Raw genomic sequence first — 72,089 nt, 5'->3', positions numbered from 1 at the left:
AGCTTTCATTTTTGAAAGTATTAGATCTATCCTTCAATCAATTAATAGGGTCAATTCCAGAATCTTTGGGAAGATTGTCGAGTTTGAGAAGAATGAATCTTTTTGAGAATGAGTTGACTGGGATTATTCCAAAAACAATCGGAAGATTATCAGTCTTAAAGATGTTAGATATGTCACATAACAATTTGAATGGGGTCATTCCAGAAACATTGGGAAAATTATCAGTATTAGAGGAGTTATGTTTGTCATATAACAAACTTGTTGGTGCAATTCCACAAAGTATGGCCAATTTAATGTCACTAAACAAGCTCGACTTGTCTTACAACAATCTGTCAGGCAAAATTCCAACAGGACCTCAACTTCAAACACTGGAGGATCCAAATATCTATGCTGGCAACGATGAACTGTGTGGAACCCCATTGCCAAAGAAATGTTCTGGAGATGATGATTGGAGAAAAAATGCCCACGAAGATGATGATGACTACAAAGAAAGTAGGATCGAAAGAATATGGTTTTACTGTGTGGTAACACTTGGATATGCAGCTGGATTATGGGGAGTAATTGGGAGTCTTGTTTTCAACAGAAACTGGAGGCATGCTTTTTTTCGTTTCACTGAAAACACCATGGATTGGATTCTTGTGAGAGTAAAAGTGAAAATTGGGAGACTGAAGAAGAGCATCATGAAGTGGACCAACTAATAAAGATATCTACTGATAACATCATAATTTATGTTGTCTTTTATTGTTTAAGTTGTAACCTATTGCCAGAATAGTTTGTCAAAGATTCCTCATTTGCTTCAACTATGCTCATCTGTTGGAATTGACAAAGATTCCTCGTTTGCTTCAATTATGCTCATCTCACAAGTTGTATATTTTTGCCTTCTCGGGACAACATTGGATGATGCTCCTGTGGATTATTTTCCACTGAGATGCCAGGTCATATTGGTTGAAATTAACCTGCCAACTGATATTCCTGTGTATCAAATTCTGGTGCAATAGGGGGCAATGAATCATTTTCATCAACATCAAATGATTCTGGTTCAATCTGATCAGTTGTACCACCTGTATGCAGTATCATGTCTCCCCTTCTCCAATGCACAAGTAAACACAAACACAGAAGAAAAAATCAAATAAATAACATGAACTTTCTTCATACACATAACATTTGAAAAGTATATTTCAAAAACCCAAACAAACCAAACCGTTAAAATATATTGAACAAGAACTTTTGGATTATTAAAGTATACTTTGGTGTTCTAAACAATTGTAAATACTTTTATTTTTTATTAAATGTCTAAAAGCTAATTACTCTCACATTCAAAGTCATGATTCCACAAAATCAATACCCAGATACCATAAAGAAAGCATCAAAAAATATGTATGCTACAGAGAAGGGTATAAAAGGAAACACCACTAATCTATTGTAGAAGTCTACTGCGGTGGCGATGGATTTGGTGGGTGCCTCCGTTCTTCTTCTTCGTAAGAGATGACAGGTCTCAACTTTACTAACTATTATTTTAATATAATGTGTTTTCATTATCTTTTTAAAACTATTATTTATCTTTTTAAAGCATCAAAACAAATAAAAGGTACTTTTTTTTTTTCCTGATATTATTTATACAGGTACTTGATAACACAGAGAAAATGAGAGCTTAGATCCAGGAGAAGATGAGGCATTATCAGAGGAGGCTCTGGCGGAAGACGAAGATGCCATGGAAGACTGAAATATGATACCAAATGAAGAACAAAGAAAACTCAGACAAATAAATATAGAGATATAAGCTGACAAAAATAGAAATGACTAAGCTCTCAAACAATGACAACGAGATTAACCTCCTGCCACCTCACTCTGAGCTTTAAGAGGTTTTCTTACAGGTATCTCAACAAGTAATTAGATAATTTAACTGTGTAGAAATGAAGGTAATTAAATCATCCATAAGTAGAATGTACACACTTTTACAAAATTTACGGTTCCTATATTAGTCAATAAAAGAGAAATTCATTTTTTTCTTTCAAAAAAAGTAAAAAACTATTGATTAAAGAGTGTAGATTTTAATGTACACTAGTAGTATAATGGTAATATTTTTATTTGTTTAGAGTTACTAGCTCATATAGCATCTACGTACTTTAAAAGTTTAAAACAACCATTATAGAATTAATCAATCCTTCAGCATCTGTTTTAATAGAAAATTTCTATTAAATCTTATACTGATATGTATATTTCCCAAATAATGCCGAAAGTATGAGCAAACACCAAGTGGATGTACCAAATTATATTTTCCTTGAAAATAAAAAGAATTAATAGATAATTAAAAAAAAAGGGAACTCCATAGATTTTATAAAATACAACACTTTTTACATTTTGCTGCTGTACATCTTTTATATTTGTAGAATACTATTTATTAGATATTTTTACATATATTTTTATTTTAGTGATTTTATATTAAGAAACCAAATTAATATAGATTTTAATATACATTAATTAATATTTTTTTTCAAATTATAATTTTTGAAACAAATATTAATTTCATGCATTAAGAATAAAAAATAAAAAAGGAAATAGAAAGTCATAACTTAAGTATTACATATTTGTGATTGTATTCTAAACTAGATTATTGTACCATTACATCTACTAATTATAATACTATACATAATTATAGGGAAATTCTTATGTAGAGACATCACGTTTGCCCTTATAAACACATGGATAAACTACAACTAAATTTTTTTATATGATGATGTACATTGTAGTTATAGTAGACATTCTACTAATTTTCATGAAATTTTGAATAATTTACGATACTGCAAATAAGATTCAAACAATTGGTAGCACTCATGCTTGTTTTTTATATACCATGCAACTTACTCAGTAGAATATTATTTTCAATAACGTAAATTATTAGAAATTTCACGAAAACTTAAGGGATACCAGCTATAATTACAATGTATATTGTCATATAAAAAAATTAGGTTATAATTTCAACACGTATCGAAAACATATTTTTTTTTTACTATCGGTAGGGGCAAAAATGATGCACTTTAATCATATATATATGTTATCCAAAAAATTAGCATTGATGACGTGGCAAGTGATCCTTGGACACGTGACTGACACCTGGAAACGCTCTGCTAGAGTATTGATCAGAAGACGTATTAGAAGCAATAAACGACTCGGTCTTACCTGTGACCAGTCTGGTCGATAGTTCCGCATACAAGGCAACATTAATGGGAAGATCTTTGACGATCCCGAATTTATCTCGCACAATCTCCTGAGTATCCGATTATTCAGGAAAGAATATCTGTAACAATCTTTTGTAATCCCCCTTGAGCCTATAAATAGCAAGAGATAGCTCAAGGAAGGGACTTTTGGCTTTTGAATCATTTGAGACTATAATAATTCTCATAGGAATATTGTATTGTTCTTGAGAGGTTAGTGAAACTCATTGAACCCTAGTTCTTTGATCACTCTTCTGATTCTTATATCAATATCATTCTAAGTGGACGTAGGTCATTACCAGATCCTGGGGCCGAACCACTATAAAATACTGTGTCTTATTTACTTTTGCCATTACGTTCTTCTTATCTCTTTCATTCATATCAAGCATATTCTGACTCCGTGTCAGTTGGCCAAATCTTGGGTCAACATTCTGGTACTTTCATTGAGAGCTTGATTTATCGTTGTTAAGAAAACTAATGGCGAAAGCTGGAAAGAAAACCGGACAGGCGGCCGCTGCTGCACCTTCGAACCCGCCACCTCCTCCTCCTCCTGCAAGCATGGCGGAGGATGAGCCACAACTAGATTTTGAGGAGGAGGAAATGGATGATGCAACGTTGAAAAGTACCCTGGGCGCGTTGCAGGAAGAACTGGCTAGTCTGAGAGCCAGTCAGGAGACTGCCGCTGAAGTTATGGCGCGGCAGCAGCAGGAGATTGATCGGCAGCGCGCGGAATTGAGCGAGAGACAGGCGGAGGTGGATCGCCACCAGAGCGAAGCCATGGCAGCCCTCGAGACAGCCTTGCTTTTGGCTAGAAATCAGGCCGCACCTGCCTCGCAGCCTGACCAACTTGTGAATGGGCCACCTCAGAAGGGTCCCAATCCTAGCCAAATGATCCAGCCTTCAAGTCCGCAAAGGCCCGAGCAGCCTTAGATGCCTCATGACGATGTCCCGCTGGACCTTAAGGCACAGCCACCATCCCAAGCTGCTCAGGGTAATCCCCCGCAACAAAGACAGAATAGGGCCGAGCATCAGCCTCGCAGTCCCAGACGCCATGGGGATGATGGGCCAAACCTACCGAACAGAGGTCAGTACCCTCCTGGTAACAGGAGGGACTTAGAGTTAGGCTCTGCGGTCCGAGGTCCCCCACGGCATGATAATGTACGGGGACACCGCGACCAGCGCAGGCCACCCTCTAACGCTCAGGACGTTTCTGCCAGAGACGGGAATAGAGGGAACAGTCGATCCCACCATAGCCAGTCAAGGTTCAGAGACGACCACATATATAATGAGGCCGACTCAGGAAAGGGAAATGCTGGTGGGAGGAACGGAGAAAGAGGTAAAGGCAAGAGCCAGGTACCTCATGATGACCAGCCCAACAGACGGGACGCTGGGGGGCAGCCCAGGCAAAATAATGTCTTCAACCGACTCGAGGGTGGCGAGCAGCGGAGAAGGGAGGAGGACCTGAGAGATATACTCAACGATCGCCGCGAGCAGCACGGTGAGAATGTCCCCCCAGCAACAGAGGCCACAACGATTCCTGCCGCTGTGCAAGCCCAGATAGACGCCCTCAACCAGGCAGTGCAACAGCTGGTCGGGGGAAGGATATCCTACATCGACCACGATAGGAGGAAAGGCACTCCTTTTGTGCAAAGGATAGCTAATGCCGAAACCCCGAGCAAGTTCAAAATGCCTACTCTCCCAAACTTTGACGGATTTGGGGACCCAGTGTCCCATGTCAACAAGTTTGAAATTCAAATGGACATTCAGAAAGTGTCCGAAGACGCTCGGTGCAGGATCTTCCCTGCAACACTTTCTGAAGCAGCGTAGGAATGGTTTTTTAAGTTCCCTCCTGCAAGCATAGTTTCCTGGGAAATGTTCGTAAGGGAGTTCTACGGACAGTTCTATGCAGGTCGTGTGCATCCGACCGAAGCAAACCAGTTGGTGGAAATCCGCCAGCAAGATGGAGAATCGCTTACGGATTACATCCAGCGTTTTACGCGAGCAGCAGCTGGAACGAAAACGGTCGGAGACGAAGGAAAAATGATGGCTATAACTGCAGGAGTAAAACGCCGTTCGCCCCTCTGGAAGAGCCTTCGTAAAGATGGGGTTAGAACCACCCAGGAGTTCTTGGACCGAGTTGATCGTTACATTAAGCTCGAAGAAGCCATTGCCGACGATGGAAAGCCCTCAGGCAAGGACAAGAAGGCTGCCGAACCTGCCAAGGCCGCCAATGGGTCCAAACCCAATGGCAACGGCAAAGGCAACGGGAACGGTAACGGCAATGGTAAAAATAGTGGAAAACGGCCGCACAATGAGCCTTCCACCTCCGAAAATAAATGAGCCAAGGGTAATTGTTATGAACCGCGGTTCACTAACTACACTGCCCTTGTCGAGTCTGGGGGAGAGGTTTATCAGGCCACAAGTTCTAGTGTGCCTTACAAGAAACCTGGTCCCATTCGGAAGGATATTTCGAGGAGAGACACAACCAAGTTCTGTCGATATCATAACGACTACAGACACGACACCAATGAATGCAACCAGTTGAAAGACGAAATTGAGTTCCTTATTAGACAAGGACACTTGAGAAGATACGTACGGGCCTCGGGAAATTCCCAACGAGAAGCTCCGGGTAGCAACGAGCAAGCGCCCACGCGCCAACGCTCGCCACCCTTACAGCCTGCCCCCGTGACTGGCACACTATTAACCATCTGTGGAGGCCCGCACCTCGCGGGAAGTAGCGGAAAGGCCAGGGAACGGTATGCTCGAACCCTGCGCCACGACCAGGACATTGAGATGATGAATGTGGAGGACCGCGCTCCAAAGAAGGCTCGGTCAGAAGAAGGTGAGATAACCTTCTCTGATGGCGATGCCCAACATGTCCGTTTCCCACATTCCGATCTGCTGGTCGTGGATCTCCAGATGGCTAACATGATGGTGAAGAGAGTGCTAGTCGATACAAGAAGTTCAGTGAATATCCTGTATAAGTCTTCTCTGGAACGCATGAAACTGTCCGTCAAGGACTTGGAGCCTTGCAACCAAACGATATACGACTTCTCTGGGGAAGGACTCGCCCCCACAGGATTAATCAAACTCCCAGTGACGACAGGTACAGCGCCTGCTACAAGGACATTACTCGCCACTTTTGTAGTGGTCGATTGTCCTTCGGCATACAATGCCGTCATTGGAAGACCTATACTGGTTGATCTATGGGCCGTCATCTCTATGTGGCACTTGGCCATGAAGTTCCCAACAGACGCAGGGGTAGGGTGCGTGCTGGGGAACCAGAGGGAAGCCAGAGAATGCTACAACGCTTCGATCACAAAGGCAAAGAAGGGCACCTCCTCTGATAGGTTGCAGATGGCAGTTGACACACCAACCCAATCCGGTGATGAAGTCACCAAATAGGGTGTTGCCCAAAGTGAGGATGGAGATTTAGATCCTCGCTTTGGGGATTTTGAAGAAAATGTTGGACCAGACGAGGACCTGGAGGAGGTCCAACTCGACGAAGAAGACCCAACCAGAGTCGTAAAGGTTGGGAAAAACTTAGAGCCTACCACGAAGCATGCACTGGTGGAATTCTTGCGAAAGAACCAGGGAGGTTTTTGCCTGGTCGCATAAAAACATGGTTGGGATAGATCCTGCAGTAATCATCCATGTCCTGAATATAGCAAGACCTTTCCACCCGTGCAACAAAAGAGAAGGCTGCTCAATAAAGATAGATCACGAGCCTTAAAAGAAGAAGTCAAAAGACTAAAGGAGAATGGGTTCATCAGGGTGGCGTTTTATCCATTGTGGGTCTCCAATCCGATGCTGGTCCCCAAGCCTAGCGGGAAGTGGCGGACCTGTGTGGATTTTACAGACCTCAACAAAGCCTGCCCAAAGGACTGCTTCCCACTCCCGAGGATCGACCAGCTGGTCGATGCAACTGCAGGACACGAGATCCTCTCGTTCATGGATGCATATTCAGGCTACAACCAGATTAGCATGCATCCCCCTGACGAGGATCACACCAGCTTTCGAACCGATACGGGCTTATACTGTTACAAAGTAATGCCCTTCGGACTGAAAAACGCAGGTGCGACTTACCAACGGCTTGTCAACCACATGTTCAAGGAGCTAATCGGTGTAAACATGGAGGTATACGTGGACGACATGCTGGTAAAGTCCAAAAAGGCAGAAGGACATGTGAGGGATTTACAAGAGTGCTTTGATGTGTTAGACAAATATCGGATGAAGTTAAATCCCCTTAAATGTTCCTTTGGAGTCGGATCAGGGAAGTTTCTGGGGTTTATTGTAAATTCAAGAGGAATCGAGGCCAACCCCGACAAGATAAAAGCCCTGATCGACATGAAGTCGCCAGAAAGGATCAAAGATGTACAAAGTTTAACCGGAAGGATCGCAGCCCTAAGTAGATTCATTTCGAAATCAACAGACAAGTGCGTCCCATTCTTCAATCTACTTAGGGGGAATAAGAAGTTTGAATGGACGGGAGACTGCGAGCAAGCATTCCAGGCTTTGAAAGCTCATATGGCGCAACCTCCCATCTTGTCAAAGCCAATCGAAGGAGAAACTTTGTTTATTTATCTGGCGATTATTGAAGTTGCTGCTAGCGCGGTGCTTGTATGGGAGGAAGAAGGCGTATAGAAAGCAGTCTACTATGTAAGCAAGAGGCTGATCGATGCAGAATTAAGATATCCGCCAATCGAAAGGTTAGCATATTGCTTAATTCTAGCCTCTAGGAAGTTACGTCCTTACTTCCAAGCCCATCCTATCACAGTTCTAACTGACCAGCCCCTTCAGCAAGTCCTCCAAAAACCTGAGGCGGCTGGGCGATTGTTAAAATGGGTAGTCGAACTAGGGCAGTTCGATATAACTTATTCACCGCGAGCAGCAGTAAAGGGACAAGTCTTGGCCGATCTTATTGCAGAGTTTACTGAACTCCCAGACAGTGAGCAATGCGAACAACCTGAAGCGCCCATGCCTCAAGACAAAACTCCTTCGTGGAAGTTATTCATGGATGGTTCATCCAACGAATCCCACGCTGGAGCGGGAGTGATATTGATAACGCCGGAAGGGCATCGATTTCACTGCGCCATCAGGTTCGACTTCACCGCGTCAAACAACGAAGCAGAATACGAAGCACTCCTCGCTGGATTGAGAATGGCCAAAGATATTAGCATAAAGGCGCTTGATATTTATAGTGACTCGCAGCTGGTCGTGAATCAAGTCCTAGGAGAATATCAAGCGCGAGGCTTAAAGATGATGGCTTGCTTGAATAAAAAAAAGGACCTGCTAGCCCAGTTCACGAAGTACACCCTCCAGCAAATTCCGCGAGACCAGAATTCGAATGCAGATGCCTTGGCTAAACTCACGAGCGCAAAGGATGCTGACACCTTAAACATAGTTCCAGTAGAAAGACTGAGTAAGCCAAGCATAGAAGCGACCGAAACCAATATGGAGATTCGCATGGAGGATACATGGATGGCGCCTTATTTGGAGTATCTGACGAATGGTACGCTGCCAGCAGATAGAAACAGAGCCAGAACTCTACAAAGGCAAGCCACTAGGTACATACTGGTCGATGGCGTTATGTACCAAAGAGGATATTCAATGCCACTACTCAGGTGCGTTACACCAGAAAAAGCTAAGGAACTCATGAAAGAGGTGCACGAAGGCTTCTGCGGGGATCACGCTGGGGGGCAGAGTTTAGCAAAACAGATTCTGAGGCAAGGCTACTTCTGGCCAACAATGAACGAGGATTCGATGGAGTATGTACGAAGATGCGACAAATGTCAAAGGTTCTCCAAGATTCCACGAGCAGCTCCAAACGAACTGAAGCAGATGCAAAGCCCGTGGCCTTTTGCAGTATGGGGGATAGATTTGATTGGATCCCTGCCTACAGGGAAAGGCGGAGTAAAGTACGCAGTTGTGGCAGTTGATTACTTCACCAAATGGGCCGAAGCTGAACCACTCGCAACCGTCACGACCAAGAAATTTCTTGACTTCGTCATCAAGAACATTGTATGTCGATATGGTTTGCCCAGGAAGATAGTGTCAGACAATGGGACCCAATTTGACAGCGACTTATTCACCGATTTCTGCGAAAGGCATGGAGTTATTAAAAGCTTTTCTTCAGTTGCACACCCCCAAGCAAACGGGCAGGTCGAAGCCGTAAACAAAACTCTTAAAGACACCCTGAAGAAAAGGCTCGAAGATGCTAAAGGAGCGTGGCCAGAGCAGCTGCCTGAAGTCCTCTGGTCGTATAGAATGTCCCACCGAACAGCAACAGGACATACCCCATTTTTCTTAGCCTATGGATATGAGGCTATGTTGCCTGTTGAGCTAGATCCCCCCTCACATCGACGTTTGACTTACGACCAGGACCAGAACAGCCAGCTAATGATGGAGTCCCTAGACTCAATCGATGAGATACGCGAGAAATCTCAACTCCGAGTTGCTGCATACCAGCAAAAAGTCGCCCGGTACTTTAACTCCAAAGTTAAAGAAAGAAAATTCAACGTTGGTGACTTGGTGCTATGAAGAGTTTTCTTAAATACCCACGACCCTACTGCTGGAGTGCTCGGACCTAATTGGGAAGGGCCTTACCAGATTGAAGAAGTCCTTTATCCAGGCACCTACAAACTTGCACGCTTAAACGGAGATCTCGTTCCACGCTATTGGAATGGAGAACACCTGCGCAAGTATTATCAGTAAACAGTCCTTTTTAAAGGACTTGCTTGTATTAAATTTTTAATTGTTACAAGTTTTGCAAAGAGGGTTAGCCACGTTGTATGGCTAACTGCTCGTATATGTAAGGTTCTATTATAGAATCACTCGTAAAGACATGTTTAGTCCATTTTTAATACGAGATTATAAGGGACTGTGCACAGCCAGTCATTCTTGCCAACCATTGTGAATTTACGTTTACAAGTATTTGTTCATTACGTGTGTTGTTTTGCTGAATTACAAGTATCATTTTTCACACGAACAGGAATGTTTGAACAAGCCATGGTCAAGGCAAGTGACCAAGGACCTAAAGCTCCTCGATCACTTGGGGGGGCATATAAGGCACATCAATAGCAAAGCATACTCGCAAGGTATGTAAACACATGAAAAAAATGAGTGAAAGCATGCTACAGTACTTAGAGTATTTTTCAAAATTTATGTTTTGTTAAGTCAAGCCAAAGTACTATGTTAAGTTCGGTCATACGGACAAATGTTGTAATAAATAAAAATATTATAGCATCAAGATTTAAGCTCTTACACCGCAAGCATCACTGCTTGGATGTAATTGTTCGAGTAAAAGAAAAAAGATTTACTGCCCATGCAGCAAAGTTTAAAAAGAAATTATTGTCTTTACAGCACGACCCGTGGGTCGTGTGACCAAAAAGAAAGAAAAAATAAGGGGAAAGTTTAAGAGGCATTTGGGGCCGGAGGGTCCTGAGTAGCATCCTGGTTGGTCGCGTCCTCGACAACTTCTTCTTCTTCTACACCAACAATGCTTGGAGAGGCGGGGATCCTCAATCTTGCCTCCTCTTTGGCCAGTTGGACAGTGCAGCGAGCCAACTCAGCAGTCCTGACTTCCTCCGAAAGATAGCTAAAGTCGGCACCCTGATTATGTTTCCAGAAGTTGTAGAAACATCGGAGCGTCGTCCTCTTGTACTTTTCCAAATTTTTGGAGTTGTCAAGCTCCAGCTGCTTCACCTTGCCTCCAAGGGTGACAATAGCCTCGCCCTTGGACTTGAGTGTCTCTTCCAAATGCTTGATTTCGCGAAGATGGGCTTGGTTGGAATCTCGATACTGCTGCCTCAGCTTTATTGCAGCATCCTTTGCAGCTTCAGCCTCTGACAGTTTGGTCACCGCAGTGTCCCTCTCTCGGACCATTGCCTCCAACTCCTTGGCGTGCCTAGCCTCTGCAGCCGAAAGCTCTTCGGCTGCCTTCACCTGATACCTTTCAATGGCCTTTGATGGAAGCTTGGGCACGAGTGCGAGCGGTGGTGGCAGACAGCAAGGCCTGTGAATAAAAGAAAAAGTTAGAGCCTGACATGAAGAATAGAAGACTAAGGTTTAAGAAATAAAGAAAACTTACACTGGAGATTTCGTTCAGAGTCCTGTTCAGAATCTGGTCGACCCCCATGTTTTCAGCCTCAACCATTGCATCCTTGACAAGGTCACTTTTACAGATGCGTTCAAGGCGATCCTTGGCTGATCGGAGGGCGCGGCTCATGATTTTGGCCCCAAGAGCTTCTTCACGAGTAATTTGCTCTCTGGCAGGCGCAACCAGAGGATTAGACAGGGCTGGAGGGGTCTGCTGCTCGGAAGGAGCTGGAGGATGGGCAGGAGTTTGTCCAGATGGCACGTCCTGGGGAGGATGAGTAGGAGTTTTCCCAGTTGGTGCGCCTGGGGGAGGGTCTTCTGTTCAACCCTTCTTGGCTGGAGGACCTCGGCTGGATTCACTAGTTCTCCTCTTGGACCTCCGTTGGAGTTGGGGAACCTCCTCTTCCTCCTCGGCCTGGTACATATCGAAGATGTTGGGAGTAGACATATCTGCATGCAAGCAAACACAGGAAAATAATAAGACAAGAGGCAGATGAAAAGTTATTATACAACAGAAAAGAGGTAACAAAGTGAATACCCGAGCTACAACTACTGGTCACTACACTATTGACTCTATTAGTCATATACTCATTATCTGGCATGAAGAAGTCTGGCCCTAGATTTGGAGCATATGCAAAGTTACCCTCCCCGTCAAACAAGTGACAGGGAATTTGCAAACCATTTAAAAGTGAAATAACTTTCCCGTTATCGTCAGAGGATTCTCCCAAGTCCACAATAGGCTCTTTGGCCTTTTGTTTCCCCTTGTCTTGGGGAGCAGAAGGTCTTTCTGCGGGAGGATTGCCCGTGGGCTCCCTGATTGTAACCCCCGTTGGCCTCCTCCTCCGAGGAGACACAGGAGGTTGCTACTCGGGAACCCCCTCGGCAGTGGCTTCGTCCACCACGGACCCTCTATCTTCATGGCGAGGAGCCAGGAGGCCAGACAGCCTCAAGTTTGCTTCAGTTACCAGGGTCTTGATGCTTTTTGCTGCGTCGGACATCCTAGCCAGAGTATTGGACCTCAACACCATATCTGGTGTTGGGGTCGGACGTAACCAAGGGCCTGAAACACATATTACAGTTTGAGAAAAAAGAAAGGGAACACCTTGAGTAAAAGTATCGACCAGTCAAAGACAAGCTCTTACCTCCTCGAGTGAAGGCCAAGTTGTTGCTGGTTATGTCCGGGGTTAGGAAGTACTCCTTGCTATATTGCCCCACATTCGAGATGTGTGTGGTGTCACTCAGGAATGTTCGGTTGGTCTCCTGGTGACAAAAATGGAAAAAGCCCGTTCCATGATGTTGTGGGTTGGATTTGAGGTCAAAGAGGTATTTAACCAACCTCATGAGGCGTAGGCTCTGGCCATTTCTTAAGTTTATACAAGATATAGAGTGCGGCCAGCATTCTATATCCGTTGGGAGTAATTTGGAAGGGGGCGACACCGAAATAGTTGGCCACCCCCTCATAGAAATGATGAAGAGGGAGATAAGCTCCCACCTCAATGTGATACCGGGACCAGGCGCTGTTTGCACCTCCGGGGAGGTTAGCCCTCTGGTCTGCGGTAGGACGTATGATGGAAACCCCTGTGAGAGGGAATTTCCTGAAGCAGTTAGCAACCATCCGAAGGGTCACTGAACTGGCCGGGGAAGTATACCACTCGATATCAGGCAGATTCTGATGGCGAGGGCAGGCCCTAGTTTGGATATTAGGGTCAGGAACAAGATTTTCTCGACCGCTGGTCGAGGGAGCCCTAGCCTGCGAATCAGGCTGGGCAGGAGAATTTGGGTTGCTTTCAGACTCAGGTCTTTTCTTGCCAGAAGACTTGGAGCGGGCCATTGGAGGAAAAGGATGGGGTCTGGAAGAGGATCGCGAGAAAGGGATCTCGTGGACGCGGTCAGCCGGTTGTTCTTCTCCCTCGAGCAGTTAACCGAGAAGGTCGTCGTCAATGGGTCTTTCACCTCCCCACAAATCTGGTATTAAAGTCTGCATACAGAAGAATGGGGAGGTGAGGATAGAGAACTTTTAAGGGCTTTTTAGAATAACACTGGTCGAGTATAAAAGTTAAGCTTTTATACAACAGCATTCTAACAAAAAGCTAAATTTTTCTACACGAACAGTTTGAAAAACGGATCAAAGGGTGAAAGTAAAAAGTTTTTCTGAAAAAGCTTTTTCAAGTCCCCTTAGGGTGGGAAAAATTTATTTTTCAACTAGCCTAAAAATCGAATTTTTACTTCGATTTTACGTCCTAAAAAGCATGATCCTGAATTTTAAACTAACTTGTAACTCTATTTTGCCTACAAGTACCTCAAACCAGAAACAGATAAACTCAAACAGCATGCACCACGAAAAAATTTGAAGCGTGGGAACTCGAGAACATACCAAGAAAGTAATCGTGGAGATGGAAGAAAGGTCTTCGGGGATCATAGAGCTCTCGGCTTGAGTCTTGGAGGTGCAGGAAAATGGTCTCCGGAGAAGTTTAAAGCTCTGGATTTTAGGGTTTCTTGCAAAAACAGTGGCGTGCGTAAAAGGAAAAAGAAGACTTCGAAGGTCTTATATAAGTTTGTCTCTAGCATTAAAAAATGTAATCATTAGTTTCCCTTTTTCAAAGTCTGGGAAAGCGAGATGGCCGTCGAAATCGTTTCTGGGGAACCGAAAGGACATGATTAGACAGAAGTGGGTTACTTTTACCAAGAACGCACGAAGGGTTCTGACACGTCAAGTGGGGTTACCGAAGAGTCGTCTGTTCAAAAGTTTATTTACTGCTCGTGGTAAATAAACTTTGGGGGAAAATGTTATCCAAAAAATTAGTATTGATGACGTGGCAAGTGATCCCTGGACACGTGACTGACACCTGGAAACACTCTGCTAGAGTATTGATCAGAAGACGTATTAGAAGCAATAAACGACTCAGTCTTACCTGCGACCAGTCTGGTCGATAGTTCCGCATACAAGGCAACATTAATAGGAAGATCTTTGACGATCCCGAATTTATCTCGCACAATCTCCTGAGTATCCGATTATTCAGGAAAGAATATCTGTAACAATCTTTTGTAATCCCCCTTGAGCCTATAAATAGCAAGAGATAGCTCAAGGAAGGGACTTTTGGCTTTTGAATCATTTGAGACTATAATAATTCTCCTAGGAATATTGTATTGTTCTTGAGAGGTTAGTGAAACTCATTGAACCCTAGTTCTTTGATCACTCTTCTGATTCTTATATCAATATCATTCTAAGTGGACGTAGGTCATTACCAGATCCTGGGGCCGAACCACTATAAAATACTGTGTCTTATTTACTTTTGCCATTACGTTCTTCTTATCTCTTTCATTCATATCAAGCATATTCTGACTCCGTGTCAGTTGGCCAAATCTTGGGTCAACAATATAGTTTATCAAACACTTCAATACAACTATTTCAACTCGTGACACTTAAAAATCTATAATTTACCAAATATTCAACAATTTTTCTTCACAACACAGTTGCAATTGTTTTCCCTCACAACACAACTACATTTGTTTTTCCCCACAGCAAAATTGTACCAAACGGACCCTTAATTGCTAGCATAATTATTGCATTAATCAATGATACTAAATGCTAATTCAATTTGGCCTTGTACTAAATGCACGCTATCTACTTCCTACCCACGATAGAGAGGGAGAAGGTCATGTTTTTCCCATAAGGTCCCACGCCATCGTTGGCTTGGTGCATTTAGTAGATAGCACGCTCCAAGCCAACGATGGCGTTACCCACACTTGCGTGTTTGCACTCATGATGAATAAATTTCCCCCTAACAATTCCATCCACACATTGTCACAAATAGGGGCAATAACAATTTTTTTTAACAATAATGACTTTTATAGTTCCACGCTAAATCTTAAAATATAATTGTTGTCGTTTTTGTTGGATAAACATAATCATTTTCCTGACTAATTACTAAACGTTTGTCACATTATTGAGCAATATTTGAGCTAAACAAAATGAAAAACTACATATGTCATCTATCTGCTAAAGTAAATGTAAAAATTTAATCATATGTAAATTACCTCTTACATCAAATACAATCAAATTTTTGCAATGACTTGCATTTAATTAGAGTCAACTTTTGAAATAGTCATTACGAGTTGTATTGTTGGTAAGCTCTATCTGCTATGTCATCTTTATGCTAAAGTAAATGTACATTATAGTTATAGTAGAAAGAAATGTGACGATGACAGTCAACTATTTATTTATAATTAAATTTGAACATTTATTTCTGAATGATATATAATGTCAATACACAACTAAAAAAGTCTTTTTTCCATAGCTTTTGTGCCAAATTTACTTCGATTTTTTATATATTTTTTAACAACTGACAACGTTTTAGGAGAAGTAAAATGTATCTTGGAATTGAAATGATAAGTAAGACATTCAATTTATATAATAGGACCAAAGTAATAAGGGGAGGGGGTCTATTGCCTCAGTTCAATTGATATTAAGATAGAATTGAAAAATATGAAATCTGATTTGATTGCCATGAAAGAGTATTGAATTCAATTTGGAGTATTCGAGTCAAATATCCATTTAATTCCCATTGAAAAAGAATTGTACTCTGTAAAATATGACACTGAAAATCATTCAATTTTATTAAATTTGTTTTATTGACAAATGATATTAATTAAAAAAATTGACAAAGTCAACAAAAGAATGTAAACAAAACTGTTAATATATATATACACAGTAAAATCTCCCTAAAGTGTTACGCCGCTGCTAATAATAAGTACCGGTGGAACTTCGCCACTAATGTCGCGCTATTAATAATTGGATGCTAATGACCTATATTAGCGGTGGACTGACACACCCGCCGCTACTATGTGTGTCAGAATAAATAAATAAATTTAATTTAGCATGGGCTATTAGCTGCATGGTCCACCGCTAATATTTTTTTTATAGGATAATTTTTATATTAATTTAAAATAAATTAATATTCATTAAAATTAAAAAAATTTAAAATTAATTTTAATAAAATAATCAATTAATTAATTTGAGCATAATTAACATTAAAATTAATATATAATTTTAATATTTGTCAAAATAACTAATACCGACATTGTCATAATAAATAATTATACTGTTAATTTAATCAAAATACATAAAATAATAACTAAATAAAATTATTAAGGACAATTTGGTATTTATCCTCATCTCCAACATTCTATTGTGCTGGTGGCGGTGGCGGTGGCGGTGGTTGTGGTTGTGGCGGTGCAGGAATATAAGGCTGCTGTGAAGATCGCCCAAGCGTGAGGTCCCCAAACTGATCTCGATGCTATGGGCGTATCGGGGTGGATAAAATAGGTTGCTCCTGTTGCTGCGACTCGCCCCCAAAATCACCATATCTAAAATATGGTCGCTGTTGCGGATGTTGCATTGATCCCCCTGGAAATTCAGTAAAGATAAAATAGAGGGGAGGAGACTGGGAAGAGCGTACAAACATGTACTGATTTTGATTCTGTAGAGGTTATTGCGACGACATATATGGCGGATACTGTGGTGGAGGTTGTTGCGACGACATATATGGCGGATACTGTGGTGGAGGTTGTTGCGACGACATATATGGCAGATACTGTGGTGGAGGTTGGTACTGTTGATGTGGCGGTGTTACCTCGAGAAGACGTACCACCTTCAGATTGTGATGGAAAATACCTCTGTAGAAAGCTGTCAAACCGTGGGTCATACCGATTACTGGATTGTTGAGGTGTCATCATCTGAATCGTCTCACGCATTGCTTTCAACATCAGAGCCATAGTAATCATATCTTCTTGGGGCGTACGAGCAATATGTGCTTGGGACTAACTTTTATTTGTAGAGCTGGAGGTTGACGTTCTCCTTTTCCCTTTAACTCAATAACCCACTCCTCTTTGGTAGTCAGATCTCTCCCCGATTACTTTGCTTAGTATCTCGTATTGATCGACTGGGGACGAATCAACGCCAGATTCAGCACCAGACCCCTCACTCTAATGTTGAGACTGCCTTTCAAGTTGTGACCTCTCAAGCTCCGCCGCTATTTTTTCCTGTATAAAGAAAACATTAGAAATACAAAACTAAGATAACTTTATGAATATGAGAACACAATAATATTCACTTACATAATCTTGTTGGGCTGCCTCGTTGACAAAAGTTTTCGTCGATTTTTTCATATGCACATCCGTCCAAGTATCAACAACATGCGCATCTGGGTGCTCTTATACAAATCTAAAAAATGTGTTTTAGAATGTGTTATTTTGTAAAATTAAATCAACTTCTTCACTTACATATTCGTGACACTTTGCTGCTAACGTTTTTGTGCCTTGCGTTGTTACATACTTCATTTGTTTTCTGTTTGCATGGTTTTTGGAGGAGCGAGCCAAAAATCTTTCGCTAAAAAACAACTCACAAATATCCTTCCATCTTTCCTTAGTGCAATGATCGTGTGGCTTGGAGAGTACATTCTCCCAATCTTCTGTTCCCGCGTAATGCTTTTTGAAGTGCTTATGTCTGATGGTCTTTCTCTCGCGACATCTTTCGCCCATCTCCTTATAGAGAGTTGCCAGAACCGACTCAGGTTGTGTATGACCGTCTATATTATAATAATGATACATTAAGAATAAAAACACTTTAGATGAGTTTGTAAACAATGCCAATAAATAATATAGAGCATAAGATTTGTAATTTTTTACCTTCATTCGATCAAGTACTTGATCCTAAAACTGTCAGGTAAATCAACAAAATCCATATAATGTCCCGGACACAACATTGTAACTTGAGTGCCCATCAGTAATCGAACATTTTCATCTTGACAAAGCTCAACTAGCAATTCATCATCTGCATCTGCCACTTCCTCATGTTCTAACATGTCACCTTCGTCGTCATCCTCTCCATTAGTGCCAACATATGCAGCAGGTTGATTAGATTGCATAATAAACTCTACGAGGTCCACAATCAAAACAAAATTTGATGAGCTTGTGTCATGTACAACATCAATAACATCATTAACGTCATTAGAATTGTCCTTAATGTCCCAAATGTGTCGATGATTCACATCTTCCACAACTTTCCAATCATGACCTCTAAGTAGATCAATGAGATAGAAAACTTGCTTAGCTTCGCTAGCAAGTATATACGGCTAATCTTTGTACCATTCACCATTGACTTTTATGCTGGTGATATTATTTTCAATTATTGTTTTCTTCCTTCTTGGATTTGTATTAAACCATTTGCACCGAAACAATGCCACTGAATATGCACCAGTGAAAGATAGTGTTACTACATCTTCAAGCATGTCGTAATAATTAAAACCTTCTATTCCGACAACAGACACCCCATTATTCTATGTGGTGCGCTTTTTTATCTCAGTCGTATGCAATAAATCAAACACCATTGACTATACAACCTTTGTAGTAAGTTGCAAATGATCGGACTCAGATGTTAAAGCTAGTAATTCATCACCATTTTCCAAAGACCCAAGCTTGTGCAAGTCATATATCTAAATATATAAAACTGTATTAGATTCATAAAAAATATCATATGAAACCATGAACGAAAATTTTTCCTATGCAAACGGTCATGATCACCATCCGAGTAATTTTATATAATCTCTTGTAGGTGTTTACTGTTAATTAGAATATTGTTACGATACTTGATAAAAAAAACTTAAAATAAACACATCTTCAAATTTAAAAGGGAATAAACTTTCTCTAAATAAGCCTCAATTTCAGGAGAATTCTCAAGTATGAACCACTTAGCTATTTCACGAGTGTTATGATTGAGAGGCTTCAAAGTTCCCTTTGTCAGTGGACGACATTGAGATTGGAAGACTGCAAGATTTCGTGGGATATAAGTTGCATCTTAATTTCGATCAAGATGATTAAATCTTGTTTCAATGTCTTGGAAATACATTGAACAAAAGGTCAAAGCCTCAACTGCAACATAGCCTTCGGCGATCGACCCTTCTGGGCAAGCTTTATTTCCCACGTAACTCTTCAATTTTTTCATGTACCTTTCAAAAGGGAACATCCACCTCATAAATACCGGGCCACCCAATGTAATTTCTTCTGACAAATGTAAGACCAAATGAATCATTATGGCAATAAAAAGCTGGAGGAAAAATCAACACCATCTTGCACAATATCTGAATAAGGTCATTTTGTGCTTCCCCCATATCTTTAACATTTAATGTCCTATAACATATTTGCCTGAAGAAATTGCACAATTCTGTAATGGTGGTCGATATAGATATTGGGAGAAACCTGCAAACACCCACGGAAAGTAATCGTTGCATTATCACATGACAATCATGTGACTTTAATCCAATAATATTTGTATTACTCTCGGACACTTTCTTCTTCGAATTTGAACAAAATCCATTTGGAAATCTAACTCCTTTTATAAACTGACAAAACTGTTGCCTTTGCACATGAGTTAACACGTAAGGAGTGTGTGGCTTCATCAACTTCCTGGTCTCATCTTCATAAATCCACAATGATTCACTCACATCCATCTTTTTCAAATCATGTCTTGCATTAGTGGTGTCCTTAGATTTATCATTGTCTAAGATGGTGCCAAGGAGACTATCACACACATTCTTCTCAACGTGCATGATATCATATTGTGTTTTAATTTGTTTGTACACCAATACTCAAGCTCGTAAAATATGTGTTTTTTCCTCCAATTACCTTCATCTACACCTCTTTTACGTTTCACACCCCCAAACTGGACGTGTTTTCCTGGAGGACATCTTGTCTCAACTTCTCCATCGAACTCAGTGTCTATTCTCATTCGATGAGTACTTGGCAAGAATCTTCGGTGACCAACATAAGATGTCTTACCGATCACTCGTCTGGAAGTTGTGTCTTCATTACACGTAGGACAAGCTTTGTATCCCTATCCAATCCATCTAGACAAGCTTCTTCAAGCTATAAAATCGTTCACTGTCCACAAAAGGGTGGCCCGCATCTTGAACATCGTGTTGGTCGTACTATGTGTTGTAACTACTTTGTTAATTAACCCACAATTCCTTCAACTCATCCACCAATGGTCCTAGAAATACATCCATGTCCTTACCTGGTGATTTGGCCCGGGAATAAGGAGGGTCAACATGAAATAATTATCTTTCATACACAATCAAGGTGGCAGATTATAGTTTGCCAACACCAGATGCCATATGTTGTATGCGAGGTTCATGTTGCCAAATGGATTAAATCCATCGGCAGCTAAGCCCAAATGAACATTTCTGGGATCTCTTGAAAAATCAGGATGCTTGGACATGTCGGAAGTAGTTCATCTACTACTTCCATAGACTGGACATGCCTATTTAGATGCATGCTTATTGTAAAATAAGCAGCAATTATACTGACACACATGAATGGACTCGTATCCCAACCCTAATTTTTTCAATATCTTTTTCGACTCGTAGTACAATGATGGAATTTTGTTTTCCTTCGGAAATGCAAGCTTTGACAACTTCCGCAATTCATCAAATATGTTGTTAGACATCTTCTCTCTAACTTTTAGATGTAATAACTTTGCTAAAAAGTTGAGGGATGTCACAGCCATGATACAACTCCGCTTCAATCTCCTGAAATAACTCGTCATAATACTAACTCGTATTGGGATCCATTTCTACTTCGTCAGTTGTCGGTAAAAGGAAGTCTTCCACAACTTGAATCATCTCATCAATCACCTCATCGGCAACAATTTCTTCCACGTCACCATGATAAATCCACTTATTATAAGCTTGATGAAAACCCCTATCGAATACATGTGCTCGCACAACATTCAAAGATTCCAATCTAGTATTTATGCATCTCACACACGAGCACCAAATTCTTCCATCAGAATCATTATGTTCTGACGCCATCCTCAGAAAATCTTATAGACCATTCCAATATTCTTGACAACCACAATTTCTCAATATTGTCCAAGACTTATTAATCGCCATTTACGATGATATAATACAGTATAAGAAAGGGAAGAAAAAAGAGCAAGTGTCATAATCCTATCATCTAAAAAAATATTATTTTAAATGTTTTATGATGTCTTATGAGAAGTCTTATTCCTAGACAAACTTAAGTTTTATGATCTCTTATTACTTACTTAATTATTACCATAGTTAACAATAACTATTTTATTTTATTCATGGTAAATTTATTTAAATTTATCTCATTTTTATTTTATGATAACTTATGCTATTTTATAATGACTTTTTTCGCAAATTATTTATGACAATTTATTATAAAACCTTTTTAAATTTTACAAATTTATTTCCTAATTCATTAATTTTGCAATAATTCAATTAATTAATTATCCTTAGTTATTACTATAGTTATTTTTAAACAAACTTAAATTATTTATTTTTAATAAATATATTTTATAATTATTCTAAAATTAAATTATTTTTCTATTTATAATTACAAAATTATTAAATATAATTTAATACTTGTAAAATAAAATAAATTTATTTAAAATAATTATATTTATATTAAAAAATAATAATTTATTTATTTTTAATAATTTAAACAAATACTAATATTTTTAAATCATTATTAATTTTTTTACTATTATTAAATTTAGTTTATTTTTCACATATTAAACTAATTATTGATTTAATATAATATAACAATTATTAAATTTAAATTCTTTTTTATTTATTTTAACATTTCTTAAAAACTTTATAGTAGTTTTAATTTTTTTTAACTTTATAAAATTTCTATCAACATTTCGACAACATAACGACTATATTATTATAGGAAATACTTATTGCAGGATCTTTATTTATTTTCATGCAATTTACATATTATCAAACAAACATGCAAATTCCTAGAACATGCTCCTATGAAATTGATACAAATACAAAGTAAAGTAAAACTTACATTACGCAGCGGAACTGGAACAACTCCATTCTTCAATCTCTCTAATCATTGATTCCTTTCTGTAGCAGAGTATTATCAGGAGATTGAACTAGATCAGCAACACAGTCTTCCGCACCAAGCCTTTGATCAACCAACACATGAGATAGAGATCTAGAAGAGAAGAAGAAGAGATGGTGGCTAAGAAATGATTAGACTGTCTAGGTTTTCACTTACCCAGTCATTGAGACTGACTTCCTTATGAAAACCCTAAATATCATATTCCTTATATAGGAAACTTAATGGGCTTTATTTAAATTTAAATTTAAATTAATTACAAATAATAAACAAAAATAAAAACCTTGGGCTGCCATAAATGGACTTGGGCTCAATCTCTTTGTTTTGAATTTAAATCCCAATTGGGCCTAAATTCAAAACCTTTTTTGTTAATTAATTAATTAAATCCTTATTCAAATTAACTAATTATAATTTGAAACTTGATTTAATATTATTTATTTATATTGACACAAATTTATCAATATTAATAAATTTACCCAAAAATTCTCTATTATTCTGTAAATCTCATATCTCTATAAATTTTCCAAAATTGATCTAGTCAACTTTAAAAATCCTAATTGATAATTAAATCAATTAATTGAGACATTCTAGATGATTTACTCAAAGGTGATGCGGGGACCATGGATCCATGAAATCAAGCTCCAACAATTTATTTACGAGTAATTTCACTACCTTATTAATTTCTCGTGACTCCACTATAGAGTCTGAATTGAACTCTTGAATCCATATAACGTATTTTCAAAACCATAAATACGCTATCCATTATTATAACTATTACAATCAGTCAATCCTCTATCGATGACTTATTAACGAGATGTGTGTAAATTACTATTTTACTCCTCATCAGTATTTTATCCTTAACTCCCACTAAGTTCCTTATAAATGATATTTCTGTGAACTTAATCACAGAAATGAGATCTCAATCATTTAACCTTTTGAACAAATCAATTAAGGAAATCATCTTTTCACTTCTCATATAGAAGTCATAGATTTCATATATATGTAAGTATGGGCTAGACCGTAGGGTAAGCTAATAACAAACAAGTCAAAAGATTTAAATAATATAATTAGCAGAATATTATCATTCAGAATTAAGATCGACTTAACCTATGGTCAAAGTTGTGACATTGATTAGATTTGATAACAACGATACTTATTTATCAATCAATATTCAATATCGGTCCTAGTTCGATGTAACTAAATATATCTGATCTTATCTACTTGGTCAATGCCTTGGAAAAGACATCACACCCTGAATGTGTAAGTAGATCATATCGTAGATTGCCTAATCAGTGAAAATCCAATGCACAAATCTAATCTTAGGACTCGTTCTTTTGAACATATAATTACAACTATAATCTATTGTGACCTAGTCATTATAATTGTAACTATCCATGTTTGTATTATTTCAATAATCATGTAATAAAACAAGCAAGCAACACGATTCTCAAACTAAATGATTTCTACTATTTTTATTGACAATATGAAATCGTGTAACATGTCCGACATGGTTTTATAAGTGCATGAAACCCAACAAACTCCCACTTTCCCTTTTAAAACAAATGGGACATGTTTATCAAAACCATGCATTCTACATGCTTCACACACATGTTCATAAATGCGTGATTCACGCCGTTCAGCAACACCCTTCTGTTGTGAAGTCCTTGGGGCAGTTTCTTTATACAATTCTCCAAGTTCAATTAAATGGTCTTGGTTTTGATTATCCAAATATCCTCCACCCCACTCAGATTGCAAGATTTTTAACATTTCACCTAATATGATTTTAAAGCCATATCAATGAATTCTTTGAACTTCTTAATAAATTCGCGGAATTCCTATGCTTTAGGTACTTACATGTGTCTCAAGAGAAATCATTGATGAAGGTGATGAAATACTCATAACCACCCCTCACTTGAACATTCATATGTCCCCAGACATTTGAACATACTAGCCCTAGTGGTTCTTTGGTGTAGCGTCCCAGAATTTTACTTAGTTAGCTAGATAGTAGTAGTTGTAGTATTTTAGATTCCGTGGATTTTGGTTCAATCCGGGACTTAGTTGGAAACTCATAGCAATAGTTATGAATTTTATAAGTTTAACCTATAGTTTAAGAATATTAATTATAACATAAGGTTTTATTAATATTGCTGGTCCTAGGTGTATTATTTATTATAACATAATGTTTGATTAATATTGCTGGTCCTAAGTGTATTATTTATTATAACCTAAAGTTTAGATAGAGCCAATAAGAACATGACACTTGTCATAAGAATGATTATTAGAGAATTAGAGTTTGTTATTTTATGGTTAGTTAAGAAATTTGTGGATTAGGTTGTTATTTAGATAATTAAATAGATTTTCCTGTAACTTTAGGGTACTGTAACTTCTGACCTATTTTTGACCCAGTTATATTATGAATTTTGAAAAATAGTAGTTCTATAAAGTTGTAGATAATTGAATTAGTTTTCTAACGGTATAAACATGGTCAAAATTTGTGGATTAGGTTGTTATTTAGATAATTAAATAGATTTTCCTGTAACTTTAGGGTACTGTAACTTCTGACCTATTTTTGACCCAGTTATATTATGAATTTTGAAAAATAGTAGTTCTATAAAGTTGTAGATAATTGAATTAGTTTTCTAACGGTATAAACATGGTCAAAATCGGAGACCTACAACTCCAATTATGTTGATTTTACTACCGGTGAGTTTAGAGTTTCGATATTTAGGAAGTTAGAAGTTAGGATTCTATATTATTTATTTTTATTTTTAATTTTTAAAACAAACTTTGTCTCCATAGACCTACCTTTGAACGATTTGACCGAGTCCTAAGCCTTTGACTGAAGAATATTCAAATATTTGCAATTAAATTCATTATTGTTATTCAAAGCAAAAAAGAAGATCTTTATTCCTATAACTCTATAAATAGGATTTAGAACCCAGCCCTTCCATTCACTCTTCAGCTGTGATCAAACTCCAAGGTGCCAGTGAGACCTTAAGAGTGATAAACAGTTGGGTTGGGCAAAAGCTTTGCCATTCTTAAGCTTTATCAAACACTTGGGAAGTGAGGATTAGAGTGTTTCGGTATTGGAGTTAGACCAATCCATAAGGTCAACTGAGGTACCCTTATTCTTAAGTTCAATTTTGTTTGATTCCTTAATTTCTTTAGTTTTCATTCAGGTTCTAACTTTTGTTATTGTAACGCCCTACTTCCTTAGAGCCGTTACTAAGTGAGTTTTAAGACAAAACAGTGCAATTAACTCGCTAACCGAGGTTTTGAAACGAAAGTGTGACTAATTAAAAGTTAAGGCTGTAATCTTTAAAAATGCGTTGTTTCAATAAATACTTCAAGTAATAAACATTTGGGATCCCAAAATAAAGTTTGAAAGCTATTTACATCTTGAGATAAGTTTACAGTTGATCAGTTCTAAAATCATAGATTATTACAGCCATTTTCAAATAAACCCCCAACCAAAGCAGTCGGGCAGGCCAAACATGTACGCGTCGCTTCATGCTCTCCGTACTCATGGTTGGTGGACTCAGTCATTGCCCTTACCTGCAACACAGAGCACCCGTGAGCCGAAGCCCAGCAAGAAAACTCATGCAGAACATAACATATGCATTTATACAATTTATCATAACAGATAATCCACATATATATAAGTCAACCATTATACTAAGCAAACACGACCATGCCGCCCCAGAAGCCTTACCAAAGCCTGGGGTTTCGGTCCTCACCGTAGGGATACCACATGTATCCCCCGGGCCCTACCCTGACTATAAGCATCCCATGTGCAAGTGTTACTTCCGGCTCCGCTGCTGTACCCGACCTACGCCGCACTCGGCCCTTGCCGTTCATTTCATTACAAACATATATAGCATAAATCAAGCAACATTCAAACATATGTCAATTTATTTAAATCTGCACCCTAACATGTGATGCAATATAGGGCCATGCCCGGCAATCATCTCATCATGCAGCATGCAATATAGGGCCGTGCCCCGCAATCACACTATGGGCCCACGCCCCATCCTACGGGTGTTATAGTTTTCTTACCTGTATTCCGAGCCTCTGGATGCACTAAAGCCGCGAGCACGGTCCTCTAGCACGAGCCTCACCAACAACCTAGTCACAACACACAAGAAACATCCCTCAATACTAATCAAATCAAAAACTGCTTCCCGGGACCAATCCCACACTCTCGGGACTCCCAAATCCCTAAAACAATACCCCGGAGACATCCCCCGAACCCCCGGAGCAAAGGCCTAAAATTGCCAAAAATGACATCCTGAAATTGGCCTTGTGCCACGGCACAACTTTCTTGTGCCGCGGCACCCAGCAAGACAGGGGCTCCACGCCGCGGCCCGCAAAAACTGTGCCGCGGCACGCAAAAACTGTGCCGCGGCACGCCTTCGCAGACCCAGAATTCTGGGTTTTTCCTCTGCATTTTCTCCGAGCTAAAACCTTCCCAAATCATACCAAACCAATACCTAAACCCCAAAACCAATTCCAAACTTCAAATAGACCATACATCAACCCATAAACATCATCAAAGAAATCCAAACACACAATCAAATCCCCAAAATCCACATCCTTGATTTCAATTTCAGAAAAATAAAAACTCAAAGTTCAAACTTAAACCATGCTCAAATTCCTTAACCCATAACAGAAACAAGCCTTAAATTACTTAGAATCCATACCTTGAATGAAGAATCCAACCCTATGCTTCCTTGATCCATCTCCTAAGTCTTCAAATTTCATCTCCATCACTCATCTTCTTCTTCTTCTCCTTCTTCTTGCCCTAGGTCTCCTTCTAGCTTTTCCTTTCTTAATTTTAAACAAAACCACCAAAATGACTAAGCCCCAAACCGTGTACCCCATATAACCCAGCTGCCATTTATCAAATTCCCAGCCAAATGACCATTGTACCCCTCCTTGCCTATCCTTTCCCAACTAAACCTCAAGGGCACTTAAGTCCTTTTACTTCTATTTCATTTCTACCATTTTCTATCTAGAACTTGTTACTCTCAGCAGTAACTAATGGTTACCCAGGTTACTCAATCACCAATAACCATTACCCGCTAAATCTCAATCTTAACCATAAAGTTCCCAAAGTACCCCTAGGCTCCTCCTGAGCCGGGTATAGAAATCCCGTTGTGACTCTTAAGTTAACTAGCTCTCTAGGACCGTCTCGGCACGTGCATCACAAAAATAACACCACACTCGCGTGGTACAAATCACAGATTACAATTATCACATATATGCCCTCAGTGGGCTAAAATTACCAATTTACCCCTATCATGCAAACGGGGTCCACATGCATAATTATTTCACCTAACATGCATACTAACCACGTAGTCATGAATCTCAATGTTCAATTAGTCATATAACATGCTTTAAATCATAACCATGCATTAAACTCATAAAATCACACATAAATTCCATTATGCCCTCCAGGCACACTAATCAAGGCCCTTAAGCCTTATTAGCGATTTTGGGTCGTTACAGTTATAGTTTTGTGGTTAGGTTTTAAAGTTCTTTGAACTTAAGTTATCTTTTCAGTAAGTTTCATCTTGGTGGTTTAGTTCTATTCCTTTCATCTCTTTCCTTTAGAAATACTCACCATTTTTATTGCTGGTTTTAGGAGTGGTCCAAGCCCCGCATTTGTTCTCAATTATCCTTGTGTTGGTAAGGAAAATTAGATAGTTTAGTATTATGATCTAGTTTATGTAATGTATGATATAGTTTATGTTTGTATGACCTAACATTTTAGGTACAATAAAGGGGTAAGTGTGTCTGGACCTAAGGTGTCCAATGATGTATGACGGACTATGTCCGGTAGGCTCGGTTGCCAAAACTTTATGAAGGACCTATGTCCGGTGTATGACAGACTTTTGTCCGGGGCTTAATTGCCACCCCTGTATAAGTACTTATCTTTTTATTATATCTGACTTGTTATTTTTAGTTATGATTGTGATATATGACCTATAGTTATGATTTATGACCTATTACCTATGACTTATGACTTAGAGTATGACCTGTGATCTATGACTTTGATTTATGATTTAGAATTATGACTTAAGATATGATACGATCTAGATGTTTGTGTTTGTATGACTTTGGTGAATATGTGTTATGTTTGATTATATGACTAACCCTTGTTTGTATTCTCCTTACTGGGCTTAGAAGCTCATTTCTTATAATGTTGTTATTTCAGGAAATTAAGGATAGAAAGGTCGGTTGCGAGTGAGAACTAAGAGCTTCGTGATGTATTCGTTGGGGACCATATAGTCGAGCAAGATCAAGCGGGCTAAATTATTTATTTATTTTAAAGTTTGTTTTATTTAAATGTTGCTCATTTTTATGTTAAAGACAAGTATTTTTTTTATTTTTTATAAAACCATGGATCCATGTATTTTTTTTTTTAAGTTTTTATTAAATAAAAGAGAAATATTTACAATTATGACCCAACGCTGTGTTCTCGGTAGTCTATGAGAAATTAGGGCGTTACATTTGGCCCTTTCTCCTATCACAGAGAATGGATGCTTTGTCATTCTGCCCTCGAGACTAGATTCACAAACAGGTAGGTCACCCTAGGTGAGTTCCCTCAAAGGCCCAGCCTTTGTTAGTATTTGAATCCTATCATAGAAAATATGACTAAAGTGAAAATGCCAAAGGTACGTCATTTCTAACGTTATTGACCTTTTGTCGTTTAACGGTCCTAGATTTAGCTGTCTTAAACAACTAATTATTTAGAACATATGGTTCGTTTAGTTGCAATAGGTATGGCCCATTTTTCATACATCCACCCCACAATTCACATCCATTTAAAGAAATAAGATTTTATTACTTGTGAAAGTAACTACAAATTGTTGTTGATGTAATAAGAAAAACTGAAATTGAAAATTTCAAAAATCGGAATAAAATAAACATATTCTTAAAACAATATATTTGTTTCCAAAATTCATTCAAGCTTATCATTTTTCCTTGTTTGATATGGACAACCCTTGATGGATTCCAAGTTGTGGCTTTTTATCCTTCATGGCTTTGCTAGTGATTAAAAATTGTTAAAAAATGTACATGTATGTTTAGTAGATTTTGATTTAGCGTTCCAAAATCGAAGTATCATCCTCTAAAAACACATGCATCTAAGACAAATTTAATTATCTTGGGTTCCATATGCCTTGAGTGCTGGGCAATCTTGTTCCAATTCTAGTCTCCTTGCAGTTGGAAACTGTAATGACCTGAATTTGCTAATAGGGCTTAGGGCCTTGATTAGTGTGCCTGGAGGGAAATAAATGAATTGATATGTTGATATGTGTATTCATGTGAATATATGATAATGATGCATGTTTAGTTGAGTAAAATATGCATGTGGGCCCCGTTTGGATATTAGGGGTATAAATGTGATAAATGTTATATATATATGTGATATGTCAGTGCAGCACGATCCGAGACAGTCCTGGGGAGCGGTTAGCCAGAAAGTCACAACAGGGTTGAGAATCCGACTTGGGGAGAGTCGAGGGGTAGTGTGGGTATTAGATATATTATGGGGTTATCGGGTTATGAAAATAAATATTTGGAGATATATTTGAGGATAGAATGTCTAGGAGGGAATATTGGGGAAATTTACCATTTTGCCCTCGGGGACGTTTTGGTACCTCGAGCCTTGAGCTGACCACATAGACTAAGTTAAAAAAAAACAAAGGGAAGAATTATTTAGAGGCTTGTAGAAACCGACACTTATTTTCCTTCGAGCTGAAGATAGTTCTCATCTTCCTCTCTCTTTCACTCTCTAAGACAAACTTAAGGAAAATTCTGGTGGAAGCTAGTTAAAACAAGGAATTGGGCTGGGAAAATCTTAGGAGCTAAAATGTAATGACCCACTAATCTAGACTATTTGGTCCATTAACAAATCTATACATAAAACTTACATTTTTGCGGAAATACCATACTTTATTAGAAACTTGTAGAAACAAATGTTACTTTCATAAAATAAATAGGATATGGGTACCCATTGTCTTTAAAACAAAAATAACTTAAAGTAATAAGAGTTACATAGAAAATGTGGAAAATACATTTAAAACCATAAAAACATAAACAAGACTACATCCTCGAATCGAATAACGCTCGGCTCCTTGACTCCATCCACCATCGATACACATCCTCTAAGCGTCACGAATCTTACCGCCTCTAAAGCTTATTTTCCTGCACATAAACAGAAAGGAATGAGCCTAATGCCCAGCAAGGAAAATCTAACGCATAGTCATAAACATAAATTTCGTAATAAACATAAAGACATATCATAACACATAATACACTTATTATAATGGCCATTATTACTTGGGGTCCCATAGACTAAACAAGCTTATGCCCATGAGATTAGTGGGGTCCTACCAGCTAAATAGGCTTATGCCCACAATCTTTTTGGGGTCTTGTTAGTCAAATAGGGCATAAGCCCAAGCCTACAAACATACACAATCATAACATATTCATAACATATCATAACATAACACATAAGATAACATAAACATAAACATATTGATTCTAGCCTATTTTCCTTACCAAAGTTACCGGGATATGTGGACTGAGTTGGGACTTTTTGGAACACTCCTAATAACCATTAGAAAGAGTGAGTCTAAAGAAGAAAAGAGATGAAAAGGAAAATGGGAAGACTAAACCATTGAAAGTACACTTACCCAAAACTTATGTGCTCAAGAGCTTAGATTTCCTAACCAAAATGAAGATTAAGGTTAGAGATTGAGTAGAAGACTATGAGAAAGAGAATAACATAATACAGAAATGAACTAGAGTTTTGGTTACCTCAAAGACTTGAAAGACCAATCTAACCACAACCGAGATACTAACGAACCTCACTTCCCAAAGTGTTTGATGATGATCAAGCTTATAATCCCCAACCCAAGTGTTTACACTCTCACAATAACCTAGCAACTTGCAGCCTCTGAACTTAGCTTGATGAATGAAAAATGCTTGGTGCTAGGTCCTATTTATAGAGTTCTAGGAATAAAAATCTTCTTTTTGGCTTTGAATAAAAAAAAAAATTTAATTGAAAATATTTGAATATCCTTCAGCCAAAGGCTTAGGAATTTTTCAAAATTTTCAGAGAGATTTAAGGATTCAAAGCTTGATTTTAAAATAATAAAAACAAATAGAATCCTAACTTCTAACTCCCTAAATCTCGTAACTCTAAACTCCCTTTCAGTAAAATCAACATATCTGGAGTTGTAGAACTCTGATTTGGACTCTCTTTTAGAAATCTCATTAAATTATCTACAACTTTTAAGAAATACTATTTTTCGAAATACCTAATATAACTGGGTCAAAAACAGGTCGGAAGTTACAGTACCCTAAAGTTACGAAAAATCTATTTAATTATCTAAATATCAACCTAATCCACAAATAAATAAAATTGTGATAAATGTCATGCTCCTATCAGATTTTGGTGAAGACTAAGTCTTATATTTCTCTTATTAAAATAATAATTTCTTAATAATCATACATATGATAAGTGTTACTATCTTATTGGGTCTATCTAAACCTTATAATATAATAAATATAATCCTTAATATTAGTCATATTAATCAATCTTAGGTTAAACTTAATATTCTTAAACTATAGGTTATACTTAGAAAATCTATAAGTACTACTATGAGTGTCCAAATAATTCCCGGTCTGAACCAAAAATCCACAGTTACAAAGATAATGCTATAAATACTATCATACTACTATATATCTTAGCTAAGTAAAGTTCTTGAAATTGAAATCAGGAAATTTTTCGTGCTGTTCCTACCAAATTCGTATTTGTTGGATTCGAATATTTTAAAAATAATAATTTTTCATCTATCAATAATATCTTCAAATATTCTTGCTTTTTATTAGGAGATTATTTCTCCATCACAAATATCCCATAAAAAAAATAAAAAATTGTGCAAAGTATGCTACACGTACCTGACTAGATTTGGGGATGTGTAATAGATTCGTGTAGCAAGAATGCTAATAAAAAATTGTGCAAAGTATGCTACTCTACCTTGGACTCTATCTTAGCTAAGTAAGTAAAGTCAGATCACATTTCTCAAGATAGAAGTAATAATTAATTACTTCACAGATTTAATTTCCTGAAGTTTATTACCTTGAGCAGCACGAAAAATAAAAGACAAATATTCCAGAAATGATTTTGAGTAAGCATATAATAGTTTACAACTTCTCTTATATATATATATATATATATATATATTATGATAAAATCAAACTAAATAAAGAATTATATGAAAATCTTACAAACTAATTCAAACCATTTAATATTCCAAAAATCAATAATATTAAAATTATCTTTTAAATAAAAAGATTTTTTTTTATAAAATTTCCAATTTTAGAATTTATATTATTTAATTTCAAAAATTATTATTTTCATTTAAATTATTATTATTGTTTATCAAATCTCTTATATTATTTTTTATTAATAAAAAAATAACTTGAGAAATTTATTAAAAAAATATTTTATATTTTATTTAGTCTTGTATTGTACCAAAAAAAGTATAGTACTAATACAATATAATTCATTCTAATTCAAACCAATCCTAATTAATAATTCTATCCAGTTGAATCCAATTTCACATACCAAACGAGCCTGAAAAGAGTTGAATAACTATGTAAGAGAGGTTCTTTATTGAACATTGATTTATATATAAAGGATCAAAAAAGGGAGAAATTCTAATTCTTAACTAATAAGCAAGTTATATTTAAATTAATAAGTATCTAGACATAAATATTAAAAGATAATTATAAAATATATTTTTCTGAATATTTTTATCAATAATTGTGAAAGAAAATAAAATAATAAATATATAAAAAATGGAAAATGAAGTCAAAGTCTTTCAAGTAAAACAAAAATTTGATTGGCACAGAACATGACTTGATATCATCTATATATTTTTAGCTTATGTTTTGGGCATGAAATGTTCAGGTCAACACTATATATTTTTATCATCTATATAGCGAATGACACATATAACTTTTTACTAAAATCAATGAATAAGGTTGATTGATTGCTCAAGGTTAGCTTTGTCAAAAAGTGAGTCATGTAGGTGTTGGATTGATTAACTAGTGTGATCACTGACAGAACCAAGATCTAAGCAATATTTAACCAAAAAAAGACTTGTAGCATGACTTATGTTTAATGAATATTATGACCTAGGAAGTAATTTCTCCCAAAAAAATCACATAAAGTATATTATAATTTTGGAAATTTCGAGTTATAATTAGTGTCTTGTTGGTACGAAGTAATTTCTCCCAACCCCTAGTTAAAGAAGAATAAGAAGATGAAGATGAAGATTAGAGATTTAGGACTCGTTCAGCCTCATATTTAATTTTTAATGTATTTTAGATTCATAACTTGTTTTCATTTTTATTTAACGAAAAAATGGTTTTAGTTTTTTTTTAACAATTTTCTTGTTTTTTTTTTAAAATTTTATATCAAATTTTTTATTAAATAATATTTTATTTTATAATTTTAAAATGATTTTTTTCAATTTTAATATTTAAAATTCATCAAATAAAAATATATGAGGGTATTTTAGTTATATTGAAAAAGTATTTGACCAAAATCAGTCTCAGAGCGAGTATTATTTTGTTCTATTTTACAAAACATAGGATCCAAATTGTGATTTAATAAAATAAATGGTCTGATCAATAACTTTCGCAAAACACAAGTGCCAAAATGATATTTATTCTTTTTGTAATATTGAAAATTCATCTAATTGGAAATTAAAATTTGAAATTCCCATCTAAACTAATCTATTTGTTTTTTTTTCTCTTGAATATTGGTTGTAGAGAGTTACAAATATTGAAATAGTCCCAAGTGTCTTTGCTATTGATGTCTACTTTATATAGATAAGGCAACAACCTCTCTGAATTTCCCGATGGAGGAGGGAATTAAGGCTACTTCGTCGGATCAATCTAGTTAGAAATTAAATTATGAAATTATTTTCTAAATTTTAATGTCTTATATATTTATAAATATATGAACTATTCAAACAACCTCAAAATGGGGGAAGAGAAAAAAAAAAAAAGGTGACAATGATGGTTAACTATTCATTTAGAATTTTGAAAATATATTTAATTATAAACGAGGTTGATAGTTCATTGCTCTCTCCATTTAAATTTATATAAATTATACACATATTCTTTGTTGATAATATCCATAAGTTTATCCTAACATGTATACGTGTGAAGCATATATGTACCGATGTAGACCAACAAAAGTCTCTCTCCCATTACTTTGCAACTCAAAGAAGATAATACTCTTAAATATAAGATATTATATATACATATATAATATATATATCTTTTATATAATAAGTAGGTAAATAATAGAAATTCTTCATTTTAAGGGTTTTTTATTTTTTTAATGTTAACTTTAATGGAATATTCTTATATTTAATAGTAGTTTGTAAATATCACTTAAACTTAAATAAAATAAATTATCTAAAAAATTAAAATATAATATTTTTTTAGATAGTTTACAATAATAGATATTTAAAAATAGTAAATAATTAAACAATTTAAAATATGATATTTTTGACATATATTTATATTGATAATTATTTAAAAACAATAAATAATTAAACAAATTAAAATATGATAATTTTTAAATATTTTACGATGATAGTTATTTAAAAATAATAAAATCATACATTTTATAACATAAATAAAATTTAATTAAATTTAAACTCACTTATAGAGTAATATTATATTAAACATATAATATAATCTACTATCAATTATTAACAATTTTTTTTTAAGAAAAAAAAACTAGCAAGAAACTTAAATTTAAAATCCATGTATAATATTTAATATTATATTAAACATATAATATATAACAATTAAATGGAGAATACCTATGTGAATTTGTGTTACTCCCAAATTCAAAAACCAGAACAAACATAAATAAATTATCTAATTAAAATATGATGTTTATTTAAAATTTATATGACAGTAGTATAAATTTAATAAAAATAATTAATAAATTCTATAAATAAAACTAAAAAAATGTGCATTGCATGTTACTTGTATCTAGTATATATTTAGTAAATTTGTATCATTGTCATATAAATTTTAAATAAATAAACAATATTATATACAAAAGAATGACACAAACATATTATTGGAAAAATTAAACCAAAATATTGTTTATGATATTTTCTAAATATATATATAAATATAATATTAAAACATTTTTAAAACATAAATGATAATTTTTCAATAAAAATTAAGATTATGTATTATATTTATATAAGTATTAAATATTAGTGTATTAAAAACTATTAAAAGAATAATATTTTATTAATGTATTTATTTTCCAAAAACAGGTGGTCCACACATTTTTTTTTTATCATTAAAGTTATTTAAAGAATCATGTGATCTCAATGTGTATCTCATATGAAGTGGTAACTGCTCCAAAAGTTCTAATAAAAAGCTTGGCTTTGGTTAGAGAGAGATTTTAAAAGAACAAAAAAGAAAGTTCATAGTTCGTCGGCTGAAGGTACGATTTCTTTGACAATCTCTGTTTTCGATCTTAATTTATTTCAGTTCTATTCATCAATATATAGTATGAGTGCATTTTTTCGTTAGATCATTACATTTTTCAGACTGTAGTTTATCCTTTTTTTTTTTTTTGTTGAGTCTCTGTTGATTTTGATATGTTAAATTAAATAATGTTTTTTGACAAATTAAATTTACCAATGATAATATTTTAAATTATAAATCCTTCCATATTTTCTTCCCACTTATTTCTAGATAAATCCTTCACTTTTTTTCATTAAATTTCTTTTTCAAACACCTTCAAACATTTTTCTAGTACAAAATTGGCTCCTAGTAATTTTTTTAAAAATTAAAATATCTTTTCACTTTCTATAATTTGTTGTTTAAAGTAATTAAAATATTTTTTTAAGGATACAAATTTAATCGCAATTTCTTCAACTAAAAATAAAAATAAATATAAACATAAATAAATAATTTAAAATAAAAATAAAATATATTATTAGAATAAAAATCGACAGTAAAATTATAATATTCAATTTCTATGCTTGTGAAAATGAAACTACATATAAAAAACATATTTCTTAAAACTAATAAAGTAATTATAATACCTAATGTATGTGAGTAAAATATAAATTTTTATTAATTATTTATCTGAATATATAATATACTTTGTAATAATTAATTAATTAAAATAAGTGAGAGGTGAAAAAGGTACCTTTTAGGACAGGGAAAATATCATTTTTCTAAATGAAAACTATCTATACATCAGTTGATTCGATTTTTCGTAACTTAAGAACATTAGACCATAGATTCAAGAATACAGATACAAGAATGTAAATAACATAATATTTTAAAGTGGTTCGACTAAAAAAAGATGACCTACATAGTCACTTTTATTGATATATAAATTTGAAGAACCATAGTTTTCAACAAACTTACGTTACCGTTTGCTCTATAGTCCTTCTTCACTTTGATATTACATAAAGACTAGTTTGAACATAGAATATAGTTTCTTTGTCTACTGGTATTATGAGTTGCCTCCTTCACTTAGAATCTAGTTTAAATCAACTTCACATTTTCTCTTCCAAAACAATAATGGATTCAATTATATTCAAAGTCAAAATTACCAATATCAAAACACAACCTTCATGCAAAAGAAAATCAAACCACAACACTAGCATGCTTTTCTATGAAAATCAACCAATCAAGAAATCACAAAATCAAAGAAAGAGATGAATAGGTAGAATTTCCGTTTCCTCCTTGATAGTGTTAAATCACACTAACTATAGGTTAAGTCTTTGATACCTAGGTTCAACCAATACCAAAAACACAAAATTCTTAGATTCAAGAAGAGAATAATAGACTAGAGGATTCAACAAAATACAATAACATCATATTACCTTTGCTCCTCCTAGGTTTACGAAACCCTTCTCTCTTTCTCCTCTTTCTTTCTCCCCGTCACGAGCTCTCTCTCTCTCTCTCTTTTGCTCTCTAGGTATTCAGCAGCCACCCTAAGAGCTCTTCATGCTCTCATTTTTCTATTTAACGGCCTAATGGTCGAACCCTAAGTGTAGGTGGGAAAATGGAACTTTCCCAAATTCTATATATTTTTTTTATTTTTCCTTTAAATTAAAATAATCAAAGAAAAGAATATGTCAACCTAGCTAAATAAGGAAACAATTCTTTTCCTCGGTCTTTACTTCCCACACGCCTACTCTCTCTCTCTCTTAGAATTCTATAATTAGGGAAACACCCACATTCCTTAATCTAGTATAGGTTCATGGCTATCCACAAACAACTATGCGCATGTTTTTAACTTATACCATACACTCACACACACAATCAAACACACTTGCACTTAAGCACAAAATAACTAAATAAAAACAATTAAATTAGATCAAACAATTATTCACTTAACATTTAAATAAACAAAATAAAACAATTAATCAAACACTAGCTAGTATAAATAAATAAATAAAATAATAATTTGGTGTGCTACATATCCAAACATTATTTGGCATACAAACTCTATAACCCTATTACATATCATTTGTTAAACCTGCTTTCGTTAGTTTATCATTTATTCTTATGGGTTATTCTTTTCTTCGTTGTTCTTTCAATGTTACAATTATATCATATATTTTGATCAAAGCTTAATTTTGGCAACCAAATAAGTCAATAATATTATGCTCTATTTCGTATTCCTTAATTAAAAGCAAGCTGCCCAAAAAATTAATTAGTCTATGTATATTTTTTACACCAAAGACTAAGTGAAAGCTTCTTGTCTGATTAAAACATGGAGAGGTATCCTCGCATGGAAGTGATATTCGTGGTTCTTCTCTGTCATTGCATATCAAGCATGAGTGGTACTACCTTTGGTTGCATAGAAAGAGAGAGACAAGCTCTCCTAAGCTTGAAACAAAGCTTTTCAAGATCCTTCACACAAGTTGTCCTCCTGGCAAGGTCAAGATTGCTGCCAATGGAAAGGAGTAGCCTGCAATCAAACCACGGGTCATGTTGTCAAGCTTCATCTCAGATCCTCATCAATGGATTTCTCATATTCACCTTTCAACAGATATAATACACTTTCCCCATGGCCTTTGTTGCCTGACTTACAAGCTAATGAGGTGAGCTCTAGTTTGTTGGAGCTGCAACATCTCAACTACTTGGACCTCAGCGGAAACAACTTCAGTTCTAGTAGGATTCCCAACTTCTTTGGCTCAATGAAGAATATGAAGTATTTGAATCTGTCTTTTGCAAACTTTAGTGGAAATATTTCTCTTCAATTTGGAAATCTTACTAGCTTGCAAGTGCTTGATCTTCAAGGTCTTTTCGGTGTTAGTAATCCTACTTTCCAGTGGGCTTCAAATCTTTTGTCTCTCCAATACCTTGATATGAATTGGGTAAACTGTTGGAATGCATCAGATTTAATGCAGGTACTTACCAACCTTCCTTCTCTGTCACATATCAGCCTATCTGATTGTAGACTAAATATGGTCAATTTTCCTTGGCGTTCGATCAATTCCACATTCTCTGCCAGTGTTCGATACCTAGACCTTTCCATGAATTTTCTTGGAAGATAAATTCTTAATGATCTCAAAAATATGACTTCTCTTGAAGTACTTGATCTTTCAAATACCTTTTATGTTAGTAGTTCCTCAATTCCAACCTGGTTGGGTGATTTTAAGAGCCTTGTTTACCTTAATCTTGCATGGAATAATTATGATAGCTTTGAAGGAGAAGGTGGCTTGGTCTATATAATAAATAATGCTTGTTCGTTGAAGTCATTAGATTTGTCAGACAACACAATTGGAGAAGTGTTAGATCTTCATCAAATAAATTCAACCAAATGTGCCAAATATAATCTAGAGTCATTAAACTTAGCATATAACAAAATGAGTGGTCCTTTGTCTAGTTGGTTAGAAGAACTAAAATCCTTAAGATACCTTGATCTTTCCAGGAATATATTTCACGGTCCAATACCATCTTCACTTGGAAAATTTTCAAATTTGGAATTTTTAGAGCTATCATATAACAAGCTAATTGGGTCGATTCCTGAATCCTTGGGAAGATTGTCAAGTTTGAGAGGAATTCTTCTGTCAAATAATCAGTTGACTGGGATTATTCCACAAACAATTGGGAAATTGTCAATCTTAGAGGGGTTGGATCTTTCATATAACAATTTGAATGGGGTCATTCCACAAACACTGGGAAAATTGTCATTGTTGAGCTGGTTAGATCTTTCTAGAAATCAATTAAATGGAAGCTTTCCTAAATCACTTTGGAAATTAGTTTCCCTAACATTCTTGGATATATCATCAAATTCCTTGCAAGGTATTATATCTGAGGATGACTTTGCTAATCTTTCAAGGTTGAAAAGTTTGTTAATTGGTTCCAACAATTTCTCATGGTATATGAATTCAAATTGGATCCCTCCTTTTAGTCTTGATCACATCAACATGGCTTCTTGCAAAGTTGTAGGGTCTCATGAGTTCCCTCAATGGCTTCAAACACAAAGAGAGGCAACTGAATTGAATCTCTCAAATGCTAATATTGTTGGAACATTTCCAAATTGGCTTCATAGCATGTCAAAGATGGTCTTTTTGGATCTCTCTATGAACCAAATCAGTGGGCAGCTTCCAAAGAATGTTGGCCCCATGCCTTTTTTATTGACTCTAAATCTTGGCAACAACTTGATAAATGGTTCAATTCCAGAATCATTATGCGAACTAGAACGTTTGATCACTCTAGATCTCTCGAGAAACAAGCTTTCTGGGATATTGCCTCACTGTTGGAGAGAGAGCCAAATCGTGAAAGTCATCAATCTATCACACAACAACTTGTCAGGGACTATTCCATGCTCAATGGGGAAATTATTACAGTTGAGACGGTTGCATATGAACGATAATCATCTTAATGGGGAACCTCCTTTGGCTTTAAGGGGTTGCTCTGAAATGATGCTTCTTGATCTTGGTGATAATAACTTTTCTGGACCTCTACCAACTTGGATTGGAGGAGATAGCTTCCTAAACATAACAATTTTGAGGCTACGCAACAACATGTTTAGTGGAAGTATCCCTTTAAGCTTTTGCAAGCTCTCTGTGCTGAAAATTTTAGATCTTGCAAATAACAATTTGAGAGGAAAAATTCCTCATTGCTTTGGCAATCTCACTGGAATGATTGTTGAAAGAAATTATTCAAGTTTAATTGATGAAAGGGCTCCTCCCGGTGTTGAATATGGAACTGGATGGGGAAAAAAGAAGGTTTCGCAGGTGATGAAAGGAAGAGACTTAGAGTATACAAAAATACTTCTACTTCTTGATAATTTGGACCTCTCAAGCAATAAGTTAGTTGGGATAATTCCAGAAGAGCTATGTGTGCTATCTGCCTTGCGTGGTTTGAATTTGTCCCATAATCATTTGTCAGGCAATATTCCTAACAATATTGAAGAGTTGAAGTCCTTGGAGTCTCTTGACCTTTCAAACAACAAACTTTTTGGTGAAATTCCACAAAGCATGTCCAAATTGTTATCACTAAACAAGCTCGACTTGTCTTACAACAATCTGTCAGGCAAAATTCCAACAGGAGCTCAACTTCAAACGCTGGATGATCCAAATATCTATGTTGGCAACAATGAACTGTGTGGAACCCCATTGCGAAAGAAATGTTCTGGAGATGATGATCGGAGAAAAATTTCACCAACGACCAATGCCCACGAAGATGATGATGACTACAAAGATAGTAGGATCGAAAGAATATGGTTTTACTCTATGGTAACACTTGGATATGCAACTGGATTATGGGGAGTAATTGGGAGTCTGGTTTTCAATAGAAACTGGAGGCATGCTTTTTTTCGTTTCACTGAAAACTCCATGGATTGGATTCTTGTGACAGTAGAAGTGAAAATTGGGAGACTGAAGAAGAGCATCATGAAGTGGACCAACTAATAAAGATGTCTATTGATAACATGTATTCCTCTGTGTGTAATTGGCTCTTAAATATTGCATAGGTAGTCTTCATCTGTATGTACTTCATAGGACGATCGATTCTCTCACTTTTGTGTATTTCATCTTAATTTATGTTGTCTTGTATTGTTTAAGTTGTAACATATTGCCACAATAGTTTGTCAAAATACATAAACTAGTTTGTCAAAGATTTCCTCATTTGCTTCAACTATGCTCATCTGTTGGAATTGACAGATGCCCTCCGAGTTGTATATTTTTTCCTTCTCGGGACAACATTTGATGTCCTCCTGTGGTTAAATTTCCACTGAGATGCCAAGTCATATTGGTTGAAATTAACCTGCCAACTGATATTCCTGTGTATCAAATTCTGGTGCAACAGGGGCATTGTACCTATGCAGTATCATGTCCCCCTGCTCCAATGCACAAGTAAACACAAACACAGAAGGAAAAAAATCAAATAAATAACATGAACTTTCTGTTTACTCATACAAAAAACAATTACTCTCACATTCAAAGTCATGATTCCACAAAATTAATACCCAGACACCATAAAGAAAGCACCAAAAACACATGCATGCTACAGAGAAGGGGAAAAAAGGAAAACACCCACTAACCTACTGAAGAAGTCTACTGCGGTGGCGATGGATTTAGTCGCAAACCCGTTCTTCTTCTTCTTCGTAAGATATCACCGTTCTTCTTCTTCTTCGTAAGATATCACCAATTGCCCCTGCTCTGCCTGCCTTGTCTTGTAAGAGATGAAAGGTCTCAACTTTACTAACTATTATTTTAATGTAATGTGTTTTCATTATCTTTTTAAAACTATTATTTATCTTTTTAAAGCATCAAAACAAATAAAAGGAACTATTGTTTTTTCCTGATGTTATTTATACAGGTACTTGATAAAAAATGTTGGTATTAAAGGTTACCAAAGTTACATTTCAATAAAATATAAGTTATTAAATGATTATATTCCGTTTAATATATGAAAAAAAATCAATGACATGCCTAAAAAAATTTTAATTGAAACAAATTATATATTATAAAAATATTTTTCGATGACATTTTTAAAATTATGTCAGTACCGTAACTTATTAGCATTTTTGAAATATCACTAAAATTATTTTATGAATATAAAAATAAATAAATAACAAATGATTTAGTGACATTTAAAAATTATTACTAATTATAATTAATTGATATTTTAAATTGCCCCTAAAAATAATCTAATTTAGTGACAGTTCTTTAACTTTTAATAGCACTAAAATAGCAAATGTAAAATGCCACTAAATATTTATAATATTAACATTTAAAAATATCGTTAATTCATATTTTCGGTAAAATTAGATTTCTATCCAAACACATAAGTTTTAAGATCGTATTCAGGAATTGTTGAGATGGTCAGACGATTAGACAAATCCAACTACATATCGTGAATGTAGATTTCTATCCATTAGCACTACTTCGAATGCAAACTTTAAATCCATAAATATGGTATTATTATTTTTTGGAAGTTCAAAAGAGTAGAAATAAGCCACATTTTAAATCCAACTAATTATGTTGTAGCAAAGTAAAATAAAAACTTTGCGAAGAACATATTTTCAGTTTAGGAATTGTATAAAATCTACCTTTGATAAAGTAGAGCATAAACATCAAATTGAACACTAAATTCACGTACGAAGTTAAAAATAAAGAGAATTTTTATTATGTAACTTGAAAAGATAAAAATACAGTTACAAAAAGAAGAGAATTTCAGAGCCATTGTAATTGATGAACTTCATGGAGGAGTATCCATTAGTACTACTTGAAATGCAAACCTCCACCTTGTGACATTTGATAGACACCACCAGTTGATGAATAAGCTTTTCATAATAGATTTCTGAGAAACAAAACATGGAAACAAAATTATGTAGGGGAGAAAAAGAATTGATATATAACTAAAAATAGTTAAATTCATCTTAATTACTGAAATGTTTGTGAAAAATTATTCATAATTAATTACCTGCTACTTAGAAAGACTTCTCTTCAATAAAGTCATGTTGACACAAATTATCACATATAAGCAATCTCCAAAAGAATCAACAAAATTGAAGAAGGCAAGTCTCCCTGAAGTATTAAGCAATAAAATACCACAAATTCCAGCAAATCCGACTACAAATCCAACTCCAATTCCCATATGAAGCCCTGACATGTCAAACCATTCTTCATCTTCAACAAAACTTGAATGATCTTGATGATAATTTGGTGACTCATCGCCAAGACATGAATTCGCCAGTGGACGTCCACACAATCCATCATTATCGATGTACATCAAAGCATCAAAACTTTGTAGTTGAGTGCCAATAGGAATTTTTCCTAATAATTTGTTACATGACAAATCTAAGAAAGACAAAAAAGATAAACTAGCCAGGCTCGTTGGAATTACACTAGAAAATTTGTTGTGTGATAAATCTAGTGACTCGATAGTTGAGCAATAGAGTTGGAAAATCCACTGCCCGAGCAGAACGCACTAATCTGCGACCTGCAAGTTTTCCGAGCACCAAATTCATGCGTTGGCTTGGGGGCGAAGAACTTCTTGCGCAATTCATGCCTTTCTGTAACTTCTTCAAGTTCCCAATATTCGCTGGGATAGCTCCACTCAAATTATTCTTCGAAATGTTCAGTTCAATCAATTCAACAAGATTTGTTAACTCCTCGGGAATTTTTCCATTCAATTTATTACTTGATAGATTAATTAGATTTATTAATCTCAGAATCTCTTTGAATTGGCGGTTGACTCCTTTCCACATAATAAATGTATCCATCTCATAGTTTAGACCAATATTATCATCTAAGTTAACATGTATCTGCATGTTACTTACTTGAAAAATGTCTCTTTTATCTATCATCGAGGAGAAATTTTTTATGCATGAAGGAATATGTCCACCTATATTATTCATGGAAATGTCAAATATTTGAACAGATTGAAGATGGCATAGATTTGATGGTATGGCTCCAAAAAGATTATTTGATTTTAGTCGAAAGAAAATCAAATTTGTTAGTCTTTTCCCAATCCAAGTTGGTATATTTCCTTCAAGATTATTATCCTCGACATCAAGAACCTTAAGTTGCGTACAATTTTGTAAGGATGAAGGAAGATTTCCAAAGAAATTATTGTGCCCCAAAAGCAAATATTGAATTCCATGTAACAAACCGATTGATCTTGGAATTTCTCCAAAGAAATTGTTGTTATCTAATTTCAGAACAGTCAGATTCTTTAAATTCAAATGACAATCGAGAAGGCTTCCATTCAACATGTTATTTGAAATGTGAAGAATTTCTATTGACCCATGTACTGGTTCACAAAGAAAAGTCCTTAGACTATGAAGCATATTATTAGAGAGAAACAATGTCTTCACATTTGATAGATAAGTTGGAATAGGACCATATAATTCATTTGAAGACAGATTTAGAATCTTCAACTCAAAAATCTGATTAGAAAACCAATTTGGAATCTTATCATAAATTTGAGCATTAGAAATGTCAAGTAAGGAGAGTTTTTTTTGGGTTTTGAGCCAAGCAGGAAATTGTGGACCTAACTTGCATGACCCCAATAGTACATCAACTAGTTGAAATGGTGGAACCCAAGTAGAGTTGAAGGTCAATGTTAAGGGGTTATCCAAAAAAGAAAGCCTTTTCAAGTTGGAAAGTCTTTTAAAGTGAACTTCAGTGACAAGTCCCGTGAAAGCGTTTGAAGAGACATCTAAATTCTCAAGATGTTGGAGCTCACCAATAGCTTCAGTTAAAGTACCAGTGAAAGAGTTCCATTTGAGAAACAAAATCTTAAGATGATGAAGCTTGCCAATATCATCCGGTAAGGTACCATTAAGCTTATTGTAAGAGACATCCAACAATCTTAGGGATGAAAATTTTGAAAGATGCAGCAACGGTCCTTCTAATTGATCATCATAAAGGCTTAATTCTTTTAGAAAGACCGGAAATGCTTTCGAAATTGGAAAGGATCCTTTTAATTGGTTTGATCTTAAATCCAATATTTCTAAAGAATCTTTAGCACAACCTCTAAGGCTTTCTAAAACATCCGAAAGTGTTGTATTGAAATTATTCTCTGACAGAGAGAGCTCTTGAAGATTGCAAAGACTTCCCAATGATTTTGGTATTCCACCAACAAATTCATTGTATGACAGGTCAATGTGTGCAAGAGTTCTTATGTTTTGAAAACAATTTGGAAGTGGACCTCTTACTTCATTTCCCCAAAAGGTCAAACTAACGAGATTGCTACTTATATTGAGCAACCATGGAATTGTCTTAGGATGTATGGTATTGTATACAATGTCAAGTTTTGTGAGAGAATTTGAAGAGCTTTTGTTGATGACATCTATTGTCGGAAAAAGACAATTATATAATCTTAAACTTGACAAAGAGGGAGCAGTTTTAATGGATTGAAACCAATTTGTGGCTTTGGTGAAATTGGTGTTACTCAGTTTAAAGATTTTTAGGGAAGAGAGATGAGAAAGCCATTCAAGATTGTTATCAATCATGAGACCATAATTGTCAATATCAAGATTGAGAACTTGTAACCTAGTGAGATTCCCAAGCTAGAAAGGAATAGCATCGATGATAGGATTTTGTTCAAAGTTGAGATACTTGAGTTAAAGAACCAATAAACTTGGGGAATTTTACTGAAGTTATTGTAACTAAGATCCAAGTACCTCAAATGTTGCAAATCAACTAAGGAGGGACCAATTTCACCACCCATTGGATGGAACCCAGGTGCAATAGTATTGTACTCTTCTCCGTATACTATGTTTGGATGAAGATTAAGCATAATAATATGATGAGTTAAGTTATCACACCTAATTCCTTTCCATGTACAACAATCTTTTTGGCTGCTTCTCCATGAAGATAGAAAGCTGTGTGGATCAACAAAGCCTTACTTCAAGCTGAGAAGAGCTTGTTTTTCCTTCTCTATGCAATGAACTTGAGAGTAGTCTCCGCTTGGTCCATCCATACATGACGCGTGGCTAGCACCAGCAGAAGCACTACAACTTTGATCATATTGAGAATTTAAAGTGAGATAATTATTACAGGTAAAGATCTTTACCTCATTATAACTTTGTCGATGAGCCAAGCAGTAACACTTCCAACACTATCTTTGATACTAATTATCCCTAAAAAAATACAATAAGAAAACAAAACTCACATGTTATCTTCTTAACAAATAAGCATAATGGAAATGAGTATAAGATGGATTTCATAAATGCGTCTCTTTAACAGAATAATAATCCAAGAGGAGTTTATTTTTCCTTCAAGATGACTTTCGCATATATGGTGATTCAAGATGACCATTGCCGTGTTTGGCGCATTATCCAAAAATCTTCCTTATCTATTATATATAATTAAACAAAATTCAGCAGTTACTTAATGAGAAAAGTAATATTCCACTTAACTTTTTTATTTTATTCTTGGTATAATGACATTTCATATTTTGACCACCTAGCTAGATTCTGGTGTAGACAACCAAAACAAACAGATTTTTTATCATCTAAGAGAAGTAATGTAAAAAAGATTCACACTCACACAGAACACTAGAATATTGCTAGCTATATGGCTCCTTTTTAGAATCCATATGTAACTTCAGCATACATGCACTTTTACAAAATTTCATCATAAAAGAAGAGAGTTAGCATTACCATTTAAGTTTGGAAATAAACTCTATTGAATGTATGCAATGCAGGGAATACAATTTAAATAACAAAAGTCTAACAAGGTAAACTATACAAACGATTTACTAATATTTATCAAAACATGAAAGACACATATAATGTTATCTAGTTTCTATGTCATAGATAGCTTAATTAAACATAAGCTATTGTGTTCATACTGCCAATGTAATATCTGGAACTAGCTATATATGTCTGAATTGCTTGATAAAATCTTAGCCCTATTAGTTGTCAACTAACAAAATCTTCTATAGAAATATTGGATTGACAGTACTAGTCCGAACTCATTAATTTTGAGCCTTTATTCATAGCTTGGTAGGTACTAGAGACTTAGAAAGAGGAAACCAATTGTAACATAACTAGAGACTTGATTTGGATAAATACATCTTTTCAGAATAATTTAATTGCAGTTTGCATTTAAGAATCCAAAACGTCTAGTCAAATAGAGCATTGAAACAAAGAATAAAAACCATCAAACATAATCATAACTAGAGACTTGATTTAGATAATGAAAGAGATCAAAGGTGAGTAATAAATTTAAGAGAATCCAACAATTATCTCAGACAAATAGAGTAACATTATATATTACTTTATTACTTTTATTTAAAGCATCCAGTGATTCTGGGTAATCCATAGCTTCATTTCTGGGCTATATTCATCTGCACGTATATATACATACATAATATTGGACAGGTTATCAATGAAGTAGTCCGGCTTGCAAATATTGTGCCAGGAATCTTTAGAAAAGTTGTGAGTGATGTTCAGATAAAAAGCAAGTCTTCAGAATCAAATTTCTATTATGTGATCATGAGAAATAAAATCATTTCTTCCTCCATAAATAAAAAGAAGATGAAAAATTACTCACCAAAATATATATTATTGTCGTGTACTCATTACAAGCAGTAAGAATTTATTTATTAAATATAGTGATTCTGTAATCCATGCTAAAGTTAAACTAAGAATCTGTCATATATATTTGCATACGTTATATACATAACTCTCTTCTCTCTGTAATATTAATTAGATTTAGAAAGGTATAGTAATATCAGTAAAACAAAAAATACAGACTGAAGACACTTTACCTCAAAGCTGAAAACCACTTCTTAAATTAGCAGCAATCACTCTGTATATTAACAAAGCCGTGTCAGCTACATATCCTATATTATATTCAACTACATATTCAAATTACTCTATATATTCACAAAGGTGTGTCAGCAACATATCCCAATTACATATTCAAAGCTCAAAACCATTTCTCAGCTTCATCTTGTTACTTCCTCAACTATTACTTTATCTCCAAGTCAATATGTCTTTGAGATATTTTATCAAACAGTTTTCTTGCACTGTAAATACAACAATTTTCAGAATATAACTTAAACAAAGAACCCCCCAAAAATACACCTATTTCCAATCCTATTATTTAATCTAACTTTCTCATGCTCACATTTGATCAAAAGTATACTATTCAAACAATGAAACTAAATTCAATTACATTTAAGGATATCAATCAGAACCCAATAAGGAAAATGAAATTGTTTCCTCGTGCTCCCGAACAAGAATCTGACGATCATTAATAATCAATCTAACACATATGAAACAATGAAATGCAGAGCAGAGCAACTAGGCCTCTTGTGAGCAATATATCAATGACTAAAAATTCAATCTCTATGGTGAAATTGAACTATAGATAGTTAGGCATTTAGCTACTTGCCATATTATATTAACAAAACTCTGATGCGCTAAATCCAAAACGTAAAATGACATAAACAGAGAATAGTGATTAATTTAAACTTTAAAGTCAAAGAACATAATATATACCAAATTCGTCGAGAAGCCTCGTCGATCTTCTAAGAAAAAAGTTGTCAAAAGGTTCATCAACCTCCCAAAATATCAAAATTGTTGGTTGAAGTACTTACCCATGCCAAGGAGAGCATCAGATTGTGAGAGTGATGGCGAAGTGGTGTAGAGCGATGAGGAGAAATGGGAGAGAGAAACAGAAATCGGGAAATGAAAAATTCTTTGTTTTTTTCTTTAATGAAATTAGAAATTGTTTTTATAAATGTTATTACAAAATTACTTTATTTAATATAAGTCAGTTACGTTTTTTCTACCGTGTTATTATTTTATGTAATTAAATAGGAAAATTGTTGTCGTGAGAAGCACTACAACTTTGATCATATTGAGAATTTAAAGTGAGATAATTAAGAGTTGCCTTTCTAGCTAATACATCCCATATCTATACTATATATATATATATATATATATATCTAGAACAAAAAAGAAGAATGAGCAGCAGATTATTCATATATATATATATATATACTAGTGAATAATTTGTGCTTAAGGCATCAACCCATTAACATTGTTATTCTTTTTCTTGCATTTTGCTTTTGGTCAGAAGACTAAAAGTAATTTAAAAATAAATAAGTAAATAAATATATTTTTGTTTTGAATTCTTGTAAGTGAATAAAATAAATAATAATATAAACAAATAATTCATAATTAATAATTTCTTCTCTCAATAAAATAGTTTTTCCACAATTTTAGGGGAATAACTATTATATTAAAAAAAAAGGAAAAAATATCCAATACAAGATTGAAAAAAACTTAATTACTAATTTTTGAACAATTTTTATTTTATTTCATTCCTAATTATCGCTCTTATTCCTCTATAGTTTTATTTCCTTCAACTAAAGATCACATATGGGTTACATTTATTTCAAAATCAAACCAAATATGTATACATTGAAAAGTGCAAGTTACAAACGTGCAGCCATAAGTTACCATAGTCGCAACTCTTGCATATATAAGTTACAAAGTGCTTTGTAACTTCTTATATTTGATTTATTCAATAAAATACTTAGCATGAGCTGTATTTGTCAGTATGTCATAGATATATAGGCGGTGGAAGCGGTGGAATAGTGAACATAAAAGGAAAAAGCAAAATAATAAATAAAAAAATAACACTTTTATATAGAACCAATTTTGTATATAATATATAATGGACAAAACAAAAAAACAAAACGTGTAATAGTGAAAAAAAAAAGACAAAAGCAATATAATAAATAAAAAAATGACAATTTTAGATACACGTACATTTGTTTGTATATATAATGGACCAAAAAAAAAGATGAGCAGAAACTAAAAATGGATGACTCGCTAACAAAAAAAAAATGACTCAAAAAATTATCCATGCACATATACTATATATATATATATATTTATATAGTATAGATATAGGAAACGAAAACAAATTACTTAAAATAAAGAAGAGGACCCACACGGTTATAGAGTGTCATTAACGCAATAATACACTGTTAGAGGACCTACACTTTTCTTTAATTTTGCCCTCTTCAAAAGTTAACAATTTTATTTTAATAACTTATCTTTTAGTGAAGGTTCATTAAAAAAAAATTACTAAAATTTTCTAAAAACTACTGATTAAAGCCTGTAGATTTTAATGTACACTAGTAGTAATGTTAATATTTTAAAAGTTTAAAACAACCATTATAGAATTAATCAATCCTTCAGCTTTTGTTTTAATAGAAAATTATTGAATCTTATACTGATATGTATATTTCCCAAATAATGCCGAAAGTATGAGCAAACACCAAGTGGATGGTCCAAATTATATTTTCCTTGAAAATAAAAATAATTAATATAGACAATTAAAAAAAATAAGGAACTCCATAGATTTAATAAAATAATACAATACTTTTTTACATTTTGCTGCTGTACATCTTTTATATTTGTAGAATACTATTTATTAGATATTTTTATTTCAGTAATTTTATATTAAGAAACCACAATAATATAGAGTTTAATATACATTAATATTTTTTTTTCAAATTATAATTTTTGAAACATATATTAATTTCATGCATTAAGAATAAAAAATAAAAAAAAGGAAATAGAAAGTCATAACTTAAGTATTACATATTTGTGATTATATCCTAAACAAGATTATTGTACCAAGGTCATTTAATTACATCTACTAATTATAATATTATACATAATTATAGAGAAATTCTTAAGTAGAGACATCACTTTTGCCCTTATAGGCACATGGATAAACTATAACTCAATTTTTTTTATATGTTGTAGTTATAGTAGACATTCTACTAGTTTTCATGAAATTTGAAATAATTTACGATACTGCAAATAAGATTCAAACAATTGGTAGCACTAGCATGCTTGTTTTTTATATTCCATGCAACTTACTCAGTAGAACATTGTTTTCAACACCGTAAATTATTTGAAATTTCACAAAAATGTAAGGGATACCTGCTATAACTACAATGTACATTGTCATATAAAAAAATTAGGTTATAATTTCAACACGTATCGAAAACATATGTTTTTACTATCGGTAGGGGCAAAAATAATGCACTTTAATCATATATATATAGTTTATCAAACACTTCAATATAACTATTACAACTCGTGATACTTTAAAATCTATAATTCACCAAATACTCAACAATTTTTCTTCGCAACACAGTTTCAATTGTTTTCCCCCACAACACAACGACATTTGTTTTTCCCTCACATCACAATTGTACCAAACGGGCCCTTAATTGCTAGCATAATTATTCCTACCCACGATAGAGAGGGAGAAGGTCATGATTTTCCCATAAGGTCCCACGCCATCGTTGGCTTGGTGCATTTAGTAGATAGCGTGCACCAAGCCAACGATGGCGTTACCCACACTTGCGTGTTTGCACTCATGATGAATAAATTCCCCCCTAACAATTACCGTCCACACACACAATTACCATCCACATAACATTTTTTTTTTTAACAATACTGACTTTTGTAGTTCCAAGCTAAATCTTAAAATATAATTGTTGTCGTTTTTGTTGGGCAAACATAATCATTTTCCTGACTAACTAAACGTTTGTCCCGCTATTGAGCTAAACAAAATGAAAAACTACATATGTCATCTAACTGCTAAAGTCAATATAAAGATTTAATCATATGTAAATTACCTCTTACATCAAATACAATCAAATTTTTGCGATGACTTGCATTTAATTAGAGTCAACTTTTGAAATAGTCATTACGAGTTGTATTGTTTGGTACATGGTGTTATCCTTTCCGTCAATTGAAGTATATTTCTAACAAGCTTCTTAGTATTCCAACTATATCATAATGGGGGAAGAGAAAGAAATGTGACGATAACAGTAAACTATTTATTTATAATTAATTTTGAACATTTATTTCTGAATGATAATGTCAATACACAACTATAAAAGTCTTTTTCCATAGCTTTTATGCCAAATTTACTGCGTTTTTTTTATATATTTTTTAACAGCTGATAACGTTTTAGGAGAAGCAAAATGTATCTTGGAATTGAAATGATAAGTAAGACATTAAAATTTTATGATAGGACCAAAGTAATAAGGGGAGGGGGTCTATTGCCTCAGTTCAATTGATATTAAGATAGAATTGAAAAATATCAAATCTGATTTGATTGCCATGAAAGAGTATTGAATTCAATTTGGAGTATTCGACTCAAATATCCATTGAATTCCCATTGAAAAAGAATTGTAGTCTGTAAAAATATGACATTGAAAATCATTCAATTTTATTAAATTTGTTTTATTGACAAATGATATTAATTAAAAAAGTTGACAAAGTAAACAAAAGAATGTATACAAAAATGTAATTATATATATACACAGTAAAATATCCCTAAAGTGTTACTCTATATTGGAATAACTCTCATATCACTACAATATTAATGCTTGTTAGCAGTGGAAAGCTCCACTGTTAATAAGTGTTACGGCCACCGCTAATAATAAGTATCGGCAGGACTCCATTGCTAATGTCCCGCCGGTAATAATTAGACGCTAATGACATATATTAGCGGCGAAATGATACACCCGCCATTACTATGTGTATTAGAATAAATAAATAAATTTAATTTAGCGTGGGCCATTAGCTGCGGGGGTCTGTCGCTAATATTTTTTATATTAATTTAAAATAAATTAATTTTCATTAAATTTAAATATTTTTAAAATAAATTTTAATAAAATAATCAATTAAAATTAAATATTATTAAAATTAATTTTAATAAAATAATCAATTAATTAATTTGAACATAACTAACATTAAAATTAATATATAATTTAATATTTATCAAAATAACTAATACCAATATTGTCATAATAAATAATTATAATGTTAATTTAATCAAAATACATAAACTAATAACTACTGTGCCGATGGCGGTAGCTGTGGCTGTGGCGGTGAAATAATATAAGCCGGCTGTGAAGATCGTCCAAGTGTGAGATCCCCAAACTGATCCCGAGGTTGTGGGCGTATCGGGGTGGATAAAATAGGTTGCTCCTGTTGCTGCGACCTGCCCCCAAACTCACCATATCTAAAATATGGTTGCCGCTGCGGATGGTGCATCGATCCTCCTGGAAAGTCAGTAAAGTTGAAACAGAGGGGAGGAGACTGGGAAGAGCATCCAAACATGTAGTGATTTTGATACTGCGAAGGTTATTGCAATGACATATATGACATATACTATGGAGGAAATTGTTGCGACGACATATATGGCGGATACTGTGGCGGAGGTTGGTACTATTGATGTGGTGATGTATGAAGGTTAGGATGGGCGGTGTTACCCTGAGAAGACGTACCACCTTCATATTGTGATGGCAAATACCTATGCAGAAAGTTGTCAAACCATGGGTCATACATATTACTGGATTGTTGAGGTGTCATCATCTGAATCGTCTCACGCATTGCCTTCATCATCAGAGCCATAGTAATCATATCTTCATGGGGTATAGGAGCAGTATGTGCTTGGGACTGACTTTGATTTGTAGAGCTGGAGGTTGACTTTCTCCCTTTCCCTTTCACCCTATAACCCACTCCCACTACAAAAAAAATGTAGTATTACCAACGATGGGTTCCGCCGGTAATAGGAGGTGTATCTGTCGGTAATGCTCCGCTGGTAATAATTGGTCGGTATTAGCAGAATTACCGACCGACTGACACACCCGCCGGTATTGTATTAATATCGGCGGATTAATAGAGGTGGGGCTCCACCGGTAATGTATAACACTGTCAACTCGTTTGACTCATTTAATACCAGCGGGTTCCGCCTCTATTAATCCGCCGGTAATAAAATACTAATATTAAAATATAATATTTTATTTTATTTTATTTCATAATAAATATACATCTAATACTTATTTAAAAATAATAATATTTAACATAAATTATAATTAATAACACAATTAATATTCATCAAACAAAAATAGCATTATAATTAATCATAAAATTAACATAATAAAAATATAAATTGTCTCATTTTAATTACATATGAACAAATTATAAAATAAACATAATAAAATTTCAATTGTCTTAATATAATTAAAAAACGTAATCTAATTATTATTGTTTTGATTGGGCCAACTAGGTGTAAAATATTCATTAAGGTCAATATCTTGATCACCAGTATTAGGGCGCGAAAATGGTGGTGAAGCAAACTGTGGTGCTTGTAGAGAGTGCTGCTGCGAAGATGATCGAAATTGTCGAGTATGTGGTCGCGGCGAGGGAGAGTGATGCAATAAACTCTCAAACTGACCATACCTTTGATGTTGCGACGAACTCACAAATTGACCATACATTTGCTGTGGATGTTGCTGCTGCGATGAATCCCCAAAGTCACGACGCCTAGGATGTGACGTCTGAGATCCCCAAAGTCACTTTTATTAAATAAAATTTTCAATTTCTATATGAAAATAATTTAATAATAGTTAATATTATTAATTAGATAATTTAATAGTTAATATTATCTAATTAATAATATTAACTATTTAATTAATCATTATTAATTTTTAACACTTGTATTAAATTAAATTAAATTATTCAATTAGATAATGTTATTTAATAAAAAATTAAATTAAATTAAATTATTTAATTAAATAATGTTGAATAAAACTTTTATTATTTAATTAATTAACAAATTAAAAAATAAATTATTACAAAATATATAGTAATTTTTTATTAATCATTATTAATTGTAAAAACTTTTATTAAATAAAATTTTCAATTTCTATATTCAAATTTTAATAATAGTTAATATTAGATAATAATATTTAATAAACAAATTAAAATAATTTCTTAAAATAATTTATTATTTATTTAATTAATCATTATTAATTTTTAACACTTTTATTAAATTAAATTTTCAATTTCTATATTCAAATAATTTAATACTAGTTAATATTAGATAATAATATTTAATAAACAAATCAAAATAATTTCTTAAAATAAATTATGATTTATTTAATTAATCATTATTAATTTTTAACACTTTTATTAAATTAAATTATTCAATTAGATAATGTTATTTAATAAAAAAATTAAATTAAATTATTTAATTAAATAATGTTGAATCAAACTTTTATTATTTAATTTATTAAAAAATTAAAAAATAAATTATTACCAGATATGTAGTAATTTTTAATTCATCATTATTAATTGTAAAACTTTTATTAAATAAAATTTTTAATTTCTATATTCAAATAATTTTATACTAATCAAAAATCATAATCTACAAGTAATCAAGATTAAAACAAGAAAATATCTACAAGATTCAACTTACTTTTTTTTCACTTAAATTATAAAATTAATTTTAGTCTATAATAATTGTTTTGTTTTAATTCAATATTGAGCATGCAAACAAGTTAAACATACAACATGACATACTATTAGCAACCAAAAAAATCCCCGAGCACACAATATAATATAAACATAGTATAATATAAACAAAAATCCCAAATCACACAAAAATCCAACATCCAACACACTAATTTTAAAGCATAGCATAATAATGTACTTTAACTTATTAAGTAAAAATTGTAGTAAAAAAGCTAACCAAAACAATATCAGTAAAGTCCAATAGCCACTTCGAACAAATGAACGAGACACTCCAAAATATTGAGATATACCTGAAAAGTTCAATAGGAAATCAGTATCAGTGGTTAGTTTGATAATTTGAGAACAGAAAATGTAAAAAAACTTAGATAATGAGAGAAAACTGAGCACGAACCAGACCACCGTGGAGAACGCGTGGCGTGGGGTCCGAAACTCCGGTGTGGCGTGGTGGTGGTGCTCGGACGGAGGGGCGGACGGTGGTGGTGCTCGGACGGAGGGGCGGACGGTGGTGGTGCTCGGACTGAGAGGAATAAAAAATTTAGAGAGAAGAGGAGAAATGGCAGGGACGGACGATTCAATTGAATATATAGCATTATCACCAGTGGATCCCCGCCGGTATTAAAATCCTCCCGCCGGTAATACATTATTACCAGCGAGCCTTCATCCACTGGTACTAACACGTACCGGCGGTTAGTCTGCCGGTAATAACAAAAAAACCCGCCTCTTCCGATTTTGAAACGGCCCCTTCTTCGTTTCCCGGGCATTTTATTAGCAGTGGACTACCCGTCGCTAATAATGGGTAAGTCTGCCGCTAATAAAATAAATTAATTTTTTAATTTAATTTCCATATTATTAGCGGTGGACCCAGTACTCCGCTGCTAATAATCTGTAAATTACCGGCGGACAAAGTCCGCCGGTAATATTTCCGCCTCTAAAAACGTTTTTTCTTGTAGTGTCCTCTTTGGTAGTTAGATCTCTCCCCGAGGACTTTGCTTAGTTTCTCGTATTGATTGACCAGGGACGAATCAACGCCAGATTCAGTACCAGACCCCTCACTCTGATGTTGAGACTGCCCTTCAAGCTGTGACCTCTCAAGGTTCGCCGCCATTTTTTCCTCTATAAAGTTTACATTAGAAATACAAAACTAAGATAATTTTTCGAATATGAGAACAAAATAATATTCACTAATAAAATCTTGTTGGGTTGCCTCGTTGACAAAAAATTTTGTTGATTTTTTCATATGCATATCCCTCCAAGTATCAACAACATCCGCATCTGAGTGCTCCTATACAAATGTAAACAAAGTGTTTTAGAATGTGTTATTTTGTAAAATTAAATCAACTTCTTCACTTCCATATTTGTCACGCTTTGCTGCTAACGATTTTGTGCCTTGCGTTGTTACATACTTCATTTGTTTTCTATTTGCCTGGTTTTTGGAGTGAGCCAAAAGTCTTTAGTTAAAAAACAACTCACAAATATCCTTCCATCTATCCTTAGTGCAATGGTCAGGTGGCTTGGAGTGGACATTCTCCCAATCTTCTGGTCCTGCGTAATGCTTTTTGAAGTATTTATGTCTGATGGTCTTTCTCTCACGATATCTTTCGCCCATCTCCTTATAGAGAGTTGCCATAACTGACTCAGGTTGTGTATGACCGTCTATATTGTAATAATACTGTATTAAGAAAAAAAACACTTTAGATGTAACGACCCAACTATTCTACACCTTGGACCATTAATAACTACTATATTAATCATAAGAAAACGTACATGCGAAAACATCATAACTTTATTATGTAAAGAAAAGGTTTGAATACATAAAGATTTTACTTAGGATAAGAGATCCCATTGTTTTGAAAATAAAACAAAAAATAACTTAAATAATTGGGTTACAAAATCAAGTGAGGAAAATAATACATCGAAATCACAATTTAAAGACTTAAAGACTTCATCCTCTAATCGAACGCTTAGTCCATCGATTCCATCCTGCCTCAATACACATCCCAAAGCTGCCAAGAACCTTTCCCGCCGCCATAGCTATTTCCTTGCACATATAAACATAAAAGAATGAGCCTAATGCCCAGCAAGGAAAAACTAACAACATAAATCATATACATAAAATTTATATCATATGCTAAAAACATATCATAAACATATACTATAAGCGTATCATAAACATATGTCATATACTACTGCAATGGCCATTATACTACTTGGGGCTTGTTAATTAATCAAGTCATATGCCCATTAGATTTGTGGGGCTTGCTAGCTAAGCAAGTCATATGCCCATAAATTTATTGGGGCTTGTTAGCTATACAAGTCATATGCCCAAGTCTATCAACATACATAATATAACATTTCATAACACAACATAACATAAGATAACATATAACATATAAAATCCTATCCTATTTTCCTTACCAATAATGCCGGAATATGAGAACAAGGTCGAGACTTTGGAATACTCCTAAAAGCCATAATAGAGAGGTGAGTATACTAAAGAAAAGAGATGGAAAGAATAAACTACACCATCGAAACGATATTTACCAACGAAAACCTTAAGTTCGAAGAACTTAGATGCCTAACCAAGAATAGAGAATACGAGTTAGGATTTGAGTAGAAAAACTATAAGAACTTAAGGAAAAAATACAAAAATGAACAAGAATTTGGAATACCTTTAATGCTTCTATGACCGAACTACTCCTCGAAACCGAAATGTACTATAAACCTTACTTCCCGAGTATTTATTAAGCTTATAGTGATTAAGCTTATAACCCCAACCCAAGTATTTATCACTCTATAGTCTCACTAGCACCTGGAAGGCTCTAATCAATGCTTGAAGAATGAATGAAAAGGCTTGGTGCTAGGTCCTATTTATAGAGTTTTAGGAATAATTTTTTTTTTTTAGCTTTGAATAAAAATAATGAATTTAATTGAAAATATTTGAATATTCTTTAGCCAAAGGCTTAAGACTTGGTCAAATTGTTCAGAGAGAGGTTTAATGAGTCAAAGCTTGATTTTTAAAACAAAAATAATAAAAACAAATAGAATCCTAATTTCTAACTCCCCAAATCTCGTAACTCTAAACTCACATGAAGTAAAATCAATATATCTGGAGCTGTAGGAATCCGATTTAGACTCTCTTTATATCGTTAGAAAGTTAATTCAATTATTTACGACTTTCTAGAAATACTATTTTTAGAAATTCATAACATAACTGGGTCAAAAATAGGTCGTCACTCGCTTTGAGTTGAAGATCCTTTGCCTCTTGAGCATAAGACTTGCTCGAGTGGATCTCGTTATTCAACCTATAGTTGAGTTGGGCAGTAAAGGCAAGAGACTGAAAAGAAAAAATCGTCATTAACACCAAGACTTATAAATATAACTAAAAAGTAGAAGAAAACTCACCGCGGCAGCGAGCTCGATGCTCTTCTCATAAAGGGCAATGCAGTCTTGGGCATTGTTCAAAACTTGCCATTGAGGAGCTTCGAGATTGCTAAAGCTCTGGCCGATCCGGGACATAACATCTGAACACAGCATGGACCCATGGGTTCCAGCCGCGTTGTCAATTACATACTCCTCGACGTGAGTAGAAACTGACAGCTTTTGAGCTCGAGAAACAGAAGGCTTTCTAGGAGGTGGACCAAGGGATGGCTGGACCGCTACAGGAAGTTGGGGATCGGCCATAGTGGAGGCACCAACCTGCGAGGTCAGCGCCACTGCAGAAGCACCGACCTGCGAAGTCGGCGCTGCTGTAGGAGCACCAACCTATGAAGTCGTCGCCGCGACGGAGCTCGTAACAGGCGGAGCAGGAAGAGGAGTTTTCTCGGACCTCCTGGGGACTTTGGTGGGCCGATCCACCTTTCGCGACCCCGCCCTGGGACGCTTGCTCCTCTTGGCACCACCACTTTCGATGATGTTGTCAAGGTCAGAATCCATCTTGTCTGCACAAGTCACGACACAATGTGAATCATAACAAAAAGAGGGAATAGTATATAAAGTGATTCAGTATCGCATAGATATACGAAGAAATGATAGAAGAAACCTAACTGGAACTCTCTCCCGAGCTCGAGCTCGGGGACCATGAAATTCCCCCATCTTCAGAAGAGGCGGGGGGAGTACCTTCCCTATAAGTGGACGTCAACCTCGAGAGGACCCCATAGTCATTGGTCCCATATTGGACGGCTATCCCTTCCCACACCTCGTTCAGACTATACATGGTGTCATACTTCCCGAGCCAACTATCAAACCTATGAACTCGGTCGTCTACCCAAGTCCATATATAGAAGTGGTCCCTATCATCTGGGCACAAAACTAACCTATCGGGTCGGTGCTTTAATAAGGTGGGGGATCACATTCTCGAGCTAAGAATGACTTTACCTTGATCATTCGAGTCTGAACTCGAGGCTTCATCGTTAGCCTCGTTCCCCGATGGCGGGCTTCTTCGGAGAGCTAGGGGTGGAGGCCTCACCTCTCTCCTTGGAGGGAGGATGCCTGTGGGCAAGGGCACCTGTTCCCAATGATCATTCTTTTTATCGGACCAGTCCGAGGTGGACTGGCCATCTCCCAAAAGCCCGCAGGCTCGGGGCTTACTTTCATGTAAAAGATATGAGAGAGACCTCCTGCCGTAAGGGAGTTGGAGCAGAGCCTCTCTATGCTCCTTCATTGCCTCATCGGCAGTAGGACGGTGAAAATTGGCTGGAAAATAAGACACATTTCAACTAAGTACGGATTTACAAATAAAATCCCGAGCACAGAGATAAAGAAGGTTGGAATACTTACGAATCCGTCTGAATGAGTAGCATCGAGATGGGGACAAGCCAACTGTCCAGAAGAAAAATAGGGAAGAGTGAATTGATATTTGAGTGATAAGAAAAAAAAACATTGGGAAGGAAAAATATGATTTTTTGGCATTTTTTGTGGTTGTTTGGTGCTTGATTAACTTGGGCCGAATTGGTGTTGAAGAGCCAGGCGTGGCTAGGCGTGCATTTGGTGATGTTGGGTGTATATGCATGGTTGGAGTATATGCTGAAGACTCTTGGAGTATTGCTTGCTTCGGTGTGCCAGGCGGATGACTTCATGAGGGAGTGGTGTTGGGCCTGAGGTGGAGGAAGCTTGGAGAAGTTGTTGGGCTTGGGCCCAAATGAAGCCTTTTTTTTTTTTTTTTTATAAATGTCAACTCTTTGTTTTGCTTTCTTGAAAATGCCATGTTGTCCTTCATTTTTCTTTCTTTTTAAGAGCATACATTCCCTACAAAATAAATATAAAATAAATCATAATACAATATTTTCAACTCTAAAATAAATCAATTTAATTCTTTGAAAATATTAATTATAACTTAATTTATATTTTACATTTAAGTTCAATAATACAACATTTTTTTACCACTAACTTAACAATATTAATTTTAAATAATTAAACTATAATATTTTACAATAATATAACTATAAAAATACACAAAAATCTATAAAATTAAAATAAGACTAATAAATTCAAAATTACTTAAAAACTCAATAAATCAATTAAGAACTCAAGAATTAAGCAACAATTAGCACATAAAAAGTGGTAAAATAACTCTATTTTGTAGAGTTATCAAGAGACCTCCTGCCGTAAGGGAGTTGGAGCAGAGCCTCTCTATGCTCCTTCATTGCCTCATCGGGAGTAGGACGGTGAAAATTGGTTGGAAAATAAGACACATTTCAACTAAGTACGGATTTACAAATAAAATCCCGAGCACAGAGATAAAGAAGGTTGGAATACTTACGAATCCGTCTGAATGAGTAGCATCGAGATGGGGACAAGCCAACTGTCCAGAAGAAGGCTTTCTTAAAATCAGGTGGATGATTAGGAAGATCCTCAAACACCTTTTTCTCTTTGGGGTAGCTCGAAAGATAGTAAAAGCCATCTCCTCCCCGAGCTCGGGAGGGGTTGCTTTTCAGACAGAAGAGGTATAAAATCTCCTGTGGTGAAGGTCCTTCCCACTTCAGCTCGTAGTATAGCGACCTTAGGGCAGACAGAACCCTGTAAGAATTAGTGTTGAGCTGGAATGGAGCCAGCCCAATAAAGTCCGTGAAGTCCTTGAAAAATGACTTCAAAGGCAGTAATGCTCCTGCCTCCATGCCGCATACCTCACCCTGTTGTCAGAGTTTCCATTCCCTGGAGCATAGCAGCTTCGTTCACTAGAGGTCGGAGCTCGACATCTCAAGGAGCTTGACAACCTGAGACCATGGAAGGCCAGGATATCAGTTATCTGATTTATCGAGGTAACCGAGCTCCAATAGTGCTCGGCCTCAAAGATTTCCCTCCTCGGTTGCGAGGTAGAAGGCTCCCCCATGAGTGAAAATTGGAGCTCTCCCGGACTGTACGCAATGGTCACTTTCAATTTAGGGTCGAGCGGGATCGGCCTGGGCCCTGAATTGGATTATGGATAAATAGCTTCTCGAAGGGTTTTTCTTTTCTTCTCTATGACCTCGTCCATTTGGCGGCGATAATGACCTCGAATATCCTCCTATTCGCGCGCGAGATCGTACTCACGAATTAAACGTTGGTTCCGAGAAAACAGCGACTCCGGGCTCGGGGTTTTGGGCGAGTAAGGGATTTCCAGCAACGACCCCCACCGTTTTTCCAGATTCCGTGACATCTAGCGAGAAAGAAAAAATGGTGAGGGCCATGCATGCAAGAGTTCAAGAGTTGCGAGCTTGACAAGACAAGCTCGGAGCTTAAGAACGAAACGAGCTCGATATTAAGACCCTTATTAAAGAGTCGGAACGTGTATTCTACGAGGAAAAGGAGGAGAGTGGATATAATTTTTTGAAAATCCCGAAATATCAGGGAAAAAGGGTGGCGGTTATTCAGAAAAGGTAATCTTGGGTAACGTGCGTTCTTCAAAACCAAGATTTCGTACCCAATATCTTGGTATGCAAGGCTGGATTTAGAACCAGTGATTTAACCCTAGCATGGAGACTTAAACATGAAGGCCTATTGGTCAAAAATCTCCTAGCGTGACAAACTAAGAAAGTAAACTAGTGCATTCACAAAAACTGCATCCCCAGAAATAACAAGAACAATATAGACAAAAAAAAAAACAATCGGATACTTACACAATGATGGCGATTGCAGAAAAATTGTCGAGTGAAGGAGAGGCTGCAGATATGAACTCACAGTCTCGAACAAACTGGCGGTCTTCTGTTTCTTCGGCTGAGAAAACATGCACAAGCAAGAAGTTCTCAGGGAGAGTTTCTGGTTTTGCTTTTGTTCTTTCTTCTGATGAGCGAAAAATAAAAGGAAGACGATGAGTGGGGTCTTATATATAGATGGTAAAAGGGGATTAATCTGAGCCATTGAACAAAACCCTTTCAAAATCCAACGGATAGGGATTAATGATATGATGGTATCAGAAAGGTGGCAGACGAACGATCGTGGGCAGATTTCCAAGGTACTCGAGTACCCTGAATGGGCAATACCCAACTGACGCGTGTCCGTTTTCAAGTATGTGACGGTGCGGTCCCCGAAGAAAGTAGTTCAAAAGTTTCCTTCTCATAGGATTCGAACAAATACTTTTGAGGGGGCAAGATGTTACACCCAGATTTCGAGCCATGAGAATTGTGACCTCGAAAGCTAGATTCATAATGAATGAACTAGTAAAGTCTGGAATATGTTCGAAATCTAAACATCGAGCCTGCGAAGCAGAGACGACTTTGAAGATGATAGCCTCGAAATCCTCACAAGCTCGAAAGATAGACCTCGAGGTACATCTGTTCTCGGGATGGCCTCGGATCAGGGATCTGAGCCTGACGCGCGTATGAGCTCGTAGTCATGTGGCCTCGGGGAGATGCTATAGCTCGAAAGTCAATAAGAAACCTGGGAGAATAGGGCCTTGGTGATATAGGATAATAACTTTGAATATCCTAATGAGTCATCTATAAGAGACGCGGTCTACATTTATTACTGTAAATCCCCTACAATCAAGGGATATTATTTGTTCAGTTATACGCCCCCTGATCTTCAGGGGACATTTCCTTGTATATCGGATTGCAGGCATTTAATGCCATTTAATTTATTTGCATATACAGAATAACTTCTCGAAATATGTGGGATAGTATTCTGAAATCTTCTCTATAAATAGAGAGGTCATGCACCATTGTAAGGGACCAAATTTTTGTGATCTTGAGAGAAAACTCTGGAGAATTCATCCTTGAAGAATTTTCAGAGATCATCTTAAGTTTAATAACAAAGACTTGTGGACTAGGCAGATTTAACTGCTGAACCACGTAAAAAATCTCGTTTGTATTATCGTATTTTTATTGGCCATTATTGATTATTGTTTACGTGCTATTCTTTCACTGTTGACGAAAAACAGCGTCAACAGATATAAACACCCACGAGACAAAATAAACAGATAAAACAACGTGATTAAAAGGAAATCCCAATAATAATAATATAACACGATTTTATGTTTAACAACTTTGTAAATCTTTCTAATGAAGAAAGATATGATAAGTTTCTTTCTAGAAATTAGTTTAATCACTAAATATTTTAGTATTTGTTGACGAATTTTCGTCACTCATGGTTTGAATAACAAGTTTTTCCCGTCAAGAAAAATAAAATAAAACTAGTGAATGATGAGTACTAACAACTTGACTGTATATTTATTACACCTAAACATGCATACTAAGTCATATTATTATATAACTCACATAATCATATAGTGATACACATATATGTCACATAATTTCCATAATTTTTCATCCCGGCCCCCTAATCAAAGCCCTATGCCTTATTAGGTAATTTGGGACGTTACACTTACGGGTTTCTACCACTGGTTTGTAGCTCATTATGCCTCCTTTGTAGCGCCACTTACCGAGCTCTTAAAGCGGGATGGATTCAATTGGACCACTCAAGCAACAACCCCATTTGAAAACCTTAAGAGAGCAATGACAACTATCCCTATCTTGCACCTGCCCAACTTTTCCAAGGAGTTTGTTGTGGAGACCGATGCTTCCAATGTAAGCATTGGAGGAGTTTTGATGCAGGATGGTCATCTCTTAGCATTTTTTAGCAAAAAATCGGGCCCCAAGTTCGCTAGTGCTTCGGTCTATATTAGGGAAATGAGAGCTATTGTGGAAGGAGTGACGAAGTGGCGCCAATATCATTTGGGCAGGCACTTTATAATTCGGACAGATCATAAAAGCTTAAGGGAGCTACTGACACAGGTAATCCAAACACCGGAGCAACAACATTTTCTTAGAAAATTAATGGGATTTCATTTTTCTATTGAGTACAAATTAGGAAAGAACAACTCAGTTGCAGATGCTCTTTCTAGAATACATGAATGGGGCTATTCTTCTTTACAAGTGGCCATGAGTTCAGGCTATTTTGAGCTTTTAGAGGAGTTACAACACGAAAACACTACTTGTCTATATATCCGACTTTTACATGCTAGAATGCAGTAGGGAGAACTTGAGATTTCAACATATTCAGTCAAAGATGGGGTGATATACTACCAACATAAAATAATGATTGACAAGCACTCTAACTTGAAACATTAATTATTGCATGAGTTTCATGCTACTTCGATGGGGGGACAGGCTGGGGATGGATCGAAATTTCTTACGTTTGGGAGCCAATTTTTTTTATTGCATGGGGTGCGGCAGGATGTGAAGAAGTTTGTTCTCTCTTGTTTAGTATGTCAGACTGTGAAATATTGTTCAACTGAAACCTTATGGACTGCTCCAACCTCTAGAAATTTTGGGGAGGGTTTGGGAAGACTTGGCAATGGATTTCATTGTTGGATTACCTTGTTCTTATGGGGTAACTAATATACTGGTAGTCGTAGATTGTTTCACAAAATATGCTCATTTTGGCACTTTACCGAGTCATTATATAGTTACGAAGGTTGCTGAACTCTTCGCTAACATGGTAATCCACTTACATGGGATGCCTCGCACCATTGTTAGCTGAATCAGTATAAATTCTAGTTGTCTCTTTCTTTTTACTTGTTCTTTGTTTGTTGATTTTAGTATTGTTGTTTGAGTTTGAATATTGCTTGTTTTGAGTTCTGTGTTGTGTATTTACAACATATTGAAATATTGTTTATCTGTTTCTTTTAGTTTTCAATTGTTAATTTAGTTATTTTGTTCTTGAAATCAAATTTTTAGTAACCAAATAGAACTAAGAAATTAATTCATTGGTAATTAATATTCAATCCTCGTGGGAACGATACTCTATATTTATCACTTTATTACTTGTTTACGATTGCGTACACTTGCTAGTTCTAAATTCTCACAACACATTGCAATTTTAGTTTTTGATACATTCTCTTATGACACCTTTATGCATTAAAAATCTTATCCTTGTGCATTCATGAGAGTATAAGTCATTAATTGACATAATTAAAGCACATTAGTAGTGGAAGTCAAATTTGGGATAGTAACCTAACAAATTTTGGACGTATACATAACTAGATTGCAAATCTGATTCTCAATATCAGTAGTTAATTCGTATCAGCACTACACCAAAATACTCATTTTGTGTCAGTCAAATACGTCAGTCAAAGCAGTTGACTAACGCTGTTGACCGAGAATCAACATTTGTGGCAGTTGAGCACTGCCACAAATGCATGGTCATTTGCGTCAGTGATAACACTGACGCTGTTAAATGGCAAAGTTTGTGTCAATGGCCAACTAACGTCGTTAATGAACTGTTTGCGTCAATGGGCAACTAATGCTAATGACGTGTTTGCTGGGGCAGTGACTCAAACGGTTAAGCAAAACACACGTTTTTGTTGCTACTAGTTTGAATATATACTAGTTTTTTTTAACAAACTTCTAGATATATTCTCACCCAAACCATAAAATAAGCTTTTGAAGTGTATAAAAAGAGGATAGTTGGCAAGCTTACCTCTAAAAGTGGGTAAAAATGAATTAAATCAATTTGTAGCTATTTTTTATTAATTAATATTAAAAGTGGGAAGTTATCGAGTTTTTTTCCCATATTGTTATTTATATATTCAAATCCATATCCTTATGATTTCATTAGAATATAAATAATTATTAGACATATTAGCACTATATACTTAGGTGACCTACTAAGTTTACAAAAATACCTAAGATTTTATAAAAAAAAAATATATGAAATCTGGAACAAATTAAAAACACGAAGGAGCATAATCTTACTGTTACACCCAAATTTTGATAATGAAAGCTATGGCCTCGAAATGCAGACTTGTAAAATGTAAGCTCGAAATAAGCAAGTGTGCTGTAATATCCGTTTTCTCGAAAGGATAATTTTGTAATTTTGCCACTGAGAGTATTTTTGTCATTTTACATATTTATGGGTTTAGATATGTATGAATTCCAATGATAACAAAGATTCTCGATTTCTTATGTTTGAGAACTTGGAATAAAGATTTTTATCTCGGCATGTGCATAATGCCTAATAAATAATTAATTACGTGGGTTAATTTAATTATTTATTTATGTTGTGAATGTTATTAATATTATTATGAGCATAATAATATCAATAACATGATATGAATTCATTTTAATTAATTATACAGTTTATTGCATTATTATTTAAATGGATTAAACAATGGTAATTGTAATAACCCGAATTATTTATTTTAATTTTTTTTTATGTAAAAATTATTTTGTGAATTAATTTTTTTTATTATTAAGAGTATGAATAATAATTAAAATAATATTTGGTGAATATTATTTTAATGAAAGAAGTGTGAGTTGATCGCTTTAGACCATAGTGTGGAGACTTAGATGTGAAATAAATCTAAGATGGACATCTTGTTCAAAGAAGTTTTAGTATATGATTTTATGTGTTTGGATTCCACATAAAATTATAAAATCATTTTAGACTATGATGTTATGACTTATTCACTCAAAGTCGGAATTTTATGAGATTAAAGATATGATTTTATGTTGAAATGACTCACATAAAATCATAAATATAAGTTTATACGAAAGTTGCATTATTTAGTGCTTAGAACATATTTTATTTTTTAATTATTTTAAGCTATGGTTTAATGCATTATTTTAGATAAATATATGTAACTTTCAGCACATATGCATTGTGCTTCTTCATTAAGTCTCGGCCCAGCAATCTATATGGGAGGGAAATTTTTTGAATGTTCAAGGGTAGTTATTAGAGGATGGTTGAGAGGGGGTGCCATGTTTCTCTCATTTTGCTTCAGCCATCTTAGAAATTGAAAGGGAAACCGAGAGAGAAAAGATGAAGAACACTTGGTGTTCTTGAGAGTGTGGTAGGTTCGGGTCTAAGAAGAAGAAGGCAAGGTGACTTATTTCCTTGGTTTTTCTTTGGGTTATGGACCTTAGACACGTCCTTAGAACCTTTGTTTGATTGTAGAAGAAAGCAAGAGGAAGAAGGGAGTGTTTTGAGAGTTCGGAGCAAGAATAGCCAGAACAACCTACTTCGTGGTAATTTTTCTCTTCGATTCTGAGTTCGAAATTCATGTGGAATGGTTTGGTTGTGTTCATGGTATTGTGGACTAATTTGGGGAGAAGAAAGAACCACAAGAAATCAGCCATAGTAAGAGGTACAAATCCATGAATTTCCTTCGTAGTTTACGGTACCAATTACTTTCATTTTTGTTCTTAGGTTGACTATGGATTTGTGGGCTGTTTTGCATGGACTTAATTGGTGTTTTTGGACTAGACACATATATTAAGGGGTTGGGGATAGTTTAATATGTGTGATCTTGAAGTTTGAGATGATGATTTGGTGGTGGTTGAAGATCGGTGGTGATGGCTGGCCGTGCGTGGGAAATACCACTTGGGATGGTGACGCGTGGAGGCCGGTGGTGGTGATGGTGGTGCTAGTGGGGCGAAGTGATGAGCATTGTGGTCTAGGGAGTGAGGTCATGGCTTCCATGGTGAGAAACCTTGGTTCGGGTGGCCATGCCTGAATATGTGATGAGAGGTTGAAGAGAATGGGGTCACGTGCATGCTTGTGTGTGCATGACCCAGCTGGTTATAAATAGTTACAAATTTGTAACCAAAGGGACCAAAATGGTAGTTGGTCCCAAAACTTTGGAATTTTGTCGCGAGGCTCGGGATTAGGGAACCCAAAGTCTAAGACCTGATTTTTGAGGGTTGGGGTTAGAAAATTTATTTAAGGAATATCCAAGTTTAATAATTTATGAGCAAGACTCATAAATTATTACCTAAGCTTCACGAAAATTCTAGGCTCGGGGTTTAGTTCCAAAGTTTAGATTTGATGGCTTAGAACCTACGAAATATTTTCAAAGACTTAGAAAATATTTTAGGGAGTAAAATATTACAACTTTTAAGTCTTAAGATCAAGAAGTGGGCTCGGGGCTCGAGAATTGGACTCGAGCATCGGAAAATGAAATTTGAAGAAATAATTGGAGTTTTGACTTGAAATTTTGGACATGGTTTAGGATAAAATTATTATTGGAAATAATAATTTTCTAAGTTGAGTTCGGGATTTTGAGAGGGGTATTCTGGTCATTTTACCCCAAGGGCTCGGGTTTGGGCTAGGGTCGGGAATTTCTATTTTCGATTTTAAATTCCTTTATATATATTTAAAATCTTAGTAAGCATAAACTAAGTTATAATTGTCCCAATATGATTATAGGGTCTAAACGCAATCGGAAATACTTACAAGGACATAATTCACGAAAGCTAAGGACAAGAGGTAAGGAAGTATACACCAAGAGCAACTTAACTTGTTGTGATCTTAGTGAATTGCTTGCATGTTTGTATGCTGACAATTAAATTCTAGTTGCTATATATATGTGTGTGATTATATGGCTGGATGTGCATAATAGTACCCATCTATTGGGTTTGAATGTGCTTAGTGCAGTAAAGTTATCATGAATGCAAATGTGCAATATTTGTGACTGTCAAGGGAAACCTTGTGAGGGTGGATCCCATGTAGCCGTGTAGTGGGGTTAGTCGCCAAGTCAGTAAAGTCATCGTGTTTTAGCAGAGTGTACCCCTTTGGCACAGGAGGTGAGTATTCTCTGGGCCACGGAGGCCACACGGGGATCATGACCCCACAGATAACTCGATGGCTTAGTTACAAGGGAAACCTTGTGAGGGTGGATCCCATATAGCCGTACAGTGGGGTTAGCCGCCAAGTCAGTAAAGTCATTGTGTTTTAGCGGAGTGTACCCCTTTGGTACGGGAGGTGAGTATTCTCTGGGCCGTGGAGGCCACACGGGGATTAAGACCCCATAGATAACATGATGACTCAATTATATGTTTTCAGTATGCTACGCAATACTATGACTTATGCGAATATGCTAGACATGATGCTCAGTTTACAGTTTCTAGTTGTGCATTGCTGTTATGCAAAGTTTATTTTGGATAGTAGAATCATAAGTTGTAGCTAGCTTCCTTACTGAGTGTTATAGCTCATCAGTTACTCTGTGTGTGTAGGTAAGGGCAAAGCTTAAGGAGCAGTGCAATGAGCTGGAGGGGATTCTGTCTAAAGTATGCATACTGTGAAGCAACCGATCTATAGGGTTGTCAGGGTTATCTTAAGTCTTCTGCTGTGTCCAGTAACAATTTTATCAATTTCATGTTTACCAGTTTTATTTAAAGAAAGCCCAATGGCCATAGACTATTTCTTAAGTTATATTTAACTACATTTTGCTTTTAAACTATGGGATCCCATCCAAATACTATTTTATTTCAAAGTACTCCAATGTAAAATTTTCTAAAAGTTTACTTAGTTCTTAACGTCCGATTTTTACCAAAGTTGACCGTAGGGGTCCAGTTGACCCCGGGTAGTCATAGTTATATTTTGGTGGGTCTAGTTAAGAAAAGTCAGGTCATTACATTTACGATTGCGTACACTTGCTAGCTCTAAATTCTCACAACACATTACAATTTCAGTTTTTGATACATTCTTATCGGACACCTTTATGCATTAAAACTCTTATCCTTGAGCATTCATGAGAGTATAAGTCATTAATTGACATAATTAAAGCATATTAGTAATGGAAGTCAAATTTGGGATAGTAACCTAACAAATTTTGGACGCATACATAACTAGATTGCAAATCTGATTCTCGATATCAATAGTTAATTCGTATGAGCACTACACCAAAACACGTCAGTTAAAGCAGTTGACTGACGCCGTTAACTGAAATCAACATTTGTTGCAGTTGAGCACTGCCACAAATGCATGGTCATTTACGTCAATGATAACACTGACGATATTAATTGGCAAAGTTTGCGTCAATGGCGAACTAACGTCGTTAATGCACTGTTTGCGTCAGTGAGCAACTAATGCTAATGGCATGTTTGCTGGGACATTGACTCAAATAGTTAAGCAAAATGCGCGTTTTTGTTGCTATTAGTTTGAATATATACTAGTTTTTTTTTTAACAAACTTCTAGATATATTATCACCCAAACCATGAAATAAGCTTTTGAAGTGTATAAAAAGAGGATAGTTGGCAAGCTTACCTCTAAAAGTGGGTAAAAATGAATTTAATAAATTTGTAGCTATTTTTTATTAATTAATATTAAAAGTGGGAAGTTATCGAGTTTTTTTTTCCATATTGTTATTTATATATTCAAACCCATATCCTTATGATTTCAGTAGAATATAAATAATTATTAGACATATTTTAAACATATTAGCACTATATACTTAGGTGACCTACTCTTTCACAGTAAGTTTACATAAACACCTAAGATTTTATAAAAAAAAAAATGAAATCTGGAACAAATTAAAAATACGAAGGAGCATAATCTTACTGTTACACCAAATTTTGAGAATGAAATTTATGGCCTCGAAATACAGACTTGTAAAGTGTAAGCTCGAAATAAGCAAGTATGCCACGTCATCAGCATATACGCGGTTTGAGTTTGGCAATTCCGCTTGGCATTGGTGAGCTCGGAGCTACATGCGATCTCAAAGATGTTTTGAGGTTACAAGTTAAGCTCGAAGCCACAACTGAAAAATTGTAAGAATTAAACTCTAGTATAAATTTCATGATTTGTTCTTATTAGCGATCTAGCACTAGTTAAGAATATTCGAGCTTAGGCATCAAGCTCGAACCGATGAATCTTCTTCGAAGTCTGAGTGCAATTTGAACGTTCATTGCAAGCTCGAGGAGGATGATCTCCGAAGGTTGAGCTCGGTAAACTAGCTAAGGACAAGGTTAACCAGAATGACGAGCTCGTGTCGAAAGTGTGTAAATTGTATGTTCGAGGTCAGTAATCCAGTTTGAACGCGGTTACTGTTTGAAAATCCCTATTCCTTGGGGATTTGTTGTAATTTGATAATAAATCCCGATTATCATGATATATTATGTAATTAATGCATTAATTTGTATTTATTTCAAATTTGAGTTGTAACTTCCAGAAATAAGAGGTAAGATATTTTGTAAACCAGTCTATAAATAGAGTGGAGAAATTCATT

General features: G+C 35.2%; 3 protein-coding genes and 2 long non-coding RNA genes across 7 annotated transcripts; 2 read left to right on the top strand and 3 right to left on the bottom strand.

Annotated features, from left to right (window-relative positions):
• Nucleotides 1-16,605: 16,605 nt before the first annotated feature.
• Nucleotides 16,606-17,514, bottom strand: LOC133781589 (uncharacterized). Its single transcript, XR_009870163.1, has 2 exons — nucleotides 17,430-17,514; nucleotides 16,606-17,354 (listed from the first exon to the last, which is right to left on the bottom strand). It is a non-coding gene; the product is annotated as an uncharacterized LOC133781589 (long non-coding RNA).
• Nucleotides 17,515-30,179: 12,665 nt separating this feature from the next.
• LOC133781587 (uncharacterized) lies at nucleotides 30,180-37,390 on the bottom strand. Of its 3 annotated transcripts, none has more exons than XR_009870161.1 (2): nucleotides 37,205-37,390; nucleotides 30,180-30,452 (listed from the first exon to the last, which is right to left on the bottom strand). It is a non-coding gene; the product is annotated as an uncharacterized LOC133781587 (long non-coding RNA). The 3 variants fall into 3 exon arrangements; XR_009870162.1 differs by lacking the exon at nucleotides 37,205-37,390 and adding an exon at nucleotides 30,810-31,441; XR_009870160.1 differs by lacking the exon at nucleotides 30,180-30,452 and adding an exon at nucleotides 36,661-37,109.
• On the top strand, nucleotides 35,791-41,459 carry LOC133781586 (receptor-like protein EIX2). The gene is made up of 2 exons (XM_062220620.1): nucleotides 35,791-35,805; nucleotides 38,107-41,459. The coding sequence occupies exon 2, from the start codon at nucleotides 38,909-38,911 to the stop codon at nucleotides 41,249-41,251; it is 2,343 nt and encodes a 780-aa protein (XP_062076604.1). The 5' UTR covers nucleotides 35,791-35,805; nucleotides 38,107-38,908; the 3' UTR covers nucleotides 41,252-41,459.
• On the top strand, nucleotides 38,351-38,887 carry LOC133784645 (receptor-like protein EIX1). The gene has a single exon (XM_062223937.1). It carries the CDS (start codon nucleotides 38,351-38,353, stop codon nucleotides 38,885-38,887), a length of 537 nt encoding a protein of 178 aa, XP_062079921.1.
• A 1,540-nt stretch (nucleotides 41,460-42,999) lies between the features above and the next one.
• LOC133784644 (receptor-like protein EIX2) lies at nucleotides 43,000-46,091 on the bottom strand. Its single transcript, XM_062223936.1, has 4 exons — nucleotides 45,976-46,091; nucleotides 43,857-45,844; nucleotides 43,397-43,621; nucleotides 43,000-43,145 (listed from the first exon to the last, which is right to left on the bottom strand). The coding sequence occupies exons 1-4, from the start codon at nucleotides 46,089-46,091 to the stop codon at nucleotides 43,000-43,002; spliced, it is 2,475 nt and encodes an 824-aa protein (XP_062079920.1).
• Nucleotides 46,092-72,089: the final 25,998 nt, after the last annotated feature.

Source organism: Humulus lupulus, chromosome 6, assembly GCF_963169125.1.
Source record: "Humulus lupulus chromosome 6, drHumLupu1.1, whole genome shotgun sequence".
Taxonomy (NCBI): Eukaryota; Viridiplantae; Streptophyta; class Magnoliopsida; order Rosales; family Cannabaceae; genus Humulus; species Humulus lupulus.
Note: the sequence above shows the minus strand (reverse complement) of the source record. Positions and strands in the feature narration are given on the sequence as shown.

What these genes read in the sequence shown, in the direction of transcription:
- LOC133781586 (XM_062220620.1), top strand. Translation starts at nt 38,909, where the DNA reads ATGACTTCTCTTGAAGTACTTGATCTTTCAAATACCTTTTATGTTAGT.
- LOC133784644 (XM_062223936.1), bottom strand. Translation starts at nt 46,091, where the DNA reads ATGCTTAATCTTCATCCAAACATAGTATACGGAGAAGAGTACAATACT. An exon ending in GTTGATTTGCAACATTTGAG is followed by an intron (nt 45,845 to 45,975) that starts GTACTTGGATCT and finishes GAATCTCACTAG; the next exon opens with GTTACAAGTTCTCAATCTTG. An exon ending in CGGATTTGCTGGAATTTGTG is followed by an intron (nt 43,146 to 43,396) that starts GTATTTTATTGC and finishes TTTGTTTCTCAG; the next exon opens with AAATCTATTATGAAAAGCTT.
- LOC133784645 (XM_062223937.1), top strand. Translation starts at nt 38,351, where the DNA reads ATGGATTTCTCATATTCACCTTTCAACAGATATAATACACTTTCCCCA.